This window comes from Hypomesus transpacificus, chromosome 8 (genome assembly GCF_021917145.1).
Source record: "Hypomesus transpacificus isolate Combined female chromosome 8, fHypTra1, whole genome shotgun sequence".
NCBI lineage: Eukaryota > Metazoa > Chordata > Actinopteri > Osmeriformes > Osmeridae > Hypomesus > Hypomesus transpacificus.
In genome coordinates this window covers 10,286,927-10,345,786 of record NC_061067.1, presented here as the reverse complement: position 1 = coordinate 10,345,786, position 58,860 = coordinate 10,286,927, and the positions used below count along the sequence as shown (strand labels likewise).

At 40.8% G+C, this 58,860-nt stretch overlaps 1 protein-coding gene across 2 annotated transcripts; it reads left to right on the top strand.

Annotated features, from left to right (window-relative positions):
• Window positions 1-4,857: 4,857 nt before the first annotated feature.
• plod2 (procollagen-lysine, 2-oxoglutarate 5-dioxygenase 2) lies at window positions 4,858-49,616 on the top strand. Of its 2 annotated transcripts, XM_047023347.1 has the most exons (20): window positions 4,858-5,283; window positions 19,552-19,643; window positions 20,484-20,620; window positions 29,153-29,316; window positions 31,449-31,561; window positions 31,785-31,848; window positions 32,168-32,265; window positions 36,477-36,578; window positions 38,489-38,614; window positions 40,642-40,763; window positions 41,646-41,750; window positions 42,807-42,932; window positions 43,444-43,585; window positions 44,437-44,499; window positions 46,642-46,755; window positions 46,932-46,997; window positions 47,273-47,377; window positions 47,767-47,913; window positions 48,318-48,443; window positions 48,635-49,616. In XM_047023347.1, the coding sequence occupies exons 1-20, from the start codon at window positions 5,187-5,189 to the stop codon at window positions 48,788-48,790; spliced, it is 2,265 nt and encodes a 754-aa protein (XP_046879303.1). In that variant the 5' UTR covers window positions 4,858-5,186; the 3' UTR covers window positions 48,791-49,616. The 2 variants fall into 2 exon arrangements, with proteins under 2 accessions (XP_046879303.1, XP_046879304.1); XM_047023348.1 differs by lacking the exon at window positions 44,437-44,499.
• Window positions 49,617-58,860: the final 9,244 nt, after the last annotated feature.

The window sequence follows — 58,860 nt, the reverse complement described above, 5'->3', positions numbered from 1 at the left end:
GGTCATTGGAGGTCATTGACCTGGCTTTGCATTGCACTGGTGTTCTTGAGACTCCAGACCAAGATACACTGACAGCAGCCGTTGCTAAATTCTCACACACTGTTCTAGACGTAGTGATTTCTGGGAGAGGTTGAGCTTTTCCATTAATCTTTTATTAACTAACTTTATTAACTTAACTTCTATCTCAGCCTCATGAAGTTAATGAGCCTCATGTCTCAATCTCTGCAACATAAACCACTTATTTTCTACCGGCATCTGAGTGGTTATTGGCAAGATGGTTACGACTTACTTGTAATCATCCCATATTTCAGTGTCTGTTGCACACAAACTGTTTCAGTGATTGACACATTTTTTATGTTCGAGTTATGAATGTGTTTATTTGTTTACTCAAATAAAGCGGTCTAACTTAGTTACAATGGAGTTGACCTTAGATCAGTTAGGGTTAATGTTTCATTGGCCAAGGCTTTTGACCTCTAATGCTCTTTGACCCTGGATGTGCTCTCTTGATTTTTGTGTGCTCAAGTCCTTTCAGATGGTTTAATGTTTCCGATTGCACATTTTCATCAGAATGTTCCAAAGAGTATGGTTGGGAAATTGGGAGACATAACTGCAGTTTGGGTAGAGCAATTGGAGCAATACTACCACACCAACATTTCTAGCACAACCTTCGACACAGAGATAAACAAAGCAGACCTAGCACAGACACAATGCACATTTTGTCTTTAAAGCTTATGAATGTGGGGTTTGTGTAAAACAACCACATCAATAGACTTTCCCTGTAATCAAGCATTCTCAAAACCTGAACAACTCATAAACAGCCTAAGATCTTATTGTTTGCCACCTCAGACAGCAGGGTCACCATAGAGATGCGTGTGACTGAAGGGTCAAGGGGTGACGAGTGCATGCTAAAGACAAGCTAACGTTTTTATGTGCTTTGCCTCACAAACTTTCTGAAGCAGCCGTGTAAGTGCAGAAACCCAACAACGCCTGTTATGCGATGTGTTTACACTACAGATGTAATGCATGCTGGGGCTTCCAAACTGCACATTACATGGGAAGTAAAGGAGCATTGCTGCATTTAACCTATTGTAGGATTTCAGGAGCCAGTGGGTTTGGAAAAACATACCTCACTATTGAATCTGATTAAGGTAACGTTTTAGCTGTTTCTTCAAGACTACATTAACTGATAAAGGGTTACACTATTTACATCTGATGTTGAATTACTGCAAGATCCAGCTTTTAACTGCAAGCTGTGCCAAAATTAGAACAAGCAATGTGATTTGTTAGAGGGGGGATTGCAATGGTCCCAACCAGGACATCTGGAATTTCCTGTGTCTGTGTTAGGTCCACATCTTTAATCAAAAGGCCTAACCAACATCTGTACAAACGCAGCCTAAGAAAACACTGTGGGTCCACAATGAAGGTGGTAAGGGCAGTTTCAAGCTCTAAAGGGGGCTGCACATTTGACAATCGCACTTTGTGTTGCTTCAATGTATATCCAACATCGTCAACTTTCAGATTTTAAAGCTGCTGCATGAAAAAAGGCAATTTTGTCTGTTGTTTATTCTTCCCATTCTGGCACATCTTTTGACTGCAAAACCCAATGAACATTATTATCCTGCTTACAATGCACATTCCCTGGGGGATGATGGGCAGTACAAAAGGGGGACGTAGGTATAAATACATTTTCTTTGCTCGAGTCTCTGGTTTTAGCATAATCTACCTAATGATAACTTTTGGCATTACGCAAATGAAAGGACATTCTAAAAGCTCATCCTGTGTAATTTAGGGCTGAGGGATACTCCCATGTCCCTTAGACTGTCCAGTAAACTCTCAACCCCAAATCACTGGGTCCAGCATGGCGATCAATCTTAATATCTTTAATTTGCTCAGAAGTTGGATTTTTACCAGGCTGTGACAAATGGAACCTCCCATCAAAGTGACCTACATATATTTCAATACAATATTACTACACAACTCTTGATTGCTCTTGATAAAATAATAAAAAAGACACCTGGTCAAAGTTGCAAATGTTGATCTTTTAATATTCAAGGACAAACTGCAGGGTGACATGAAAAGGGTACTTCTTCTTTAAGTGCGCTATGATCAACTCTGCTCGATGAGACGAGGCCTATATTTCTCCGGCCCTGGTCTTCCCAACCAAAGCTCCCCAGGCTACACCCTGAACTAATGGCTGGCCTGTGGCCTCATAAGAGGGGACCCACGTTGACAAAGCGTGGTCAGATGATGGCAAGATGAACAGACAGGAAGCTGGAAGGCTGCAGGAAAAGAGTGATTTGCTTTCCATTGACCTGCACTAGTAATTAAACTCATAGTAGGCTGATCAAAGTAACCAAATCAAATCCTTTTTATGGAGCCATAAGGTAATTATGGTTAAGTCTCAGTTAGGGTTTGGGAATTCCAGTTTCTAGGTTAGATTACTCACCATTGTAATTGAGATTGCAACTGCTTATATCTTTGAGAGCCACCAAGCCAGATATAGAGAGTAGCCAGAGTACAGGGGAGACATTGGTGTGCCAATACGGCTCAATATTTTATTTTGTCATTTGACTTGTAACCATGGGAGTTCATAGTCTGGTTGTAGAAAGTAAATTTGTGGGTCATGGTTTTTCCTTTGACCAAAATCTTACCAAGTGATAAATGCTTAAATGGAATACATATGGTCTTTCTAATCTATTTGATTTTGTTCTGTTCCCAAAGTATTCTCATCAAATCACAAAAGTTTTTATTTTTTAGTATTCTATTACTGTAATTGATGTTTTATTATCTATTATTTTGTAGCTTGGAGGGACTCAGGATTCAGATCAACTTTGGTCTATTGTATTCAACTCAGCTCAGAACTTTCCCCAGTGAGGCCATCATTACTGTGTCTGATCTTTGAGCAATCTTGAGCCTTATGTCTGATAATTATGTTTTATTTCAGGGCATGTGCTTAGTCTAAAGTTTAATACAGGACTAATTAACTCTTTGTCGTGAAGGATTTATGTAGATTCATCACGGCAACCAAGCCCTCAGCTTCATTAAACTTCAAACGGTAGCTTTAAAAGTCTTCGTAAAACCACTGTTGCCACAACAGTACTGGAACTATAGTCTGCTTTTTACATTACAGCTAACTGGACACATTTTGGATCTCAGTCTCCATAAGGCTTGCTTGCATAAAAGTGGCATAAAAAGGACAATGTTTCACCCACACACAATGAACTTGGCTAATGTGTGAACTTGATACAGAAATACTGAAAGTCAAAAACAGGGCACGTAATGTGCTTACCCTATATGCAGTAGAGTTATTTAACTCACTGTTTAATGTTGCATTAAAGTGTTGCTTAAGTGTTTCACTTATGTTTGAGGTTGTTTTTGTTGCACTGTACTATATAATAGAGCACTATGGCTGGTAAATATGGACCATTCCTTGACTGACCATCAACATTGTTGGGGACTTTGCCCTTCTTCTGTACTGTAACCTTCTGGGGTACAAATGTTGTTAAACACTTTCACATAATCCCATTGCAGGCCATTTGCAGCACATTTTAAAATTATGTTTGATTTCAGTTCCAAAAACGTACTGGCATATGAGTTCTATCAGAGTCTTTATTTTCTTATTTTTGTCGTTACATACCTTGTCAAAACGTTTATAGTTCTCCAGGGTACGATACACTCCAATAATGAGTTCTGAACACACTAAATAGATGACTCTGTGAAAGTGTGTGTGTGTGTGTGAGAGTCTGCCTATCTGAAACACAACGTTTACTTTAGCTAATCCAGCCATGACAAGTTATTTATATCTTTGACTTTTGATCGAGAAAGCACAACGCTTGCTCGTAATAGACTTACAAGACGTTCAGCTGTTTACAATAAAGTGCATAAAATGTTGGTCACAGTCCAAGTCAAACGTATGGATTTCATGGCATTACACTGTTATCTGGTTTTAACAGATACCTCTGCAACTAAATCATTTCACTTGTAAAATGTGCAGTCACTCTTCCTTGGTCATTTTCAGACAAAGAGGCAGATGATGTCATCAGAGGGAGCCCCTGAAAGTCATCACAGCTGCCAGTCACGTTTATGGTACACAGACACAGCCAGCCCCACGCCTAGGCCACTAAGTTTAAGACACATAATATCAAAATGAGAGGCACAAATGAGAGAAAGCACAAATGGGAAAGTTTGACTTCGAGCGCCATGGAGATAAATAGGGAACGATGATGCTGCCTTTTCTCCCAAAACCTTTTCTCCCAAAACTAACTCTGCTGGTCTTTTCCCCAAAATGCACTGTCCGTATTTTCACCAAGCTCATCACCCCCTGACACTCCAGAACCCCCATGTGTTTGGGAAGTCAGGATGCTGAGTTGAAGGTTATGACTGATATTTACATATTTTCCTGCACTCAAGACAGCTGAAGACTCCCTTAAGGGCAGATAAAAAACAGGTAAAGAAAAAATGAAAAAGGTAATTAAAAAACGAAATTATGTCTCAATAGGATGTACCAAATCACCATTATGTGATTTATTGTGCAGTAAACATATACACATACAACTTGTATTGTAAGATGACGAGAACTCAATAAATGTGATAGCTCAAAAATGGTGCCATGTATAAAGAAACAGATCACTGAACTTGATCCTAACATTAATGAAAAGCCGAGGGAAGTGGTAGACAATCTTTTCTTTCAACGGAAAACGTACACATATTGAGTCCAGAAAATAATTTCGAAAAGTGACCACACAAGCACACTTCGCATATGGGGAGGGGACCAGGGTGGGGTACCTTGCGGACGGAAGGGGGGTTTGTCAAACACAGCTGTACTTGTTCAATCACACTTTCGAGCCAGGCGTCGACACCAAGTGTGCACAGCGATTGCATCGCCATCTCACTCCCTGTGCTGGAAGCAGCAAACGAGTTGCAATTAAGGAACCACGCCTTTCGCTCTCGGTTCCTTCTGAATTACAGTATTTATACCATGCCCCAGGGCAAATAAGCGGCTGAAAAACTTCTCACAGGGACTGTGACGTTATTTGTCTCTCTTCATTATTTGATTATCGCGAGAGCCGCCGACCTCCAGGGTAGGGGTCTTGACCACTAGAGCGGACAGAAGCAAATGGTCCAGTGGTCCTCAGCTGAGAGAAGGAACACGGCACTGTCCTCTCCTAAACCATAAGGCTACAGAAATGGAGAATAGCGAGCTCATGGTCTTATTTTTATGCTGGATACAGTTAGGTACTTATGTCGAGTCCTCTGAAACAAAACAGGAGCCTATTTCATCAGGTAAGCAGTTTATTGTAAAGCTTTTGGCCCGGATATTCGCGTGAAGCACATGCATTGGTTTGTGTACGTAAGGAATCACCTGTGATATTGAACGAAAATTAATTAATTTCACATAGGCTACTTAGCACCAATAACTAAACTTTCAACAAGTTATGTCTTTGGTTATTCGGCTGCTACATGATGTTTCAGGGGGAGCGCAGGTTCATCCTCCCTGCGCCACACACCGTGTGGGAAAATGTCTTCTGAGTTGTCGAAGACGGACATATAGTGATGGCAAATGTACAAAACTGCGCTAAACTAAGGATTCAGAGTAGGGGGAATACGAATGTTAAGAATACAATCTGCAGTTCATTTGACGATGCACATTCGTTTATAACTATAGTTTGTAAATATAGTTACAACGATGAATACCCAGAAACAAGAACCAAATCGAATATTTCAGGTTTACTTCTGACTGACTACAGCAAACTTTTATGGTAGCCCACACTGTTTCACTTGCTTACATGAAATGTACTAGTAACAAACTTAATTTGTAAAAGATAATAATCCGAGGACTGCAGCCGATGCACTTCATGTATTTTAATTAGGGCATGTCCAATACACATCATTGTCATATTAATAGGTAAAAATACTGTACAGGAAATATAAAAACGATCAGATTATTACCTCCTTTGACCTAGGCTATTGCTACAGGGGCGGCTCCAGAATATTTTCAGTAGAGGAGGGTGGGGGGGGGGATTCGGGTCATCAGTGAATGGGGGGGCATCCAATTAAGTAAAGAATCCTTAATTTCACGTCTCCTTTTCATTCTTTAATGTTCCCTATAAACCATATAAAGCACACAGAATAATGTTGTTAATTTCTGTGCTTTTTTTCAACAGAATCACTACCTAAAGTTTTGTGCTTAGCTAACGTTAAATTACGTATAATTTAGCGTCACTTCACCTCTTCTAGAATACCAAAGCACAGTGATAAGAAAATCAACAAAGGCTTATTCAAGTCACAAGAAGGTACACAAAAACTTCCAAGAGACAGTTCTTAACTACAATTAACTCAAGATAGCACAGAGTTAGAATTGCCATGTCTATTTTGGTTATTCGCTAACTAGCGTCATGAAATTACAGTTTGTGACTAGTTAACTTAGCCTGACATGGCTTAGCAGTTACATTTAGACTAGCGACTTAAATTTAAACTAGCGACATAAATTCCTAAACATCTTGCATTAGGTTAACAGAATTACAATAAGAGCAATATGTTTATTTTATTTAGCTAACTACATCAATATCATAGCTTTGTTATTTTAACCATTAGCACCGCAAAGTGCAAATGTAAAAAAATCTTTAGTCCAGTGCTTCTGTTGCTTTCAATGGTTGTTTAATGTCTTTAATGTGTCTTGTCCACAGGGCTCTCAAGTGTCACGCATTGAGAGTGACAGTCACTCATTTCGGTCTTCAGTCACGCCCTCCCGCCACACATTGTATTTCTCACGCTGAAAATAAATATTTATAATATATTTAATATGCCGCAGCACCCAACCAAAATTCCTTGGGCAGCCCCACTCTCACTATGGAACCGGCAGTCAAGCGCGTCTCCTTAGTCAAACCTGCCACTTATCAGCCAATCAAAAAAAAGAAAGGGTCTATACAATAGCCAATCGGAAAATAGCACCATTGTATCTGGGTAAGATTTAATGCAACAACCAATGGAAAAAAGCATATCCTGTAATTTTTCATGATTCTGCTACTTCTTCCGAAAGTTTTGTTCACCTACAAAGCAAACCGCTGGATCTCGAGCATCACTTTGAGCACAGTCATGATCTCCTGTTTTAATGTTACAACAAATTCACAACTTGTTTGACACAAACAATGACAACTTGACTGCTGTTAAAAAATGTTTCCCAGGTAATTAGCATAAGTTTTTCACAAGTCTCTTAACCAACAGTTTTACAGCCTGTTCACTGACAACACCTGCTCAGAGCAAGTAGTTCATAGATTTAGCCGGTGTGTATCGGTGAAACTCACTGGTCAGGTAACTAAGAGGCCACCCGCATCAACAGTTATCTAGCTTTTCGTTGGCGTAGTTGGTAGTGGCGGCGCTTGGGATGTCAGAGATGGCAGGATCGAACCCAGTGCGGGATGTACATAGGCCCGATTCCTTTGACTTTTAAAATAAAGTCATATTTTATTATTATATCCTGGCCATGGATGCATTAATCATTGCTGCCTTTCAAAGATGTCAGGTAAAAAGCAATTAATTAATTAATTTTGACCCCCTGACGGGGGTGGGAGAGAATGTCACTCTTGCCTGTCTTCAAACTTGAGAGCCCTGTGTCCATATATTAAACCAATAATTATAAATACAAAATTCGAAATAATATTAATTATAATTAAGGCTGTCAAGCGATTAAAATATTTAATCGCAATTCATTGCATTATTTCACATGATTAATTGTGATTAATTAAGAAGTTCAGATGGAACACAACTTAAATTGTGAGGGAGTTTTATTCACTCACAAACTATACTGCTAGCTCTAATAAACATCTACAAAATTTGATGTCTGGAAAATAAAATAAATTTAAGAAATGTTGTCTCATAGCCTACTATGATATCCTGCTCCATAATATTCAAATCTCACTCAAACATATTTCAGATACTTAAACAACCACAGATTGATCTTAATATTGAACAAGACAGTTTCTATTTTGTTGAACTCAGTCAGCTGCTCGCTTCTTTTGCGAGTGTTGTCTGCCATTTGTTACAGGAGCGAACGCTGCTGCTGCTACAGTGCTAACGCTGCTGCTACTAGCTGTGTGCTTTGCTTGCATGGGATAGTTTAGGCTGGAAGTACTCTTGTGATCTAATCAGAGCAACGTAATATGTTGTTTCTTGAAAACGAATTCAACCCAAGCGCTCTTTGGTGACGTGGTTGATTACGCTACTGTTGATCATCTGTCCATCATCGTATAAAGCCCGCCCTGACAATTTGATTGGTCCGAACAGCTCCTGTTCGGACATAGTTTTTCCCGAACCGAGGTTCCCCTGACCCAACTTCTCAACCAATTTTTTGGGGGTGGGCGGGGCTAAATTGGGCTGGCAGCCAGGCTAGAGATTGACAGCCCTAATAATAATACATTCTTTATATGGCCACATATTAAAATAAGAAAATTAAGACACTTTTTAGTCCTCCTCATATATTAAAGCAATAATGATAGCAAAGGCGGGAAGGTGCTCAGTGTTGCCAGATTGAAAATTATCGTATTTGAAGGATAATTATCGTGCATCTGGCAACACTAAGAAGGCGGTCGACCAATGACAGTTTCTCTACAGTCAGAGCTCCTGCAAGAAGGTGGAACATAAGGGAGATACCCTTTTCCAAAACTTTTAATGGCGTAATTATTAAAACAAAGATTTTGGAATCCCTTCCAGATGCATATTTTGAGTCTTGAAAAGAAGGAATGTCCGGGTAAAAGACGTCTGGTCACCCTATGTAACATTCAAACTGGTTGTCTTGTGAATGAGCGCGGGTCCTAAGTAAAATGGCGCAGAATGTTGTCGCCACGAAAGGCCACTGAGGGTGTCTGAGCTATCTGGTAAATGTGCACTTTAAATACTATTGTATAATTACAATTCATCTATCCTATATACACACACCATCAAAACCTACCTCAGTTTACGCTGTCCACAGAGTGTAAACCTTTAGGAAAAGCGGGAATGGCTTCTGTCATGTTCTGTCCAGGCAGATCGCTAAAGGATCTTAAATGATTTCTTATTGAGATTGACATAATTTAGAGCCACTGAAAATAGGGGGGGGGGCACCTGACAACCAATCAGATTCCAGGAGGGGCACGTGCCACTCTGTGCCCCTTTGTTGGCTCCGCCCCTGTATTGTTCTAACATAACTTTTTTTCTCATACAAGCTCAAAAAAGCGATTAACATTATCTTCATTACTTCAAAAAGTCACGTGAAAGTGGAAGGGTTTTACCTCTCCTTCACTCGCAGTGCACCGGCGTGAGAATACAAACAATGTCATGTGATTGGGGGCAGAGGGCAACACTGACGTTATGGTGGCAAAATAAATTAACACACCGAACTGGAAAATATCGCTATTTGATTTTATTTAACTTTACTAATGATGGGATTATCGTATTGATGCAGTCACAAAAAAAATACAAAAGTTTATTTTGTCTCTTTCTCCAGAGGGGCAGATCAGCCAATCAGGGCAAATGGGCTGTTGCCTGGCCAACAATAGCCCGTACCTGCGCACGTCCCTGGATAGGCCAGTGTTTCATCTTAGAACAAAGGGTCTGTGTCAAACCTGTAGTCCTATGTGCATCCATATGCATTGTTTGAGTATCTTGACCGTGATGTTGTCAAAACTTGTGGCTGGGACTGGGAAACATGGGCGTGGGCGGTGCAGGGCGACCATACACACAAAAAATCTGAATGGTGACATTCGTGTGATCAGTCTCTTTTGCTCATTTGCAGGTCACGTAAATGATAGCCTAAAATGTCACCGTGCAGGACTATTCACCTTGATGGAGTCATCCAGTTCTTCGATCCTTTATTTCTCTGCAAGACTTAGACATTAAATAACCCATGCTTTTTACAGACTAATATGCCTGTTCTGTGATCTCAAAGAAACACTACAGCTTGAGCTTAAAATAAAAAACACTATTAAAACTTTTAAACAGTCAGAGCTATTTATTTAAGGTAATAAAGTATTCATATGTCAAGAAATAGGTTACCGCAGTAACCACCCACAACAAATGAAGAATTTGTGAAAGTGAATTGATCTTGTTAGATTAATCCCAGTAAAAGGACGGTCTGTCTAATTCAAACTTTATAAAGTCTTATTAGAAGTACAGCATTGGTCACACTCTTCTGATTCATATCATTGTGACAGATTGATTTTCTCATGAATTAAAACTTTACAGACACTGTCAGCTAAATTGGTCATCATTACTCATCATTTGACGTTTCATCCCAAATGTTGTGCATATCATTGGATTAATGGAAATCCAGCTGTTCTCAATGTTTTTTGGCATAATATTTAGTAGGTTATTTCACTGCAAGTTAAATGTCCCACTAAACTAGTGAACCATTGAAATTGAATTAGTGTCTACCCTCCAACCTTTCATCTCTCCTTGAAGATTAAACTATTGGATTGAGTGTAGAAAGTGAAGTGAGTAAGTACAGCCTTTTTGTGTACTTACAGTAACTTCAGTCATCCTCTTTTGCGGGTCTTTTGAAATACAATTATCACATGATCGTGTTTTTTTCTATCCTAAATACATCTATTTGCTCTGCAGATCATGGTGAGCTGTATACAGTAACATTTATGAATTATACAAATGAATGCAAATGAATGAGTGGTATAAAACTACAATGGAGCTGTAAAATGAAAAGAAGAACAAAATAATGATGTACTGCATTACATCAACAGGATGTCAAATGGATTGTTAGAAAGCAGTTCTAGCATTCCAGGCAACGGTTGGAACTGTTGAACATGTAGATGCTGTTGGGAAGTTGGGATGGAAACTATCCTCCTACAATCTGGGTATCCTCACCAGTCACACCGACAGGCTGTGTTATTGTTAGGTCAAGCACAGTTTCTCAGGGTCACATAATAGTTGCTTGCAGGAAAATTTCACACTCTGAAAAGGAAACTCCACCTAAAATCCCTCATGCACTCTATACTCTATAATGACTGGACTCTGTAATCCTGTCTTCAGTGCAAACAAACCTAGCTGGCAGGAACAACCTACAATTGGCCTTTTGGAACATTGTCACATGTCACCGCAACTTCGATTCAATGTCTTCTTTTCAGTAAACATGTGTGTTGGCCTTCTGCTTTTGTTTGGTGTGCTTGTGGCATTTGCTGTCAGCCATCACAAAGACAGCAATCGGCACAGTAACAACAAAGCCGTTCCCATACTAATGCCAAAAGTTGCAAACAACACGTTTCAATGATTCTGTCATAGCTTGGTGCTTTAAATACTTCTTGTCCATACCTTCATCCTCAGTTTCAGTCCTTTCATAAAAAAGGAAACGGTTGAACAGTTGTTCAGTTTTTTTGGCAGTAGAGATGATCATGGTTTATTTGACTTGTTCTGCATGTGTGTTTCTTTCTTTTTATACTTATGATGAGCTTGTTGAGCTGGAAAAAAAACAAAACTATATTTGCTGGGAGGTGGGTGGATGTATACTAAAGTCACTGATAAAGACTGGCATATTTTATTATGGCTTAAAGACAACATTAATGAAAACCATTACATTTTTACATTTTTTGTCATTTAGCAGACGCTCTTATCCAGAGCGACTTACAGTAAGTACAGGGACATTCCCCCCGAGGAAAGTAGGGTGAAGTGCCTTGCCCAAGGACACAATGTCATTTGGCACGGTGGGGAATCGATCCGGCAACCTTCTGATTACTAGCCCGACTCCCTCACCGCTCAGCCATCTGACTCTGACTCCTATTACTCAGATTTTGGGTGGTTTTGCTGTGATTTGTTGTGACATCCCAATCGACAGCCAATAAAATTCACGAGCCAATCACTCTCATGGTAATGTAAATGTGTTGCTAGGCAGGTTTGGGTTTTGGAAGCCCCAATCGAGAAATTCCTTAATCAAATCACTGCAAAAAATTACATAAAATGTATTATCTTAACATAGTAGATTTACTCGGATCATAGCAAGTTTAAACGTTGTCCTGGTTGCTGGAGGGTCAATTATCTGATTTCTGTTGAGAAATTAACACAATGTGTGCGTCTTAGGTATTTCAGAGCACTGTTAACGACCATCACTATGGCAACACAAGTCTTTGACTGACACAGGAAATTAGCATAATTGAACTCTTCATTACCCTCAAGACCTCATGATATATACCAGTTGGATGTTAGCTGTTCTTTTCCACCTCGTAATTGATTTTCCGTTTGGGGAATAATAAATTAGAGCAAACTGTTTTTTCCGTTGTTGGTTGTTTTACGTGGGAGGAGTTATAGCCCGGGCAGATGCTGATGATGTCATTCAGCATTCTAGGGTTTGAGGTCTCTATGGGCACAGTTTAGGGATGTGTAATCGAGATCACAGCCTCTTAGTCAGATTCACAACAGGATGCTGGATTATGTGCGCTGGTGTGTTTTACAGATCCTAGACCACGCCAAGGCCCAAAAGAAAAAGTTCTATTTTTGTTGGTGACAGCTGAAATAATGTCTGACTAATGATCACCCGGCAACCCTGCTTCCCCTTTCTGTTCACTACCTGGCTCACAAATTAAGTTACCAGGGCTTAGTAAAAACATATAAGCAGTCACTTCAGCAGAGACTAGAGGGTTTGTTAGTGGAAAAGGAATGTCTGCATGTCTCCCGGTTCTTGGCTTCAAGGTACCATAACTGTTGCTTGTGTGTTGAAAGCTGCCTGTGGCTGCATTAACATTTCTAATGTAATTGGAAAGCTGTGAGACTTTCTGAATGTAATGCTAGGGTGGGCAGCGGTCTGGTGTGAGTGTATGTGTGTGTCTGTGCTTGCCATGCCTGTGTGAGGGGTAGATCTAGAAGTTGACTGGGACTGTGTGCATGTAAGTGTGTGTGTCTGTGTACTGTCTGTGAGATAGAGTAGGAGAAAGAGCAAGTCTGGGTATGTGTGGCTGTGGTGTACACTAAGGAGTAGTGCAGACATGTAGGCGGACAGATCTCAAATTTGGCTAGATTTGCTAGTCTACAAAAAGGAAACATTGTTACAATTAATGGGGTTTCATGTGGTATTCCTCTTTTTTTTGGAGAAATTAAAAACAAATCACACAAATCAGCTTAGAGTGGACCTTTTTCTTCCACTGTAAGGCTGTATCACCTCATGGCATGCCCCACAGACTGATGTCTATCGGACTTAGCCTGTGTTATCTCAGCCAAGCAGATGGAAGACCAGAGAACTGTCAGATAGACTTTGAAGCAGCTGCCGCTCACTGTTTCCCTTGGCCAATTTGGTTGGGTTTGGAGGTTCTATAGATTATTGTGTTTACATGGAAGATGCTAGAAAACCATGAGTACAAGAGTTTGCCAAGAATACTTAATCAAATAGTAAATAATACTGTTATCTTTACTCCTTGTCTGGTGAGGGTTGCATTCCCTGAGAAAGAGACAAAGTCTCTACGTTTTTCCCCCGGTATGCTTATATTAGGGAGAGACCTAGCCAGTGAGTTACAGCACTTGCTCATTGAAGTGTGAAAGTTTACCTAGACAGCCGTGGCCCACGGTGTTCTGGGAGAAGAAAAAAAGCCGTCCAAGCTTTTCTTTGTGGCGGGGGGTGAGCAGGCCAGGGATTCGGGGGCAGTGGAGTTATAGCAGTATCTGTCTGAGCTACATTCCTGTCCTTCTGTGGACTGCTTGTTCTGTAGAAGAGCGTGAACTGTATCCTTCGATTTTTGCTCAGACTATACAGTCATCCTCCAAAATTGCAGCTGTCTAAAAAAAACGCCTCCTTCTTCCTTTCGTGTGTTGCCATTTGTCTCCTAGCTACGGCTTGTCACTGGCATAATTACGACCTTCATACATATGAAAAGGAAAACACTGTTAAATTAGCTATAACAAAAATTTGAAACAAAAAATGTATGCGTACCGAGTATGAGTTTGTGGCATTGCCCATAGTGGTTCATATTACCGTTTTGGGAATGTTCTTGCCCTTCTAACTAGTATACTTGTCTAAAACCTTCGCATTCCACCTGTCTGAAAAGGTCCAAGGAATGAACTGAAATACATACAACACATAACATACTCAGTGTTTATGAAATACGGAGATAAGCAGAGGGATAGCGCAATCTTCCATCTGTGTAGTAGGTAGACAGATGCACAAATTCCTTCATTCATGTCTGGTCATCGGGGAAGCTGTCACCATAGTCGGTATTGTGTTTTTTTTTATCCTGCGACTGCGAGTTACATGTCTGTAACTCACCCTGCTGTGTCACCTTAGTCCTTGTTACCCACTTCCTCCATACTGCCCTTCCCCCATCCTCCCAGATCCCCACCTCCCTACTCCTTGACACACATGCACAGTTGTCCTCAGAGGTGGCAGATGACATAACCTGAGGTTCCTGTTGTGGTAATTCAACAGGAACTACCTGTTACAATTTGGGGATCAGATGGCTGAGTGGTTAGAGAGTCGGACTATTAATCAGAAGGTTGTTGGTTCGATTCCTGGCCGTGCAAAATGACATTGTGTCCTTGGACAAGGCACTTCAACCTACTTGCCTCGGGGGGGAAAGTCCCTGTACTTACTGTAAGTCGCTTTGGATAAGAGCGTCTGCTAAATGACTAAATGTAAATGTAATTCAGAGACAATGCTGTGCTGAATGTTTACAAGTCTGGCAAAATATGGCACCAAGATGGGGTAAAACAATTTAGCAGATGTAAATCACACTTGTGTGGGGCAGGCAACGAAATGGTGTGTCTGCTCTCTTGAAGCAAAGTGTTTTTTGTGTGGGGGTTATGCTTATCTGGCAACTTTGAATGTCAGGGATGCACTCTGCGGCTTCCTTGTTTGTAGTTTATGGTGAGGGAAAAAGGCAGGATTATGGGGAGGTCAGACTAAGGTTGAAAGTGAAAAAGATGTATTCGATGTATTGAACTCGAACACAGAGGAGTGTCTGACTGCATCTCTGTAACCCATTTCCACCCCATACTGCCCTTAACTGCCCACTGCTCCCCCCCCTCTCAGCCCCACCCCAATCCTTCTCAACACACACATTTACAAACACACACACAACACTCAGTCCCTCCAGGCCATTGTGTTAAGAGTGCAGGAATGTCCTAATCTGACCAAGGATTCCTCCGGTACAGGGACACAATGTAATTTTACTGCCAAGCACCCTTGATCATTCTTCCTTTTGTACAGTAGAGAGCTGGCAATGTACAAACATAACACATTCTCATGACCAAGGCACGAATAGACTACCACATTTTTGGGGGTATGATTTATGACTTCTCGTGTGGAAGGGGTCGTAGGTCATTAAAACCATGCTGGCTGGAGAGTAAATAACAGCCAGCATGGTTGTGATGCAGACTCCATGCCTGCTCCTGTAGTATTACAGGTGTGGGAGGCTTACAGTGTGTAACTGTAAGACCTCTCCCATGATACCATGAAAGCAGATGTTCTGTACAGAGCTGATTGCAAACGAGTTGCCCAGATGTGAGGAGAATACCCTCTTTTCTTCTCTCCCTCCCTGCTTCCACAACAGCCAAGACTTGAGCAAACACACCACACCTGAACATTTGACTCTTTGGATAGGCAGTAGCACTCTTTTCCTTCCCTGTCTCTTTATGATCTCATTGTGACTCAGGATTTTCTGTAGGGTTGTTGAAGTCCAGCCAGACTGCTGACTGTCACTCAGCAACGAGGGGGTTACGATCAGACAGGGATACATTTACACCCCATTATACACTGCGTGCGCCGAAGCAAAGCTGGAATAGCCATTTGAACAATGACACGCCCGCTAGGCTAGACTAGTATGAGAGAATGGCTACAGTAAGGCAGACAGACAGGATATGCTGTCTATCCTGGAATCATGGCAAATGATGATAGCTGGAAACGTGCGTGAGTGTGTGAGCGTGTGCATGTGCATGTGTGTAATACTGTAAGTGTTGGGTCTTCAAAAGCTTTAAGCTTGATACAATGCGCAAAAAAAGGATATGTGGTATGCTTGTTGAGATTTTGTAGAGCCCAAACATGGGAAAATACTAAATCAAGTTGAAAATGGAAGACTAGAGGCTCTTTATTCAATTTTGTTTTTGAGTTTTTATTTCTGCAAGCCTAATGAGAGAATACTTGTTTGGGAAGTGGGAAGGGTATGTTGTTTCCTCAGAGCTAATGGCCACAAAAAAGTCTGAAAAAATAAGTGTTAGGGGTCAACTTTTGTAAATAACCTTTTTTAGAGGTTCAAAAAGTGTATTTTTTTATTGCATGACACAAGATCTGTTAAAGATTAAATGATTGTATCTGTGAAAGTTTTGCACACTTACAGAATCATCTTGACCCATTTACCTTTTTTTTCCTTAAGTAAAACGTTATTAATATTGTCATTGGTATTTTATGATGATGAATGACTGCTCCCTCCACCCAGGTTGTGTTTTCCCAAGATTTCTCAGGGGTTGTTTCTACAAAACCCCAAAGATGATGAACGATCGCCGCCTGCTACAACCTTTCTTCCCCCAGTTCTCAGATTTGTTTTCTTTTGAGACCATAGCGTTGATTTCTCTTTGGTCTCTGCCTTTCCTCTGCCTCAGCCCTCATCACCAGCGGAAATGGAGACGAGGTCTGAGAACTTCAGTTCTTTTACCCTCAAGATGAAACCCCAACTGTATATCTTTAGAATATCCAACTAGATATACTTTTATATGCTAATTGTAGCGGGGTGTGGGTGTGAGATAATTAATTTAAAATGAAGTATCAAATTAATGGGACCCACCTTAATATTACCTCCTGGCAAATCAAGCAAACACAAACATACATACATATGTATAAAAACAATGTAAGGAATTTTCTTCTAAGTGAACAGCAGATCGTAACAATTATGAACACGTAATTTAAAGATTTTATTTAAATAAAGTCAATGTGAAATAAAATGAACAATTTGGATTATGAATTTGATATGAGAAATGGTTTGGTTTCAAAGAAAGGAATGAAAGAGTCTTAATTTACAGAGAGACAGAAAATACGCTTGGGTGAAGATATTATGTGCAGTCAATGATGAACTTCCTTTACAAATCATGAACATAGCTCACTCCAATGCTACAGGGAAGAGAGAGCATGACACTTTAGTTACGTTTGATCAGGGTTGATACGTGTGAGTTCTCTGCCTCTGTTGAGAGTCCAACGGCTCATATGAAGATTATTTGACCAAAGGATGACTTTTAACAGTCCTGCGTTGCAGAGATCATGAGACTGAGGGCCTCATGTACTAACGCTTTTGCACCCACTTCAGGCGTATTTGTTTTGCAATTTGCGCGTTAAAGCATGGCGAAGTATGTACAAACATGCCGCACTGAGGGAAAAGCGCAGACTGCCTTTCGCGGTAACTGAAAATGGCAAATTGGCTTTTCCGAATCATGAATATGCATTCACAGGAGGGTCAAGGGGAAAGTGGGAGTTCCCATAAAGAAATGGGAGGAGATGCGTAAAGTGCGCCTAATTATGTATTCTGCGGTATGTACAGAAACCCGCCGTGAAAGCGTGCTTCCATTTTGCGGTGAAAATTATCCGCCTTTTAAAAGCAGGCGTAAACCAGGATGCGCATATGCCTCCTGGTGAAATGGCAGCCGTAACCCGAGCAATACGAAGACGTAGGCCAATGGATTTTTGGAATCTCCGACTCAGCGTTCACATTCCATTCCAGCAGTTTATAAACTCCTCGCTACATTACAAATATTGGCATCAGGATCATTTCAAACAGTCATCGCTGTTTTGACTTTGGTGGCTGATCCATGATAGAAAGAGAGAAGGAGGCCCATTCAATTGCGCGTTTAAATGCTCGCAATGTACGGTATAGTGGGCGGAGAAAGGCAATGTTTACCCGATGACCTGCAGGTTTCGTAAATACGACGTAAACTGAACTATCGCAGCGTGCGCAATCTGCGGGTTGGCCATGGCGCTAATAACGCTACGTATGCAAATGTACGTACACGAGGCGCTGAGTCTGCCTGATTTCAGTCAGAGTTTCCAATGAGAATTGTGTTTCGGAATATCTTGGTAAATTGTTATGATGATGCTTGCAGTCGCCTATCCTTCCCGTTGTTTGAGAAACTCAGGTTAGAAGTGTGTCTTGGTGAGATCCTTCATAATGTTAATCCTGATGTGGTTTACTGCGCCATCGTCGTGGTATAGGTGGACTCAAAGATGGATTGTCATCTATAGTTTTTATAGTTCAGAGTGCAGGAGGTGTCTTATGTCTAAGGTCAGAAGGTGATTGGTCAAAGAGGAAAGGGCAATCTCATCTCACTCTTTTCCAGTCACAGGTACTGTAGGTGTGAACTGGTAAAAAATATAGTTGAATGATTGTTTTATAACTTTAGATTCATGGGATTAATTGGTCTAGTTAGCTTGCTAGTGCCACTTAAATGATGGACTACCAGTTTGCTCGGTGACGCATAAGCGGCGCTAAAGTTATCTCTTCACAGAAAACTAGTGTTACTGATAATATTGTATTTTACTGGGCAGTATAAGGTGACTTATGACACCTAGGCCTTCTACTAAACATAAAAATATACTTACTGAAAGCTCTCGAGGTGTCTTGCATCCCAAGTGCAGCCACAGCGAGTCTAAGGAACCGCTTGACCCACCCAGCAATGTCACGTTGCCTTAAAAATCACTGGACCGCTATACCGCCAACTGGTGGTATGGAGGCTTTACAGCTACTGAGGCACATATCGTCGCACATGCACACGCACACGGGTTGTGGATTTGTACCACGGCAGAAGTGTAGCAAAAGTCACGTGTAAAAACACAGTCAATTGAGAGGCCAGCCTTTGTGACTACATATTTGGACAATGTTTTACACATACACAAATCTGAGTGCGCAAATGTGGATCCTTGTACGCATTTGTGGATGGCCGTACGCATTTGTGGATAGTACACATTTGTGGATCGTACACATTTATGGATCGTGGTACGCATTTGTGGATCGTGCTGTGCATTCCTGAATCTTGCTGTGCATTTGTGGATCGTGCTGTGCATTTGTGAATAGTTTTGCTACAATAATAGCCCCATACTGCTACTTAATGTGTACCTGTATACAGGTCTGGACTTGGACTGAAAAACGTCCCGGGACACGCAGACCGGCCCATGACTGTATTATTATTATATATTTTTTTTTTTGTTTTTGTATTACGACGCTGCCGTTTGGGAAATCTCCTGACTCTCCCGACGGCGCCTATATATAGAGATGTTCCTTACATGGAGACACTGCGTGTAAAGAGACATCTTTACGTTGGTCTGAGGTTTGGTTGAGATTTTGGTTGGAGAAATTGGATACCTACTACTTCGTAAGCATACACCAACAAACATATTTTAGTGGAGCTGTTCTTTAAACGGATGCCAGAATGTGGGTAGTAAAATTCCTCCATATTTGACATTTTAAACAGCTCTATGGCGAGGTTGAAAACCCTTCTTGCAATTTAGTACACTGTCCACATGTTAACCACTGAAAAACTTAAACCTATGATAATTTGATATGTCTCTTGAAATACTTTATAGTATTGATTTTGTTGTGTTTTTCTTTTCAGACAAACTGCTGGTCCTAACAGTTGCCACACAAAAGACAGATGGCTTTCGTCGTTTTATGCAGTCAGCAAACTACTTCAACTACACTGTTAAGGTAAATAAATAAATCTTTCCATTCCTTTATATGGAAACTTATTGTGTTTGCGGGCAGTCAGCTTGTTAGCTATGTTTTTAGTCATTTATTTTTATTTAGCAGACGCTCTTATCCAGTGCGACTCACAGTAAGTACAGGGACATTCTCCCCGAGGCAAGTAGGGTGAACTGCCTGGCCCAAGAACACAAAGTAATTTGGCACGGCCAGGAATTGAATCAACAACCTACTGAATAATAGCCCGACTCCCTAACCACTCAGCCATCTGACCCCATGTTTATCTGGACAACACTGACGTTGCATTATTGGTACCTAGAAAAAGCTACCAACCTTATACCTGCTATGTTCTGAATCTGTGAGATAACTACACCCCACCCATTTGAATAAGAGAAAAAAAAGAAAGTGGCATTATGGCATAAAAGTCCCTTCAAATACATGCAAGTAGTGCTTTGGAAAACATAATTTTTAAATAAAAATCCTATTTTTTTCTTATTTAACTAAATCGAATCATTTATATGTGTATTTACATTATTTATGTTTTTATATGTTTTTTGATCATTTATTTCAGGATTTCTTTAATAGCAATATGTATTCATAGCCTTATTTATGTATGTATTTATGTATGTATGTATTTAATATTGACTGAAATGGCATTCCATACCATTGTGGCTAGACGACAATGACAAAGCAATACAATGTGTTCAGCTCTGGATAACATTTGTAAGGTTAGGTACAATTGACTGTTTTTCTGTAAAGGGATAATCACACAGCACCAACTGCAAAAGTGGTAGGATCCTACAGATTGTTTCTGATTGGCTGTCCATCATGTGACTCCTATCACAGGTGCTTGGGATGGGAGAGCCATGGAAGGGCGGGGACGTGGGTCGTTCCATTGGTGGGGGACAGAAAGTGAGACTACTGAAGGAAGCCATGGAGGTATTGGCTGACCAGGAGAATCTGGTGGTGTTGTCTGTGGACAGGTAAGATGAAAATGTGTGAACAGCTGTCTCATTGATTACATTTAATAGTTGCATGTTAATTATGAAGTTACCTAAAGGTAGGGCCGTCGTTTAGGGGTGAAAGGTGATGACAATTCTAGGGGCCCACAGCCCAGGAGGGGCCCACAAAAACCCCAGTAGCCTATTATGTAGGCTTCCCTTTCTATGACTAAGTTATTATGCATAGGCCTAACTAATAGTCATACTAATGCATCAGAGTTAAAACAAAGCCACAAAATCAAGCAAAATTGAAAAAAAATATATATATTTTCAGAGAAATAACAGCCTTCTTTTAAAAAATGGTTTGGTCCATGTTTCGCTCCTCTTTTGAAAATTTGTGTGTAACGGTATTGCTCACAAACTGCAGCAGCAGCCAATTGCTTATCAATAGAGATCTGACAATGCCAAAACAGAAACATAAATCGGGACGCCAAAAAAGAGAGGAGAGGAAAAAAGAGAGGCCAGGAGCCCAGAATATCAGTGTTTTTTTTTCAGAAGAAAGGTGAGAGCATTAAGATAGCTGCACAGGCGCCCTGTGGTTCACGAGAAATAGCATAGCTTGCCTTGTCCAATGTCACGATGTTGGAGTGACTAATGTTAAGAGCTAGCGCTTAGCCAGCTACTAACATTACTGCGTTAACCAAATGACACGAACGTTTAACGTTACTTGTGGTCAGCAGTGTAAAATAATTACCTGACAAGGCTGACATTACAAAATGATCCACTAAATATCATCCACAGAAAAGATCGGTAAGGTTATAATTCGGCAAAAGTTATAATAGGCTACGCTGTCCAAAAATTCCAGTAGCAGTAGGACACAATTTTCCATTCTTACATGAGTGTTTACTAAAACTAAACTGCTATGGTAGCCTGTTGACATGAGTCTTGTTAATGTTACTAATCTCATTTTACAGCTTGCCGTCCTCATACAATAATAAAGTGAAGCTGTTTCTTTAGAGCTATGTCAGGCACAGTCAAGAACATAGAGAAACAGAAAAATAAAGAAAAAAATATAATACATATAGTCTAAGAAAAAAAGTGGTGTAAAATTGATCTTTAGCGATGAAAAATCGGGGGGCGGGGGCCCACACCGATATTCTTTCAGGGGGCCCAGAATTCCTAGCAGCGGCACTCCCTAAAGGTATGATAATCACTTACAATCAAATAGAAAGAAAATGCTTGAGGGGAGGATATCACAAAAAGGCAACTTAGATAATGTAGTCCATGAGTTGGTTCTCTTTTCATCAAATGCTGTGTTATGTTTTATAAATATGTTGTGGAAGAAAAAGGTCCATATTGTAATGAGGAAAAAACTATATAATAATATTAAGATAAACCTATAGTAAGATTACATTAAGAGTGCATATTATAATGTAAGTTGTTAATTAAAGTAATATAAAGTGAGACTTGTTCTATCGATTAGAACTATTTTGACTTTGATTAATCCTTACATTTCTCCTAAATGTCTGCCTTTAATGAATAGTGCACTTCCATAATGTACCCCTACAAAGTAGTAAATGTATTCACTTCAATGACTATTATTCTCTAGGGATGTATGCACTTAGCTAAAAGGTTAAGAACTCTATAACTAATTTATACATATTGCACCCAGATGTCCGCCAAATGAACTTCATTCATCCAAAACACTGCCCGTTCAGTTACCAGGAAATTGGTAATCTACAGTGTGCCTCACTAGACGTCTGTGCTGAAAGGTGAATTGCCGGTCACCTAATTAAATGGGCACACAATCATTCTCTTTAAGTTGTCAAAGAACAATAACAAACTGTGACATATTGGTGAAGTATGTCATTTACAGAAGTATCACATTCTCAGAGAAAAGGTCCTAACTCAAAATAATTTTGGACCACAGGTGTCTTTTGGTTCACCCAACTTTTTGAAACCATTCCAACAATAAAATGTTTTACCACAAACATTTTGTAGCAAGGTCCCTAAAACTGAAGAACCTACACAATGGCAGTTGGTCATTTTTGATACTTGCTAAAACTAGATCATGTGTTTTTGTAAATGTTCACAGATCTGCAGACGATTTAAAAAGTTTGCAGCTATCCAAATATTTTTGGGCCATTTTGTAAATTAAACAGGAGATTTGGTATCTGATTTTAGGGCTGTGAAATTGAAGTAAGTGCTTTTATAATGGGTGTGTATGTTTGTGTGTGTGGCAAAACACTTCTACACCCTGTGTACATGTGAGAAAGAGAAATGAAGATAATTTCCATAATTACACAACCTAATAAGTGTTTTAGAGATAAGCACCATGCTGCAGAATGAAAGGTGTTACTGTTTATATCATGAAGTTACCCTCCCTTCCCTTTCATGAAAAGTCCTTATTATAGAACTCTCTGAAGTGAAAATACTGCTTATTTAAAATGCAGGTATAGCTGAATTATGAGTTCTCAAGGCCTATGGAAAGGGTTGGTGAGTTTATAGAGTTAAGCATAATAACAACCTTAGTAATATACTGCATTCGTTTTAAGACATGCAGGGAACCCCATGTTGCCAACACTTGAATGGATACAGTATTTACTGTTTAAAGTACATTCTTCTTGCCATGTCTTGTGAATAGCGAATTATCATATGGATTGGTCAGACATCAAAGCAACATTATTTACCGTATTTTCCGGACTACAAGTCACACTTTTTTCATAGTTAGGCTGGTCCTGCAACTTATAGTCATGTGTGACTTATTTATCTAAATATATATAATTTAACATGTTTTTAAATGTTAATTCACACTGACTGACATGAAACAACAAGTTCAACAGATTCAGTGATGTGGAATGAGATTGGTGATCTAGTTTACCGGTAACTTGCTAGTTGGACTTTCTAGCTTCTTATGTTAATTTAGTCTATACAACTTCCCAGTTTTTTAATCTACAGAAATTGTAGATTATGTTATTTAAGACAAATAAAGCAACTTTAAAAATATATAGTTTAAAAGAAAAGGTGTTACTGTTTTCCCTTTTGTTAATCTGCGCATTGTTTTGTTTTGGTATTTTGCACACGGCACAAGCACAATTGGCTGCAGAATTACAAACTCTGCCATAGCCTACTTTGTTGGTGTTATTAGTCAAAATGGCAAAGAAATCTGTGGTATGGCAACATTTCATTAAAGTTTGTTTACATTTGCAAAGTACCGGGTGACTCGAAAAACGTTGAACTCTGCCAACAACGGTATTTTTTCATAGTTCAACGTTGAATATGATGTAGCCTACCACCTGAAAAACGTAAGTTGGCCTAGCCCTACTTCGCTCATGCTGGGTTGAAAAATGAATATGCCTATTATAAGAATCACATCCAAATCGAATGACATTATCTTCTACATTTACATTTATGCATTTAGCAGACGCTTTTATCCAAAGTGACTTCCAAGAGAGAACTTTACAAAAGAGCATAGGTCACTGATCATAACAACAAGGTAGTCCCAAACATTGCAAGCAGCCAAAACATAAAGCATACATTGTTAAAAAACTAAACAAGTGCCAAAAGGGAAGACCCATAAGAGCATGCAGTTATACAAGTTACAAATTAAAACAACATGAACCACAAAAAAGTGCAGGACTGTACCTGTAGAAGAACAATCAATAGTAAAATATTTCACAGCGAGTACAAGACTTAACTTCGTTATAACTAACCTATAAGAGCAACAAGTCACTCAATAAGAGTCATTGTGATCCTGGAGGAAACTAACAACAGGTCCAGCCAAGCATTCCTAATTGCCATTGTACTCCCGGAACAAGTGCGTCTTGAGCCTTTTCTTGAAGGTGGGGAGACAGTCAGTGTCCATGATGGAGGTGGGGAGCTTGTTCCACCTGGCAGTCTTGAGCGGTGGGACCACCAGGCGGTTGTCTGAGGAAGACCGTAGGTGACGGGTGGGGGTGTAAGGTTGCAGGAGAGACTTGATGTAGTCGGGTGCAGTCCCGTTCACTGCTTGGAAGGTCAGTACCAGGGTCTTGAATCTGATACGGGCGTTGATGGGTAGCCAGTGGAGAGAGATGAGGAGTGGGGTAACATGGGAGCGTCTGGGTAGATTGTAGACCAGGCGGGCCGCTGCGTTCTGAATCCTCTGAAGAGGGCGGGTTGCACATGCTGGGAGACCAGCGAGCAGCGAGTTGCAGTAGTCCAACTTGGAGAGGACCATTGCTTGGACTAGCAGCTGGGTGGAGTGCTCAGACAGGTATCTCCTGATCTTCCGGATGTTGTAGAGGGTTAATCTACAAGACCGGGAGACTGCGGCAATGTGGGCCGTGAGGGAGAGCTCGTCATCCATGGTAACCCCAAGGTTCCTGGCAGAGAATGAAAGCGTCACCGTCGCAGATCCCAGGGTGATTGACAGATCATGGGAGATGGAGGGTTTCTCCAGCCAAGACAACAAAATCTTGCTCTGTTGCACCGCTCCCCACTCAGCTTCTACGTAAATTCGCATGCTGCAAGTTTTCAGGCAGTGATAAGCGCGCTCTGATGATTTGCACGTTAAACAAACAATATTTGTTATTTTAGTACATTGTAAGAGATACTAAATACCATCGGCATTTGGTTACAACAGGACTGGTGATACGAGTCTCATTATTAGTAGGCTATTAGCGGCTGAATCTGCAATGTCCAGCAGCCATTGAGTCAGATTGTGAAAATGTTTTAACGTTTTTTTTGGGTGAAAAAAAAAGAGTTTCCAAATTCGATTAGTCGATTTTCAGACGTTTAGTCGAGTCTTGGTCGACCAAAGAAAATCTTAGTCGGGGACAGCCCTAGATGCAACTTATACTCCGGAGCGACTTATAGTCCGAAAAATACGGTAACCCTTACCAACATCGGCCCAGATGGCCATCAAAGCAAGATACATTGTCCAATTAGTTATTTTAAAACAAATGTTTTAAAATAACTAGGACTTAATAAATAATATCCCCCTCCTGCACCACCAGAATGCCAGCCTATTGTTGGTATAGCTACTGTAGCTAAGGAAGGGGTGAACAATTTCCAGGTGGCACATCAGAATCAGAATTGACCGTTCCCGAAACTCCCTAGAACGGCCCTCGTCCAATCGTACCTTAGCAACCGCTACTAAGAGAAGAAGGTCCGTCAAGCTTTGGTATTTGGTATTTTTTCAATTTGCAAAGCCGAAGACTCAAGAGGGAAGGTGCCGGCGGTGGATAAAACAGTGTGGGAGACCCCACTCCCAACTTAATTTTAGAGAACATCACCAAACACAAAGCATATGTCTGCTCCAAGGTAGCTAGCGTTAAGATGCTAGCGAACGATATCTAAGACGTTAGTTGAGAGAACATCCCAAAACAGTTATGGTTCATGTAAACTAGTATTATTGCCACTACTAGTGCATAACTAGTCACTCCAACAAATTTGTTAATGTTAAAATCAAAATGTTAATGTTAACGTCTGTAAAATTGCAAGCTGAGCTAGCCAACAAACGCCAGCAAGTTGCCAAGAGCTTAAAATACTGTATCAACAAATGTCCCAACAAGCCATTATAAACTTATTTTATTTGAATCTTTGTTGAATTTTGTGAGTGGGCGACCTATTCCTGAGTATCCCGACCCTGTGCTTGCTGTTCAAGTGCCTGGCCAGACAAGGCTACTTGAGACCTGTATGCTTTGGCTTCAATTTTTGTTGTTTCCCCTTCGTTGCTAATTTTAACATTTTGAATATATCCTTCCACTGCATATTGCTGTCCATTCTGCCTCGATCTGGAAGGTAGGTATTACTACCTTACAGAGGTATTACTCCGGAAATCCTCACTCACACTGACAGCAATAGTGCTTATCCCCGTACTCGCCATGGCTTTTTGGTTGACAGTTCCGGGAATTATGTCGGACGTAGCAACAGTAACTAAGGGGGCGGGGCCCTGGGGAACGGCAATTGTGCTTAATCGCCAAGTAAGTGGTCACAAACAAGGAATTTACTTTGGAGAGCAGGTGCCTACAGTGAACATTTAAACATAATGAACAAAATAAAAATGTAGAAAATGTACAACAAAATAAAATACTAGGACTATACAATATAATATACGATAAATGCAATAATATAGAATAAAAATAAAACTGAATGTGTTAAAGTGACAGAGTGTATGAGGTAAAGTGATAGAGTGTCAGTGTCAGTTTGGGGCCTTGTTAATAAGGCTACGAGCGGAAGGAAAGAAACTGTTCTTGTGGCGTGAGGTTTTGGTCATGATGGACCGCAGCCTTCTGCCGTTGGGGAGTGGTTGAAACGGTGTGTCCAGGGTGGTAAGAATTGGCCATAATCTTCCTCGCTCGCCTCAGTGTCCTCGAGGTGTGCAGGACCTCATGGGTAGGCAGATTGCAGCTGATCACTTTCTCACCTGTGCCAATGATAAAGGTGATCGACTGAAATCTGCCACATCCGTGTTCAACCATGAACATGCATGCCATGATGGATGAGGTCTAAGGCTGCTGAGACAGAGGGACTCTGTGTGTGTGTGTTCATACATTTGCTGGCCAGATGTGGATCTGTTACTGTATGTACAGTAGAGCAGCCTATCTTACCTTACAGTCGTCCTCTGGGGATATTTCATGGCCTCAGCTAAAATGTAATAATAGCATAAGAAAGACTGTTATCTGTTTTAAGTGTTAAAAAAATATGCTCTATGATATATATTTGGTTAGGCGTAATTGTCTGTTTGTCCGCCTGTCTGCTTGTCCGTCTGTCTGCCCAGGTTGAATTCCAGAATTCTTCTCATTCATTCCCTCAAACATTTGGCATGTGCTTTGGCATGAAGAAGAATGTCCACTGTTTACATTTAAATCTACCTTGCCTTTGAGGACAGTTCCAGTAAGGGCCTAGTTCGTAAGTGTGGCTGTCAAATGTTAGATAGATTAGGACTACATGAGCTAGAAAGGGAGGAAGGATATACCTGTTGAAAAACATATACTGTATTTTTCAGAAATAAAACCGCGGTTTTTAAGCTTATTTAAAAAAAAAATTGTGGTGGTGCGGTCTATATTTCGAAGCGGCTAATAGAACTGCCACGTGACAGTGGCTAGTGGTACATGCATAGAGTTAATAGGTGCGTTCGACATGGACTGCGGCTGCATGAAACGACCGGCGAGAGTACTACTGTCACGTACCAGCGGACTTGGAAGTCGCTTTGGATAAAAGCGTCTGCTAAATGCATAAATGTAAATGTCAGGCCAAATCAGTGACGTTCGGTGAGGTTCGTGGCTGGGGAGGCACTGACTCTTTCAAAGTCAGATTTACAAATATATGAATTCAACAAAGCAGCATAATTTCACCATTCAACTGGCTGCTTGCACATTGACTAATGGTTATGTTTCATATACCATAGCAGCATTCTTTACACACACATATTTGGCCAAAGTAAAGTGTAACATTTATAGAGGCTCAGAGAGAGCGCATTTGCTCCGCATCCTCTTTGTTCTTAATTTGCCATCACAATTCCACAATTCATTTTCATTCAATAGAAATGTAAGTATATACAGTCCATAACAAAAAGACAAATGTTGTTTTATTCTTTAAAATAACTTGATTGTTTCTCATCTGGTTTTATATAATTTTGTTATCTTCTTTCCCGTCGTTTGAAGCAAATCTTTTAGCTCCGGGCATCAATCTTCCATAATTTATCACTTCCAGTTTTGATTGAAAGTCCAGTTTTGAGAAATGTTAAGCTTATATATATGCAAGATATGCAAGATTATAAAAATGCAAGATTATATATATATATGATGATACAAATAGTTAGATTTAAAAAGACCAAAAAGGTCGAAGAGGACAGCCTTTAAGAGAGAAAGCAATTACCCATTGATTTCTCGCATCAGAATTTTAATTTGGGTCACAAAAGTCTTGAAATTTGAGTGAGTATGTCGCCCGGTACAGACCGCATAGTCGAGCGGCAACCATGTCTTCACGCACGTCATGTCACAAAGTTCATAATTTTACAGTTTTACAGTCAATTGTACATTTAAAAGGCGAGCAGGGCAGCTTTCAAGAGATATGGGAATTCTGCTTTTAGCCAGCTGGTCCGATTATTTTTCTGATTTGTTTAAACTGGCAATCTGAGTGAGAATGCGTCCCCGTTACTCTGTTTTGACGTTAGCCTCAGTCAGACTCGCTCACTGGCAGTGTGCACAATGTTGTATTTCACTCCATTCTACACCAGAAACGTCAGGGAGGACCGCCTAATGTAGATACGAGCCTGATGAAGATAGCCTGCATCGGCGTCCTTGCTTCGGAACGGCATTGTGGCGTCAGGTAGGACAGTATTTGGCCCTATTACACTATTTGGCCTGACAGAGGCACTGGCACGTACCACTCGTTACAGTACAGTACAGTTTCGGTTCTAACCGCCTCTGGTTTATATTCATATTTACAAACTCAAAGCTCCCAATTTGGCGGGGTACGGTTGATAGAAAATGCGGCTTATTTTTTGAAAAATATGGTAGTAAAAATTGATGTATTTCTCTCTCTTTCTCATTCTGTATCTATCTGTGTGGCTCTCTTTGTGTTTAGCTATGACCTTATCTTCGCCGGGGGACCTGATGAGATCCTCAGAAAGTTCCAGCAGGCCAATCACAAAGTTCTGTTTGCTGCCGAGGGGCTGGTCTGGCCCGATAAGCGTCTGGTGGACAAGTACCCCTCGGTCCGCAGTGGGAAACGTTTCCTCAATTCAGGAGGTAGGTTACTGACGTAGTAGTTATCTAGATTGGGGGAAATGGTGTCTATTTGATTCGTTTTGACCAGCTGTCACACAAAACATTTTTCTGTGATTTTATGAAGGTTCACAAGGTAGTTTGTGACTGCTCAAGCCACAGCATTATGACATTTAGGCCTCAAAATAAGTATTTTCAGTGTCTTCGTAACCATTCTCCATAGAGAACTTGCATTGCCGAAATTCAGTAAATAACTTAACCTCTTAATCACTTTTGTACCTGAAATATTACTCTGAGTTCCAGTGCGTCTGTTTGGACTTAGGATCTAGCCCTTCACGACACTTCGAACCATTTTTGAGACTTAAAATTATTTTTCACTTCAAGACTTAGTATATTTCACAATACAAGGGAACTTACAAAAGTATTTAAATCATTTCAAACGTTGAGAAATTGATAAAAAATTTTGTACATATTCTTCCACTTCAGAACGGTCACCTTGGCATTTCCTTAAGAACAGTAGCTGAATGGTGTATTTACATGCAGCAGTCCACTCAAGTTGGTTGCATTGTTTAACTGGTGTAAGAACAGTACAGTCGTTATTCCACCAGCTATTCTGGAATGGGTGAATTACTGCCTTCCCTGTAGTGCTCTGAGTTGCTCTGTGGTGCTCTCCCAAGGCGTACCTAAAGTCAGCTCTGCTCTTGTCAAGTGACCGACTGAGCAACGGTCAATCTGTTTATTTGAATTGTGTATTTGTCTTGGTTCCCCGGTGTTCCACAGTTTGCAAAAATACCAGGGCTTTGTTTATGTCACTGTGAGACTCCCACCAAAATTACCTAGTGGACCATTGCTGTATGTATAATTTGGAAATGGGCTAAAGAGTGATTGAGAGGACAGTTGACCCCTTCTTTTAGGGATTGGAGTGTGTGTCTGAGTGTGTGTGTGTGTCTATTACTCAGTGGGCTGACAGGGTAAGGGGTCAAGAAGAAAGCCATGTAAAAATCTTGTGAATGAGAACCATACGGACAAATCTGCTTCCATCTTTGAAAAGTCAAGCCATTCTCAAATCACAATGTTCAAGCTACTCTCAGTGTTTCAACTCATAGTATGCATGAATGACTGCTGAAGCAGGTTCCTTCTGCCTATTGTTCTCCATTTGCTGTCTACTTTAAAAAGCTTACTGATTTCCCTCATCTTTTTGTATGTGAACTTGTTTACAGTAGTTTGCGTTGGAATAGTAAACTAAACAATATACTGCTCGATTTAAATCTTTTTTTTTATGACCGTATGATGACAAATTCTGAATCCAGATTAAAAGTCATAATGAACTTAGATACTGTCCCATTCACTCCCCTTTATGATGATGACACACTAGTTTTTAACATAATCATTTTATTAGTGGGAAGGTGAAAGGCAAAAGTAGGAATGTGAAAGTATTGTTCTTGTTGACCTTTTTTCTGTAATGCCATTTGGTCTATGTCATATCTGTTCAGCTTGTGTTTACAGTGTCTAAGGCTTGCTTAATGATGGGACCCAAAACTGTATTGTCCAGCAACATATCCAAAGCCTGCAATTTTCAACTGTGGTCAATACGCTTGAGGAAGAGAAGAAAAATGTTTGGAAAAAGATGGGTTTGCCATGGCTACATGTAAAGCGAGAGGAGCACAGTACTAGCGCCATATGTTTGACCTCTTCAGACAGGAAATCCGAAAGAGAGATTGAGGAGCGTGAAAGTTGACAAGACAGCGATTCCATCACCAGATGCTGTACTGTAAATGTCATACAGTACATATGTCTTTGACAGCTGAAAACCCTTAAGCCATAGTGACAGTAAGCCCCCATCTTTAGAGGCTACTAGCTCTCCTTTGTTCCTCTCTCCATGCTACCTGTGGTTTGTGGCTGTGAGAGCTCTATAGCCTGTGCTTGTTTATAGAGCATCCTGCCAGATTTCTCACTTTGTGGACAGTCTTTGGACCATTGCCATACTGACATTTTAAGTTGGTGGGTACTTAAGTTTTTTTTCCTTGCAAACGTAATTGATACTTAGGGTCTATCACGGTTGTAGCCATGTACCCCAGGAAAATGGCCCTATGCTACACCCTATACTTTCTTTTATGGAGTTGAATGTGTTAACCCCGTCTGGTTTGACTCTGCAGGCATTATGGGCTATGCCCCGTATGTGAACAAAGTTGTCAAGCAGTGGGACCTTCACGACAACGATGACGACCAGCTGTTCTACACCAAAATATACCTGGACCTCTCACAAAGGGTTAGTGTGGATGAAATTGCATAGAACCATAATTACATTTGGTTTAAAACGTGCCTGATGTCACCATCCGATGTGACAGCCTAGCTAAACTCATAACCCCAACCACAAGTCCTCATAAAATGGTTGAAAACACATCACACCCTCGAAAACAAACAAACAGCTAAAAATATCCTGAAAGGCTACAAGATGATTCCATCTCTCTGCTTTCTTCTGTGTGTTTCAGAATAGCTTGAATATTACTTTGGACCACAAGTGTCAGATTTTCCAGAACCTAAATGGAGCAATCGGTGAGCCTTTAAAAAAAATCTTAACACATTAACTGATTTTTAATTCAAATTCTGTATATACATCTCCCATGACTTGATACTTGAAGTCAATGGAGTCATTGACAAATGCTTCCTTTAAAGAAGTGTCAAACTACAAATACATGAGCATTCGCCTAAGTCTACATGTCTAGGAGAAGAATTTGTAGAACGATGGGTACAAAGTTGATTATAGGTTTCTAGGTTTACTCTCCTAAGTCTCATGAACTCTGTGAACTTAGCACTGCATGGTTATAATGCAGTGCGTTGCCCTGACATGAACTCTCTTCTTTTTTTCTGTTAGATGAGGTTCTTCTCAAGTTTGGAAATGAGAGAGTGCGTGTGAGGAACTCAGTGTACGACACTCTACCAGTCGTTGTCCATGGCAACGGGAACACTAAAGTGAGTAGGAAACTGTCCTCTTTACGCATACCTTTTAGCATTGCTGAACAGTAGACCTTCTAACTCAGTAGACTCTCTAACTCTCTAACTCTGCTGTAGTCTGACTTTATAATATAGTTTAATAACCAGTCTTGGTTATTAGGAAGTGCAGTCACATACTGAAGAAGAACTACATGCTTCTGCAGGTAGCAAGTGTCTTCATTACAAAGTAGTTGAAGTGTATGAAGAGGCATGCTATTCTTTGGAATATGACTGTTCCAGAAATCCTTAGAAGTGAGTTGATTGTAGATTTCGGGAAGGAGTTAAGGAGGGCTCTGAAGTAATTTTACTATAATCTATTATGGGCTGTCCCTGGGGGCCGGGAAAGAATGCAGTGGAGAGGCTGTATCACTTTCACTCCCACACTCCCTGCCTCCCTCCACACCCCCCCTGAACCATCCAGCAAGGCCGAGTAGGATGCTTTTGAAAGAGTAATACTTCTCCCAAAAATTGAGTTTTTCCCTCTTCTTTTTTGGTCCTCCAACCTCACTGGTGCCCGTCTCTGTTTTACTCTTTCCATGTCCAACACACTTATGTTCTCACACACTTGCATGCAGATGCGCATGTGCACGCACGCACACACAGGAGAGCGTACTTTCACACCTACACCGACACTAGTAACCAACCAAACCCACAACAGCACCCTGTTAAATCCCCCCAGAAACCCCCTGACATCTGCCGTATTATCTACTCCTAATGACCAGGCCCAAACGGAATACGCAAATTTTTTTCAAATTTTCTGCGGTTATTCAGACTGAAAATCTGCGGAAATCTGCGGAGTTCCGCTAGCCTTCCTGTTCTTATGTCGGAGCGACCGAGGATATTCCACAACAGTTTGACGGCAAATATGTTGACAGACTTTGCAAAAAAGTATTGATCCATCCTCATAATGATCGGCTGAAAACTCCCTGGCCCTGTCACTTGCTGTAATTTGGGTCGATAAGTGTTTCCTTTTCAATTCTTAGCATTTTTGGCTAACGTTTTAATAACGGAGACGTAATATGAGTTGAAAAGTGTATTTACATTTTGCCTAGACCAATTCGTTCTACTTGAAAATCCGCGGGTTTTCGCCGGAATTCTGCGCCCTCGTATTCCGTTTGGGCCTGCTAATGACCAATCAGGGTCCAGCATCTATGATTATCAAGAGGCAGACTGGAGCTTGTTCAAAGCCTGGAGATGAGCAGCCTGGTGTGGGGATCTAGTCCAGCCAGCTCCCCCGTGATTTGGAGTGGGGATGGGGATCTGCCCTTTTACAGTGCCTTGCAAAAGTATTGAACCCCCTCGGCAAGAAGGCCATTAATCAGACAGGCAACAGAGAGACAAAAGATAACTCTGAAGGATCTGCAAAACTCCACAGCATAGATTTAAGGCCGATTTAGGGTTCTCCGTTTCCCCCAAAACAGACACATGGGAACGCCCTCGTCTACGTGGAACGCTCTCTCCGAGCTCTCCGAGAGCCCTCGGAGAGCACGGGAGAGCTTGACTTGCAACTCCTGAATTTTCTAACTATCCGTCGTAATTTCGGATAGTTACGGATACCTCCTTGGCCGTGATTTGTCAGTATAAAGAACCGCTTAAATCGGGGGGGGGGGGGGGGGGGGGGGGGGGGGGGGGGGGGTTGCCGTGATAAACAGGACGAACAGAATCCTTTGACCGTCATTGCTATAAGTTTTTACAATTCATATTTCAGCTTAACAGTACATGTAAATCAGCATCTGAATTAAAATGTGATGAGCAATGGGCAGTTTAGTTGCTGAAAATGTGCGTATTTTATTGATGAAACGGCTAATTTGTCAATTTGCTCCGACTTATCGATAACCTAGGTAAATAAACACTCGACGACGACTTCCACACAAAGACGGTTTATCTAAGGTTGTCTATGACAAAAAAAACGTTGCGCCACCTACTCTTCTGGCAGTGAATTGTTTTTAGCACCCACAGCCTACGGAGAACCATAAACGAAGTCTATCCTTCCGTATCGGTCCGCCCGCCCATCCGTAAACTGAGTCGGAGTAGCATATTGCGGCCGTAAGGTGTTAGTCCATAAAACCACATTCATTTAGCCGAACACTCCACAGAGCTGGGCTAAGGTTGTGGCCAGAAAAAGGCATTACTTATAGAAAAAAACGATGCAAACTTGTTTCATGTTTGCCAAAAGGCTTGTGGGTGATTCCCCAAACATATGGAAGAAGTTACTCTTGTCAGATGAGAAATACAGGTTTTTTGCCATCAAGAAAAATCCTATGTATGGAGCAAACCCAACACCTCACATCACCCATAGAACACCATCCACACAGTATAGCATGGTGGTGGCAGTATAATGCTGTGGATATGTTTTTCATCAGCAGGGACTGGGAAACTGGTAATATTTGAAGGAATGATGGATGGCACTAGATATAGGGAAATTCTTGAGGGAAACCTGTTTCAGTGTTCCAGAGATTGGGACAGAGGTTCATCTTCCAGCAGGGCAATGACCCTAAGCAGACTGCTAAAGCAACACTTGAGTGGTTTAAGGGGAAACATTTATATGTAATCGAATGGCCTAGTCAAAACCCAGACCAACCTCAATATTATTGAGAATCTGTGGTATCACCTAAATATTGCTGTACCCCAGTGGAACCCATCCAATTTGAAGGAGCTAGAGCAGTTTTGCCTTGAAAAATTGACAGAAATCCAAGTGTCAAGATGTGCAAAGCTTATAGATACATACCCGAGACTTTGGACAGCTGTAATTGCTGAAAGTCTCTACAACCTATTGACATTGTGGGGTTGAATGGTTATGCACACTCACGTCTTTTTTTTTTTTCCATCTTCAAAGTGGTAGGCATGTTGTGTAAATCAAATGATACAAACCCCCCAAAAATTCATTTAAATTCCCTGTTGTAAGGCAACAATATAGGAAAAAACGCCAAAATGACTCAATACTTTTGCTTGACACTGTATCCATTTTCACACATCGCATTGTAATGTACTATTGTCCATAAAGGAAGAAGAAACAGTATATTTTGATCGGAAGGAAGACATTTTGGCTTTGGTTCTTTCTTTTCGATAGGAAGGATTGCAAGTGTAGGGAATGCTAATTCTCTGTAGTCTTGTCACACCCCATCACCACTCCTTCACACACCTTTGGAGGATTACCATCCTAGACAAGGGTCCCCTAATCTGAAATTACAATAACAGTCTCACAGCCTAGATTTTCAATACATTTAAGGGGGTTTGTTGTATATGGAAGCCATGTGTAATGTGGCTTTATGTCATCAGACTGTGCTGGACTGGACTGAGGACCCCCCAGCCCCCGCTCTCCCCTAGTTTTGGATTCCAGTAATCATGTAACCACAAACAGTGAGAGGTGCAGTGTGTGCCGAAATTGAAAAAAGAGCGTTCAAGAGTGTCTGTTGTGTATTAGCTGCCAGAAGGCTTGGTGTTCTTCCAAGACAAGTCTTAAATGTAGCGCTGTAGTTGAATAGTTCCATCATGTCACTTTGCCTCCCTCCCATGTGTGAGTGCTCATGATTCTTTTTTGCGTGTCACATATGTTTTCAGGAGTTGAGCATTTTATGAGCATTGACAAAAACAATATTTAAAAAAATCTATTTAATCACCTAAACATAGATAGATCAGATGATATTGCGTGGAAATTTAACATAGGTCATTAAATCCTGGCAGATTACACCTAATCCAAGATCAGAAGAAACTCAAACTTCTTGACTAGATCCCAGACTGGTGAACTCTTAACCGGGTTTAAAAATCTTGCTTGCTGAATAATGGCCAGTAATGGACACGCTTATCTTCACAGTATGTGGAAATAGATGGCCAGACTAGAGAGAGAGCAAAGAACTACAGTCCAGTTATTCAGTGTAGATTTAAAAGATGGGGATGTTTATGGTTTTCTGCTCTTTAGTTTGAACTGTAAGTGTTCTCTAAGACCTGACTAGGTCCTGACTCCCCAAATCCTTATGGTAAATCAAAACTAAATGACGTAGGACAAGCGCTATAACTGATCTCTCCCTGTGCCCTGCAGTAATCTAATGCTAAACTTTAGTACAGTGAACTCAAATCACAACTAAAAGTAATTACCGGGTGTAACATGATTGAATAAGAATCCAAATGATCAATCAACTTTTTTGTGTTCTTTCTTTGACATATCCTTGCTTATTTTTTCTCTTTTGCAGATGTATTTGAACTACTTAGCCAACTATATCCCCAATGCCTGGAACTATGAAAAGGGCTGTGATATCTGTGACCACAACATGGTGGACATGTCTCAACTCAAAGTGAGTCCCCTCCCCGACACGTTTCCTCCCCCTTTGAAATGTGTTATTTGCTTGGAAAAGTCTGCCACTCACTCATCATACATTTCCAAACAAACACTGGGGTAGCCCATCCATCTCTCCATGGCACAGCAGTGCCAGACTGAGCTAGACGAGCTCCGCCTGTGCTGTTTCAACAAATGAGATAAGCCAGAACCCCATGTGCTTGTGCACTCCCTATCCAACTATAACAGGCCAAGGGCTCTCTTGGTCCCTACAGACCCTTATTAAAAGAACATAAGTGCCCGGGGAGCGTTTCTATGGAAGAGGAAACAGTGCTATGCTGTGGTGCAGGATATGGCTTTTAGGGTTTTTGGTAAGGTTCACTTAAAGGGGTGTCTCTGTCAACCAGCCTGCTTTTTAGTGGGCTTCTCAGTGTGGGCTGTATCCACCATGGGTTACGATACAGTGGTTGCCCCTGAATTTGTCATTGAGTTCAGCCAAGTCTGGGGATGGTTGCTCAGAGGCCTAGCAGCAGGCAGCATTTGTGCCTCTGGTGTTGCCTGTCAGAAGTTGAGTGTGTTCTGTTGTTCTCCCTCTCCTCTTTATTGCTTTGATACTTTATGCTTTGCAAACATCTGAACATGTATGAAGTTCCATGGTAGAGCAGAACAATATACTTCTACATTAGTTCTGATCTAATTAAAGACCAAAATACCTGCTTTGACTCATCTCTTGCTCTCTCTCTCTTTCCCCTTAGATAGGACAGGGAAATTGGTAAACACTGTACTGTAGAAAGAGGAACATCTGACTTTACAGTCAAGGAGATGATCCAGCTAATCGTTTTCATCTTTCAGAAAGCACACCAAAAAGTCAGGAGGTTCCTTTTTGCTTCTCTTTGGCGTCTGCGTCTTATGAATGGAAGTGATTCAGTAGTCTATCTGGAACACATTCAATACAAACTTCACAAAATAAATGGCATCTGTGTGAAATGTCCATGAGTTGTCCTCAATGACCTTCTTCTATGGACGGAGTGAATACCAGAAGAGCCTGCATCTCAGCTGCTTGATAATAGCGGGGGTATTAAAAACCGGGGATGGAATATTTCGCACTGCTATGTCATTGAGAAGTAGCTTTTCTGAACATGGGAAAGGGTTGCAGTTTGTGTGTTTGTGTGTGTGCAATTGAAGGCTTCCAACAGAGTGGGTAGAACCAGAACACTGTGCTTGCTGTATCCAGGGCCTGAAAGGGTGAAAAAAGGGTAGAAAAAGGATAAGGCAGGGTCACAGTGTCACATGTCTTGCCTGTAGCTCTCTGTGGTTTTGGGCCTGAGTACAGCCACATTATGCCATCCCTTTACGATTCAAACTCCATTCTAAACCTCTCTTTCTTCCTCTTTCCTTTCTGTCATAAATGTCTGTCTTTGGGATCATGCACGTTGGCGACATCCTTTCTCTCTTTCGTTCCTTCTCTCCTTTCTTCTCTTTCCACCCTCCTTCTCTCCTTTGCGGGAGAAGTTGAGAGGCCCCGCTGGCTTGATCCCCCCTTCATTCTCAGGAACATGGAGTCATTGCGGAACTCGCAAATGAGATGGTTGGACCCTTTTTCATCTCTGCTCTAGACCGTGGCTTCAGACTGGTCAACGGGAGGAGGAGACAGACCAAACTGAGCCGTATGGGCTAGGGATGATTGTCATGGGAAAAATGCTTTTTCTGTCTCCACTCTCTCCAGTCTTAGAAAAAGGTCCATCTTTCAGTTCTTGTTTCCAGTGGTTCCCTTTTCTCTTATTCAGTGTTAGGCTTTCAGACATGTGTATATACTAGGCATGGTGATGATGTATGATGTTAATACTTACTTGGTTAAGATAAACAGTGTTATTAAGGGAATGCTTTGAGATTATTTTGTTTAAACCTTCCTGTGTCTTGTTTAAACAGGAATATCCCAGTGTGCTGATTGGTGTGTTCATCGAGCAGCCCAGCCCATTCCTTTCTGAATTCTTCCAGCGGCTACTGACCCTTGACTACCCCAAACACAAGCTCAGCGTTTTTGTGCACAACAACGTGAGTCGACACAGCTGCACAATGACATTGCTAATGCTCTCCTCTCTGGATGTGATATTTTTTTCACCCCACTCTGTCTTCCTCTGGTCTCTCTCTCTCATCTTCTAGTTATTTAACCATTGTGCTTCTTCGGGAAATTGTGTGTTTGTGCCAAGGTATTGATAAAAAGCTAGTTTTTAAAAAGCTTAAGTTACTTGACCCTTACAAAAAAGAAGTATACTTCAAGTTTATTTTGTAAGTATACTTAGTATAAAAAGTACACTATTATCATGTTACTTAAAGTATACTAGCAGTGTACTTATTTATATACTATTTTTGTATTAAGTAAACTGAATTGGCCCACTTTTTAGGTCATTTAGTACATTTTAAAGTACACTTATAGTGTATTTCAAGGTTTACTTTTGAATACTGTTAAGTAGCCTGTGTAGTGCACTTTCAGTTCATGAAGTATACTTCCTAAAGAGCCTCTAAGTATACTTTGCGATACTTTCAAGTGCACTTTCAATTAATGTAAGTACCTCAAGAAGTAAACTTAATAAATGTAATTGCTCTATGATTTACTAAAAACTTTAAATGTTTAGGAGCCCCTCATCGCCTCAGATCTTGCGTCACATGGCGAGAACGGGGGCCCTCACAAAGTTACACCTCAGATTCTGAAAGAAGCTACTTAATTTATGAGCATTAACGTCATACCAATCCAGCTCCTATCATGAAACGCAACGTTGATTTAACTCATGGTTACAATGGTAAACCAGCACAACAATGACAATTACCACGTAACAAAACACTACATTCTAAGCAGACACATTTAAAAAACGAAATTCATGAAGTTACATTTGTATTTCGAACAAACGGCAAACTTATGAGCAAATTTTAACACTATTTACCACCTTGCATCATGGGAATTGACCAGCCAGTGAGCCACGCTATCTTCATTTTTTCACGTCGTTTTTTCGTTCTTCAGTCAGTTTGACTGGATAACCTTTAAATTCTCAAGTAGCTATTTTGTTTTTTTCCATGAATACTCGTATTGATAATTATTAGTATAAGAGTTTAGGGCTTTAGAATTTTTGGGCAGTAATTAAGGTTACAGCTTCAGTACCAAAAAAAGATTCAATGTGAAATGCATAATACATTTTCATAGACATTAATAATTAGAATGAGATGGATCTAAAAATTTTAACCTGTAATGTACTTTAAAATTAATTCGACTGTTTTTGCTGTATAATGATAGAAAACGTACATCCTACTCCAGAAGAAATGTATACGATTTTCTGTTTCTAAGCATACTTCTTAAAAGTATATCAAAAGTGAACTATTTTCAAAGCATACTTAAAAGTACATCAAAAGTTAACTATATTCTAAGCATACTTCTTAAAAGTATATCAAAAGTGAACTAAAAGTGTACTATCCATATTTTAGTATACTTATAGTATACTTTTAATATACTTCTTTTTTTAAGGGGACCCCAGGCCCCCTTGTTTGCGGCTCCCTGGCCGCAAACATTTCTCTCACACCGCGCTGCCTAAACTTTATGCCGAGTGTACAGTAAGGAAAAAGTTGAGGAACAGACTTATTTTGCTACTACTATGGATCTGTGGTCTATCGTCTTAATTATTGTTATCGAATGGAAATATAATATCTATCGTGATAATTTTTTACCCATTTCGCCCAGCCATGATTCTGACCCATCAGTCATTGTGACCCACCGTCGTATTGCGACAACTTTACCGCATACAAAAACAAAATGAAGCATTTTCTTTTAACCGCTGGGCTGTCTCAGACCCCCCACATTGTTAAGGTTAAAATACATTTATTTGTATTCGTTTTTGTATTGGGTAAAATTGGGTAAACACAACGATGGTTTGTTATGAACCTTTGGGTCATGTGACCCGAAGGCAGCACAAGGGTTAATTATATCTATCCCTCTCTATCTTTGTGTTTCAGTCTCTCGCTATAATGATTCCACTTGCCACCATGAGCCTTTCTCCTCTCCTTGTGTATGAACCTCTCTTCCCTTGTTTTAGGAAGTTTACCATGAGCGTCACATCCAGAGGTTTTGGGAGGAACACAGGAATGTGTTCAACAGCTTCAAGGTGGTCGGCCCCGAGGAAAACTTGAGCCAGGGAGAGGCCAGGAACATGGGCATGTATGTGTGCCTGTGTGTATGCGTGCATGTGTGTGTGTATGTGTGTGAGGGGGGGGGGGGGAATTTATCTGTCTGTCTTTCAATTTGTCAGTTTGTGTCCTACTGCTCTTTTTTTTTTGTCTGTCTGTTTTATTAAACTAACCCAACAAGGTTTTTAAAATTATTAAAAAAAACATTAAAAAGCGATAAACCATTGCTCATGAATGGAAGTGATAAACCATTGATTATCCGCAACAGCAAGGCAATTATTTGATGGCGATTATATATTTAGGATGTATTCCAGTGCTGTTTTAATTGTACTACAATTGAACTACATTACTCTGAACTCTCATAGTTTGTGCCAGAACAAGGAAAATAACACTCATTATAGGTTTGCTTTAAAGACAAGATTGTTGGGTTGCTGCGTTTGGTTGCTGTGTCTTAGATATGAGGTTTTCTTTTGACCAGGAAGTAGTGTTGTAACCTGTCTTTGGTCTGTCAGGTTGAACAGAACAGTGCCTCTGGTATACATAGTGGCCGGGGTAAATTGCACAAAAGTCCACATACCTGCAGGTGCAGACCCACTTGAATGCTCATGACACACACACACACACACCCACACACAGCAGGAAGGTCAACTGTGCAAGTCCACATGCCTGCAGGTGCAGACCCAAACACACTGCCCAAGACACACACACACACATCCACTCCTCAGGGAGGAGGCCGCCGACGAGAGAGAGAGGGAGAGAGAGATTATGTTAAAGATTGCTGTAGAAATTAGGCTGCATAATCATGCACTCTAAGGTTTATTTAGCACTCTGGAAACATTTAGTGACTGGAAACACAGATTTAGTAATAATATTTTTCTCTCTGTGTCTGTCTTTTTTTGATCCTGTGGCTCAGGGATCTGTGTCGTAAGGATGCCGGCTGTGACTTCTACCTCAGCATCGACACAGATGTGATGCTCACCAACCGACAGACCTTGAAGATCCTTATAGAGCAGAACAGGTACGATCATTGTAATACCTCCACGGCCCATTGAGTGCACTTTCTAGAACCTTCCACACTGGTTGTTTTGTCCATAGACAGACCATAGACTCGTATTCCTCAAGTAGCCATACCACAGAAACTTTATAGTCAAGCTGAACTCAACCATTTAAAAATAAGCATGGCTTGGCTTCCTGTTTTTTTTCCCCGGGCACTTGGAAACAGCACTGGGCTCTATTGGTTGAGCTTCAAACGCCACTTTGCATTATCCAGAAAACAAACATGCATGCTTTTTTCTTTTCCCCACCTCACAATCTTTAAAATGCGCTTATACCAGATGTCTTTGTGGTGCAAGCCATGTGACCAACACCCGAGGACAGAAAAGAGAACCCCTTCTGGGTATATTTAAAGAATTCATGGGAATTGTCTCCTGGCCAAGAGGTTGCATGGAGAAATCTTAAACTCTGAACTTTTTCAGAGTTTTATTCTGCACCAGTCCTTCTGTATTGTGAATGAAGACATTTCTGGTGATGTGTTTTCAAGTATTTGTTTTCCTCATAATTGCAAACATTTTGATATATGTGGTTTAGGAAATGATCAATTAGAATAGATAGACAGACAGACTGCCTCAGTCAAATGCAGATTTACACGTATTTGACATACAGTTTGAATGCAGTTACCATTAAGGTTACTTTAACTACCATGCAACTATGTAGAAGTGTACCAATGCTTCTAGCAAAACACACTACATAGGATTTGTTATGTAAGTAATAATGGTGTAGGTTATTACAAAAGTGTGACAATACACAATATTAGGGAGAGGTGTAAAGGTTGAGGAGAAGTTGAAGCTTGTATTACCAAAACAAGATCAATGTTAACATCAATTTACTGTGAGATTATGGTCTTACATCATCGACTTGGTTACATCCCAGTTCAGCTGTGGGGTTCTGAGTTTTGAGATGTGGAATGTTTATTTTCACTGCAAAGAAAGCCACTATATTGGCTGAAATGTCACTTTGTTTTATCCATGTTGACAGTGTCGTACTCGGCATGCTCTTTTCTCTCTTTTCCTTACAGAAAAATAATTGCTCCCCTTGTCACTCGTCATGGTAAACTGTGGTCCAACTTCTGGGGAGCCTTAAGTCTGGATGGTTATTATGCCCGCTCCGAAGACTACATTGACATTGTCCAGGGGAAGCGTGTGTAAGTTCCAAGCCCTTAACCAGTAAGGTCTGGATTGTATGTAACATATAATGTACTATAATTCCTCTTCAAACATTTTGTATGTGTCTCGGCCTGATTTCCATCACAAGGACTATTAGAAAATATATTAGTATTGCTGATTTACCAAACAATGTTACATGGAACCACAGTGTTGGAATAAGAAATCCGCAAAAGCCTCTGTCTGGGGGCTTATTGGGCTGTGAATACTTTGAGTGTAAAAACAAGCCAGGAATACACAAATTGGTGATGATCTCATCGGATTTCACCTGAGACCAAAGTGTTCGGAATGGGTAACATGTGTGCCCTGCATTGCATCCTCTTCCAAGGATTCCCACCAAAACCTTGTGTCAATCTAGTCCTGTAGTGGTCACAGAAGACATTTTGCATATACAGTAAAATGAATAATCGATGAGCAATCCAACAATATGAATTATGGCCAGCATCATAAGGAAGGACTGTTTTCTCTTTCCCTTTTTCTCATCTCTCCCAGTGGTGTATGGAACATTCCTTACATGGCCCATGTATACCTCGTAAAGGGCGAGGTTTTGAGGAATGAAATGAAGGAGAGGAACTATTTTGTTTTGGAGAAACTGGACCCTGATATGGCCCTGTGTAGAAATGCCAGAGAACTGGTAAGTACATAAACCAGAACACAATGTACAAAAACTTGTTTATGTGTGTTAACCAGACTCATCCTTATGTAGTTGAGTATTCCACTGTATAGTAAAGCTTGTATTGTAATCCAGTCATCATGAGAACAATTACAGACATTTTAGGAGCTTTCTACCTGTCTCTCTTCTTGTGTAGACTAAAGAAAGATAACTCAGACTGTTGGTATGTCAGTGCCATTTTGTATTTGATTGTTTAAAAAAGCTTACAGCCCCACAGAGTCCAAAACAGGATGGACTGGCAAGTATAATAGCAGTCTGTCGTATATCTGCTGTCTGTCCTCAAGGCATGAAATCTCCCCTTCTGTTTACGACAGCCTCTAAAGTGTGTTGCGGTCTTCCTGCTCCACCTGTCCCCATCATCCCCACCCTTCCTTTTCTATACTTCCTCTATTTTTACTCACATGATTTGTTTGCTGTCCATCAACTAAAGAAATGTTAGACTGGCTGCCATTTTGTTGTTCTGTTGTTGTTACACCATTAAAACCTGTGACTTCTGTATATTCAGCTTGCGCTCAATGGCCATTCGTGTGTCACTCTCCCATGTTACCGCATACTAACAACGGCTCTGTGAATGTTTGAATTAACATGCATTTCCTCTCATCTCAGTATGCCCTTCTTCCAGAATAACTACCCAAAACATCAGCTTTAGAGGGAATCTTACTCTTTACTCTTGTGCAGGCACATTTTCCACTCCTCCCGAGTTGCTCGGACTGTATGTGATATTACACACATCTGTTACGTTCTCTCTCTTTTTTTCTGGGTAAAAAGTCAGTAATGCAACACTATTTACATGGTGCTTTTCTTTATTTTAGACAAATCAGAGAGAAAAAGACTCCCCTTCTCCGGAATCATTCCATATGCTCAGACCCCCAAAGGTTTTTTTGGTTTTATTACTCTAACCTGTATAAGTATTTATTTCCAGTGGGTTGGCTATGTAGAAATTAACGTCATTTACTTTAGTTTGGTTTATGACAATGTTGAAATAAGAAGAACTATTCAATATTTATTTTTATCGTGTCATAGTCGTGTCTTTTTTTGTTGACACAGTGTCTTAGAATGGACAAACATCCCCTTTTCAGAAGCTGTAGTTTGAACAATTCTCCAAAAAGCCATCCTGAAATTAGCAGATATTAGTCGATAAACATTGACATGAATGTCATTGTAAAAGGATGCATGTAATAAATGTTTATAGAATCAGTAGGAACAAACAGTGGTCCTTTTGGAGGCAACCAGAGAGCCTGCTAAACCCATTGGAAATCGATGTTGATCCTCTGTCTGATGAAGTTTGAGGTATAGATTTTTTTTTATCTAGAGGAAAAACCGGTTTTGATTCCACGTTCATCATCAATCTGAAATGCCCTTTTGGGAATGCTCCTGTGAAGGAAACATACAAGAAGGGAGGATAAAGGATATGTCCACCTGCAAGTTCCCCGTTCTGATGCTTTCACCCCCTAGAGCCCCCCCCCCCAGCACAACAGCACAAGCTTCTTCCTCAAAAAACACCTTGACTGATCTCAGACTAGGCTCAGATAAAACATCCACCACTATCTGGTCCCAGATTCCCAAAACAACACAACTGAAGTCATTATTGTACATCAAAATGTGGAGATATTACACTAATTGGACACAATAAAAACAGTAGGGCCAAAACTTCAACAAAAATCCTATATCTGGAAAAGCCTAGTCTGAAAGTGAGTCCGACCTCCCCCACACCACCCCTAAATGCCAGTTGCCCCGTCCCTTGCTTCATCATAGAGGGAGTGTAATTCCTGGAGTTGCTCTATATTCCAAACCTACCTCCCCTGTTCTCCTGTGCCTCTGTCTTACCTACTCCCCCCTCCCCAGCACTCACCACCCCACCCTATCCTCAACATTCCCCAGTCTCTCCCCTCGCCATAAATAATCTCAGATTATTTATTTATTATTAACCTATTTAAAATTATCCACTGGTGCCTTTTTTTAATGTACCAGTTTCAGATAGCAACATTTGAATGGTTGAATGTTCAAATGTAAATCCCTTGATGTCAGATATGAAATGTAGTATCTGTGCCAGGGGTGTCAAACATACGGCCCGCGGGCCGGAACCGGCCCCCAAGGAGGTTCGATCAGGCCCGCAGGATAATTTGAAAGTGGAAAAAATGCATAAAAGACATGGAATTAATATTTTTAATTCGCTGCAATTCTTTGCACTCTTTCCATCAGAGTAGAAGACAAGCCGCATCACTGAGACAGACTGAAAACAGCAGACGGTATCAATTAATACCTTGGTCTCTACTAGGGATGGGCGAACGATGCCTTGTGAAGCTTTGATGGTTTCTTCCGGATTGTGCCGGCCCAAAGAGCCGAACTATCGGCGCTTTGAAAATGAACAGCGTCATCTAGCAGCCGTTTAAACTGGCTGAATGAGGCGTAGTGGTTGTCTCCGACGGTAGACTACCCTACGTTATTCAATATTTAATTAAGGCTACATGTGTTCATTTTGATCTGATATTAGTGCTCACACATTAAAATGTTGTGATACATCCGTAGGCCTTTAGAATTATGTCATTTTCTCACAGTAAAAGTTAAAGAATATCGTACGAGATTCACTGGACTGGGGCGCGAACTTGGGATCCCAGATTCGCATTAACAATATGTAATCGTACAACGCTTTAACCAACTACACCACCGAAGAGATCATTACTTGTTAAAGCGGTTGGACGGACTTTATACGATATGGTCTTTATATCAATTAAACTAGATAACACAGAAGAAAGACATGATATTTTGGTTATTTATAGCAGAGTATGGTATAATTTTAATGGTCCGGCCCACTTGACATCTCCCTAGGCCGTATGTGGCCCACGATGCGAAATGAGTTTGACACCCCTGATCTGTGCTATGTTATATGCATGTCTTCAAAAGGGTTGTAAAAGAATCAGTTTGTCAAACAGTGAAAAATATGGTTGATAATGTAAACTGTAATGTGTTATAGTGTGTTGTTTGGGACCTCATTTAACTTTCCTTGTCCGCTCCAGGGAATCTTCATGTACATCACAAATCGTCAGGAGTTTGGGAGACTAATTTCCACCGCTAACTATAACACGTCACATTACAACAGTGATTTGTGGCAAATATTTGAAAACCCTGTGGTAAGTCATCAGTTTACTTTTCCATTCCTAGTGCAAAAAAATTCAAATGAATAAAAATTGTGTTAGGGCCTGTGAAAGGCAATACAGAAGATAAGCTGGTTAGGTATGCAGGTCTCTCTGGGAATGGTCCCTCTGGTTAATCTCTGGATTCCAATGTTCTCTCTTTTTCTTCCCAGGACTGGAAAGAAAAGTACATCGATCCTAACTATACACGCATTTTCACAGAGAACTTCCTCGAACAGGTGTGTGTGTGTGTGTTAATGTAGCTGAGATGGTATTACATAGTCTGTATGGACATCTGGTTTGAGAGTCTCGATGTCTGGAGATGACATAAGATCATTCCAAGACTGTTCTAGAAACACTGTATCCCTAGTGTGAATTTATGTAATTGGAGATTTATAACGTTGTTCGTATATTAAAGGAATAATCAGTCTTTCACTGAGATTGATTGATTGAATGTGTGTATGCATGTGCGTGTGTGAGCATGTGTGTATTTGTTCCATTGGGTGTGTTCCAGCCTTGTCCAGATGTATTCTGGTTCCCTGTGTTGACGGAACGGGCGTGTGATGAGATTGTGGAGGAGATGGAGCACTATGGGTCTTGGTCTGGAGGGAAGCACGAGGTAGACTTCCTGATGTCACACACACAAACACACCAACACAAAAATGTGTACAACACGACTCCAATCTCATATTTCTTACAAATTAAAGGCCTTTCTAAAATGTTACATCATTGTCTATAATTCATGTGACTGGAAGTAGGCACCTGGTAGAGCAAAAGAGCAACTCATTCTTATAAAAGTGTGTAACCTAAGGACCATTGTTTCATACACAGACGCTGTGTGACTGTGTTGGCTTTGCCAAAAGGATCATTAATTGAAACATTAAAATACTGTGGTTTTGGCAGAGACACAACCACCCCCTTGAAGAAACAGAACTCTAAGAAAAACACGTTCTGTAGGATATTATGACATTTCTACCATTGCTCATTCCCGTTTTCTCATCCCCTCAGGATAAGCGCATCACCGGTGGCTATGAGACTGTGCCCACAGACGACATCCACATGAAGCAGATAGGCTACGATAAGGAGTGGCTACACTTCATACGCGAGTTCATATCGCCCGTAACTTTGAAAGTCTTCTCTGGCTACTACACCAAGGTTAGCATCCTAAAAAGATGACAAAGTAAGAGATAGTAGCATTGGTAGTAAGACAACTGGCTCAAACGCTCATGTTGAAGCAGATGTTCAAATCCAGATAGACGCAGTATCTATGCTGGTATTTGCTTTTGTTTTTGAGCCTGGGTTTTTTCTCCTGCTAAAAAGAAGGTACAGAGTGTGGGATTTACTCTACAAAACTAACCAACAGCTTGAACAAGAAAACAAATCTACCTTTTTAGCTCAAAAACTCATAATCTTGTCTCATAATCCTTACACCAAACAGCATGAAACTTGCAGTTACTTGTATCCGGCATTCCATGAGTGTTTTTGTAACGGTTGACTGAAGGTACATTGAGACGTTATTCTATCCTGTCAGTTGACATGTGGTCTTGGTTTTAACATAGGGCTATGCTATCATGAACTTTGTGGTGAAATACACGCCTGAGAGACAGGCCTACCTGAGACCGCATCACGACTCCTCCACCTTCACTATCAACATTGCACTCAATAACAAAGGCACAGACTTCCAGGTAAATTGTCATTTGTATTCAACATGTAACTGAAGTAACAGTAATTTGTTCATGATATGCAGAATTGTCTAACACAGTTTGGCATATAAAAAAACATTCTGGAATAATGTAATACAATATCCTTCTATCTTTCTCTTACTGTTTATCCTTTTTCCATCTCTTCACCTCCTCCATCCATTTATCACTGTCAGGGTGGAGGTTGTCGTTTCCACAGGTATAACTGCTCTATAGATTCTCCCAGAAAGGGGTGGAGCTTCATGCACCCAGGCAGACTGACACATCTCCACGAAGGCCTGCCAACAACCAACGGCACTCGCTACATTGCAATCTCCTTCATCGACCCTTAAAACCTGTAATAGATTAGGCGTTTATCAGGTTTTTTGTCTGTTTTTTAATTTGTTGTATTATTTTATTTGATTGCAGTCAGTTATGTTGTAATGCTGTGCTATGTCCCCCCCCCCCTTTTTGTGTTTTATTTTACTTTATTTATCCACAAAGGAATGTCACAGATCATCTCTGTCAAACAGAGTGTGGTGCCTTTAGGGAAAGCTTTTTCTCTAGCTTTTTCTCTACCATTCACTGAAAGAGCTTATCAGGGAAAACCTGAAAACATGTTCTTTTTCCCCGCAGAAACTCCACCATTACTGTACTCAACTATGGCTCTCGGACACTCACAAACCCCACATGTTACTTTATTAACATGACATTAGCCTACTTTAAACTAATGGTATCAATGATGTTTGTTGATGGTATTGGGGATTTTATATCTAAATATATATATATATATTTTCCATCAGAGAAAAAACATTGAATTGCAATGAATTACTTTATACAACTAGAGTCACTATGTGTCCAAAAAGAGATGTCTATTTTTGTAACGTAATAACAATAAACACATTTTGTATCAGCAGAAAGGAAAATGACAACAGAATCTGGAATGAGTTCTGCTTAAAAGAAGTTTGACAATGTCAATGCTTTACTTGAAATTCATAACAAGGTGCTACTTTTAGTACACATTTCGGGAGCTGAAAACATTTCTGAGATGTTTACTTTCTCTGAAAGTTGTGATTTGTGATTGAACGTTGAACCTCTCTGCCTGTTCAAATGCTTAACTTATTGTGAAATGTATGGACATTAAAAAGAATACTGAAAAAATTATATTAGTATACATGTTTGAAGTTGTCAGTTAGAACCACCAACTCATTTTCTTGACATTGCTTTAAAGGACTACAATCTTTGAAATTGATAGTTTCAGTCACTTGTTAAAAATGCCTCAAAACTGTTCTGTTCTAAAAACCATATGACCCATGTCCCATGTTGGGCCTTGTTCCTGCACGTACATTCTGAATCAATCACCAAATGGTGCTTAGCTTCAGGGAACATGTGTGTGGATGTGTGGTGCCATGTGGATGTACAGCCGTGTGACTGGAGATGATGTATTAGTGTGCATACAAGCAGAGTAGCTACAGCTTCAAGCTCAACGAGTAGGTACAAGCCAATGAGCATGCGAGAATGAGAGAGCAGAAAGTTTGCATGAAACTAGGAGAGGGATATAATGGGTCACAGTTTGGGAGGTGGGCGTCCATGTTTATCTTAACTCCCCAAGCTGCCATTTTATGGTGTGGGAGGATGAGATCATCCTTCTCATAAATCAAACTGCCCTGTAATTGACCTCTCAAAAGAATGAAGCACTACAAGCCCTATATAATTTCAAATTAGCACTCCACTCCTAAATCTAAGGAACACCTTAACAGATTTACAATCAGTTTTTCATATTCCCATTGAAACTTTCAAAACTAAAACCGGTCAAAAGTGGATAATAATCATGATTTATGATCAGATGTTTCACCAATCTTACTCTATTAACTATTTTCTCTAGTTGCCTTTGCCTCCTTAGCCTCAGGATGTTTCAGCTGAGCTCCTCTCTGGAGGCCTGCATTTTCCCTCAAGAAGAATTACATGGAGTTCCTGACTGGACTCACCTCGTTCAGGCCCTACTTCCTGTATAAAGTCTGGATGATTTGAGGAGGCCTTGTGAAGTCCTCAGTGGAGGGAAGGAGGAGGGAAAGAGGGGGTAATATTTAGGTCATAACCTGGGCTCAAGCCCTCCCATCTCTGGTGAAAGAGGCCTTTGTGGGGTGTCTGTTCCCCCCCAAGAGTCAGCTGCTGAAAGGTGACATTGATCAGGGCCAGGCGGCGCAGGAAACCTGCATGCTTAATAAGCTTTCCTGGTTCTCACACAGGACGAGTTATCAAAGACCGGAGTTAAAGAAAAATATTTCCAAGTCTGCTGCTGGCTGAGGGAAGTTCAAGTGGATGGGACGTTTAAAATCTCTTTTATACCCCCCCATGTGAATTAAACGAAGATGGTTGTGTTCAAATACCACAAGCAACCCTTAAGACTCTCTCAGCATGAGCCCATACAAAGCTCCATACTCATAGGATTTTAAAGCTAGAAGAACCGGCATTCTCGGTCAAATGACCAAGAAGCATTGCTGTCGATGAAGAGAGGTGAAATGCAATCCCATGGTTAAGTAAACCTAAGAGTACCTCTAAATGCAGGGTGCCCCGTGACAGATAGTGATTACACCGAGTGTGGCATACACTCCGGTCCGTAACCGCGCAATGGATTCAGGCTGTGCAAGTGTTTACAACGACGCATAAGCCCTTAGGCCTGATGCCGCGGGCTGCGTGTGGGCACGCGTGGGGTCTAGAGGTGGAGTGTAGGAAGAGACTCTACATACCACAGGGCACCCACTATTGGGCGGTGTCTACCCTGTTTATGGTGCCAATGATGCCAGGCTGTCTGCTAGCCCTGAGGGGGAGGATGAAAGGAAGCGCACAGTGTGTATCTGCTGTTCAGCCTTCAGACTTGGAATTCACCACAGGCTTGGAACACATGGGGAAACAGTCTCCAGTGCTTATCCTGAAGCTTGAAATAGATTTGGAAAGGCCTAGTTTGTAAAACCAGCATCCACTCATCGTGTGTCATTCACAAAATGTTCTTGTCTGTTTCTGTAACCTTGTTAATTCATCTTTTCAACTACTTAAGAAGGTAATCTATCTTGGAACACGGAATTGTTTCCGGAAGAGCAAAGGTTGGCCTGCTCTCTCTCTTTCCTCGTCCACTGGTGAAACACAGTGCCGCTGTTGATATATGGGGTAATGACTATTACAAGATGATAGAATGCTGTGAAATATTTCTGCGGAAATGGGGGTTATAGTGAGCTGAAAAGCCTAATGTTAATAATGCTCAGATGTTTAGAAAGTCCTTAGGAAGAGATTTTTGTCTAGGCAGAGATATTCGTCTGTCTGCGGAAAAGTACTGGAGTGGGTGACTGAAGAAGACACGTACTAAAGGGAAACTTTCAATCGTCTGTGTGGTTTAGGTTGGTGTGTGTGTGTTTATGGGTGTGTGCGTGTTAGTGTCTGATGCATACCTTGGAGGGTGTGTATGTGTGTGTGTGTGTGTAAAGTACACAGTTCCCAGAGTGATTTATATGTGTATTCTCCCGGGAGCTCTATGAGCCTTTTGTCTTTGCTCCCGAGTGCCCACATTCTCTAAATGAGTAGGATGCTATGATCCAAGTTGTTCCTGGTGACTGGGCACAAGCTTGTGTAAGTTAAAGCTATCGCTGAATGCTGCTGGGTACAAGTTTTACTCTTGTTAAGAGTTTTAATAGCTTGGGACACCTGGGTTTCAGTAGCCAAACTAACACCTCATAAAAGATTTTCATTTTACGGTGTGCCCTAGAGAAGACTGCTGAATGTGTTGAGTACAGACACATTTCTTTGTGACAATGAAATGGTGTTTCACCGTTCACCCTTGTTTATTTAGCTTTGCCATTTAGGGACTTGAAATGTAAATATTATATGGGGGAATCAAAGGTTGCGAAAACAATATTTAGGACACTATATAAAGTAAACCACAGAATACTGAAGACATGGCCCTTATCTTTTAGACAAAATAAAGAGTATAATAACCAGCTCTCAGCCATGAAGACTATTGCTCAGGTATGGGTTTGTCTCCACATCACCAAACACCAATTAAAATTGATTATATTCTTTGAGGGCATGTTCCTTTTTTCACCAGACAGCCAGTGAAGCATTCTGTTTAACCATCTCACTGTAAACTATGTGCAATCACCATTTAGCCAAATTACACAGCAACATTGTGAAAACAATCAGCGGCCCCTACACGCCAGACAGACATTTATTGATTCATGGAAAAGACAAAAGTGGAAGTGGAGAGAATTGGAGAGAAAGAGGGGGTTAGGGGGGTGACTGGGGAGGGGGGGGGCATTATCTTTGAACCCACAATGGCCTAATTTACAGCCCCAGTGAAAGAAGAAGTAGGAAATATGGAAATATGTCTGAGGGCTATTTCTGGTGCTGTTTAAACTTTACTGAGGTTATGCTGTCTGGTGCCTCATTCAGTCCAACCTTGTCAGACCAAGGGAGAGGAAGAAAAGAAGAAAAAGCATTGCGGTTTTTACAATGTTACTGATGGGTTCAGCAGGGGGTGATGAGGTAAGGGTACAACATGAGACACAGAGAGTTGTGTGTGTAGTTTGTGTGTGTGGTGGGTGGGGGCACTGATAAGTGTATGGCCTTGTTGGTCCAGATATACCATGTTTGTATGTCAAACAGTCCTCCCAATTGATGCATAGAGACACTGGGCCCACTTCCATTAGAGGGGAAATTCTCACTGGCTCAATCACACATAACTGGCTCAATCACACATAACCTCTATGTGGTTTCATGCAATATGCATGCAATAAGCATTACAATTCTAAAGACTGTATTTCAAATTGTTCTGTTAAGCTGTGGAATTTCTGCAACCATGGAACAGTGTGTCTGACTGTGACATGGTTTGACATATCTATTGATATTGCCTGCATCAATGCTAGTTCAGTAAGACAATGTTACTGCATTTGGTTCTAAGACCATTTGCCAAAAATGACAACGTGACAGGAAGGGGAAAAAAACTGGACAGCACTCCTTGGCCCATATTCAAATTACCCATGATCCCATCTGTTCTCATTTGAATCTATGCCAAATGTTGGCGAATGAGCTTGCTAATCGAGTCCTCCACACAGAGAGGCTAAAGATGGTCAGATGGGTCTATCTCTAACAACGCTGCAGATGCAGACGAGAGAGATATACTGTCTATGAGCAAACAGATGGACCTGATATGTCTGTTTTTGATATCGCTTCCAGATAATTCCAAAGTTAACTGTCATCAACAGGGGGGAAACCACACGTCCTCATGTTTATGTACTCTGCCTGTCCAATGTGACTTTGATCTGTAGACGTTTGTGTTGATTGGTACTGATCTGTATCATTCTCTGGTAGTCTCTGTGTGTGTGTGGTCACAAGTTGGGCTGACCACCCATACTGTTTTGGTTTTGGCTGTGAATCATGAGAAAATGGTGCTGGAGGTCGGAATGTTACTGTCCAGAAAAACAAATCACTGTCAAAATCACAAACATGGTGCTACTGTGTATAGATGACATAAATGTTGACAAAAATTGAAATGTATTGTAAGCACTACTGTAAGCACTAGTTTTTGGGAACCAATTACAGTTTTTTCTCAATAGCTAAAACACTAAAACCCATTGGCTGAACAAAGTTCTCAGTTGCCTGAACTCATTTAGCTACTTGTGCAGTCTGTGCAGTCAATACCTTAAACTATTTCCTATCGTAAAACACAATTTGCAGATATCATTTACACTTTTCAGCAAAACTCTAAACACATTCTCATTCTCAAAACACATTCTGCACTCTAATGCGCATGTCATCCATACTGGTAAACACAAGTGGCAACAATCAAATAAAAATAGAGAAAACATGTCATTGATTAAACACAACCACTCAAAATTGATTTGACTTTTCAAATGGTGTGACAAAACCAATACAAGCCAGTTGAGAGAGCAAACTGGTTGTTGTAGGTGGGAAAATATTGCTTGTGATGTCGATGAAGTGCTCTGGCCTGACCCAGCCCAAAGACAAGAAGAAGCATATTGATTATCCTTTGATTTTTGTCCCTTTTACAATTGCTTAGACACAATAATGTCAAATGACACACAGTTAGTGAAACCTGACACTCAAGGAGCAAAACAGCAGCCCAGATCTGCACCACTAGAAGCACATTCTCAGCCTCACACTATTTGCAAAATACTACACTCGAGGGGCTCATGTACGTACATTCGCAATTTGCGCACGCTGTGATACTTCAGTTTACTTCGTATTTACGAAACATGCAGGTCATCGGGTAATCAGCGCCTTTCTCCGCCCATTAAAGTCATCATTTGCAACAGGACATTACTGCAAGAAATATGCAATATAGCTTCCATTTACAGTATTATCCTAGCTCTGGCCCTTCTTTGAGTACCACCACACATTCTAACTCCTCTCCCTTGCCCCACTCTTCTCCCTTGTCCTGGTACTTGTCTCCCTTGCCCTTGTTCCACTCCTCTCCCTTGTCCTGGTACTTGTCTCCCTCTCCCTCGTGCAGCATTACTGTATTCTTACTTTCTTTACATAAGAAAACAGTGTTTACATAAATTCAGCCAGTTGTTTCTCAGTAGCAATGGAATACATAAAATACAGGGGACATTTGTGTTTCGATTCACAATATAAACAGCTGTTCACTTTGGCTTTCGCCAATAAGTTAGGTTTTGAACATGATTCTGTTTTGCTGACAGTGTGAAAGCATTGATAAATTGGGCAGTAAAAATCGATAGTTTTGGTCTTGTTTGACTTTGAGTGTAAAAGAAGTTTAAGCATTTAAAATGTGTGTTTACACTATACATTTTGTGTCAAAGCAACAAGGAATGAAGGATGTGCTTACTGTGTTAAGGAAACTTGTTAAAAGTATTGACAAAATTGTCATAGCGATTGTAAAATACTGTAAACTGACACACAGAGACCAAAACCTAAATTCTCCAATGGCCTAAAAAAATTAATATGCTTAAGCACAATTTTGAAAACAAGGCTCACTTTGTCAAAACACAACCCACAATTCACACAACTAGACACACAAGTAGCAGAACACTCTTTTGCAAAATGAAACACTTCGTTCAAAACTATACAATCAAGTATAAAATGTATTCAAAAACAGAACTGACAGTGCACATTTTTTTTTTATATTAGCGTGGATTTAATCCTATTTTCCAAGATGAGCAATTTATTTGAGTTTTGTTTAAAACTTTATTGAAAATTGAAAGGTTGTGGAAGTAGGTCAGACATTGTTAAGATACTCTGGTATCTGTTTGAGGTTTTATATTCCTAAAAATACTATAAAAGTCTCAAATTTCATAATGGTATGGGTTGTTTTCACCTGGGGCCGGTTTTTCAAAAGTTTTAATCTGGATCAAACTGATCCAGATTTGGAAATCTCTTTTTCTGCTATCCAGGATCACGTAATCCATTTGATTTTGATTTTGGTTTTTCAAAGCAATGTGGGATTGGATTACTCTGATCTGGATTCTAACTTTTCAGGATTAACAAATCTGGATTACCTGTGGTCTAAATGGGACTATCACAATTTAGCTATGTAAAGAACAACAGGTAGAATAGTGTGGGGTCACTCCAATATGCTTTATTTGAACAGAAAATAGGACTAAACGGAACAGCATACAAACAATATAAACATCCCCCCTCCATTGTCCATGTCTTGGAAACAGGCAGTCCACTCATACATGGTTGTGAAAAAATCTACTGTTTGTGATGTTCTGAAAAGTGTTTTAACTGCATTGGCCAGCCTGATTAATCAGTTTGTTAAATCATCATAACATTTTAGATTTACTTACTGTGACAGTATGGGTTATAGTAATTAATATGGGTTTCTGCAGCAGACGTTGTATGGTAATAGTCAGTAGTCAAGAGATATGTATGATGAACATAATGGATTAAGATACCTAAACTTGGGTTTAATCCTAATTAAAGGTTTTGCAGTCCTAGACTCCCAGTTCTAGACTGCAAATCGCTTTCAAGCAAGATCCTTTATTTTATGTCACCCCCAAAATCACACAGAGATTTACCCTCATGGGCCTTCTTTGTTTTTTTTCCGAAGGATGACCAGATCATCCAGGCCAAGCAGAATTTTTTTTGGGGGGGGAATATGCCCAATATTATTGGAGCAATCGACTGCACCCATGTGCACATACAAGCACCTCATGAGAATGAGTGGGAGTTTGTAAACCGAAAGGGGAGACACAGCATCAATGTTCAACTTGTGGGCAACTGAGCTCCTCATCACAAACTGTGTTGTGAAATGGCCTGGGTCTGTCCATGATGCGCGCATCCTGAGGGAGAGCGCTCTATATAGAAAGCTCAAAACCAACCGACCAAATGGTATCATATTAGGAGACAGTGCCTACCCTCTTCTACCATGGTTGATGACCCCTTTTCTGGCTAAACACACGCCTGAGCAGGCATGCTTCAACACTGCTCATTGCAAAACAAGATGCACCATTGAGCGCTTAATTGGAGTTCTGAAGAGGCGCTTTGCATGCCTTAACTACTTGAGAGTGGAACCACAGAAAGCATGCAACATAATACTTGCTTGCATTGTACTACACAACATCGCGACCAGGTGCAAAGTCCCTCTCTGTGATGACGTCCCTGATGCACCTGAGCCCATTTGCTGTACTGAAAGGATGCTAGCCTACATAGCCTACCTAGTTTATGTACTTCCTGTTGAACAATTCAAGTGAAATTGATAAATAAATATAAATACTGTAAAATGCATGATATAAATGTTGTATTCTTTAACTAACCAAGTTTAGTTGCCTGATATCCTCCATGAATCCACCCTCCTGCTGGGATCAGTTTAATCCTGATTTTTGGGATCAAAATAATCCCGATCCTACCAAAAAGTTGTGAAAAACCCAAACTCAAGGTTTGATCCGGATCAACAACAAGATTAGATTACGTGATCCAATCCAATTTCTGAATCCTTTTTTTCTTTTTTCCTTTTTTGATCCAATCCGATAGCCGTAATCCGATCAGATTACTTTCGAAAAACTGGCCCCTGGTCCCTAACGCGATGCTGCAAAGTAGTGTCTTCCGAATGCAGGGCTGCCAACCTTTCCGAAAACCTTGACGTGAGATTTGGTAGCCCCCCCCGGGCGAGCTTTTGCGAGCTTCACTCCCCCTAAAGGCGAGTTTACACGGCTGCATAGCCGCGGGAACATATTTTATCAGGGGGGTGCTGGCGGGGGCTTAATGTTGCGGGGCGGCAGGGAGGAACTGGGAGTAAAAATTGGCCCTGGACTTTGATCCAGACCGGCCCACCAGAACTGGCCTCCATATCCGCCACCACAGCTGCCCTGCTAATGCAAGCATAATGTGTTCAATGTGATGCGATTTAGGGAGTTCAATCCTTAAAGCGAGTGTGCATAGCGCGCGAAACATTTTTGGCCTTTGTTTGAGCGCAAAATAGTTGAGCTTCATGTAAAATAAAAAGCCATTTTTCAATTGGTAAAACCTTGGTCTAGTGAAGGTGATTTCTTTGTCTCTTAATTTATCAGCCCCACCCTACGTTTCTTACCCTGGTTTTCCATAGTTATTCTTCTCCCGGTGCTCCCGATTGCCAGTCCGCTACTGCGGAGCCGTAGCCTGACGTTGTCATACTCATAATTCTAGTCAGAATATGAGTCTGAACACTCTCCGTTGGGCTTTGACTACAGGGCGTGTTTCAAACGAGCCTGGAAAACAAATGCCTCTTCACTCAATTGGATAGATCTACAACCAATCAGAGCAACAGAGTATGTGACGTATGTTAAGCACCGCATAGTTGTTGTCAACAGAACTAAACTACAAGCAGACTTTAAGTATGCTTGAAGAATGAATACAAAGATTTTTGCCGGTGTTGTAAAATTAATTTAAGGGTAGGGGGAGTATTTGTTCACACGGTCAACCTTTTTGAGCAAACAATAAAGGGCAATGCATATACGAACAAGTTCTCCGTTTAGGATTACAACTCCACAAAAGAAAAGGAGAAACCACAATGGCCACTGGGTTTTCATTGTGTCCCATCTTCTTCGCGACCATCGGGGCTAGCTGATAAATCAAACTTTTACCGAATCCCGTAGGAAGGACGGCAAAAACATATTTTCCATCGACAAATGCCTTGATTGCGTCTCTCTGTTCCTCTTTCAAAATTAATGCGCTGTCGATGTCTTCTAAAACAGACTCGATGGCAGAATCATAACATCCCAGATCTCCAGCGGTAGCCATGTTTGTTCAAAACGAATTTAACTAAGCGCTCTTTTGTGACGTGGGTGATTACGTTACTGTTGATCATCTGTCCATCACCGTATAAAGCCCGCCCTGGCAATTTCATTGGTTCGCCCAGATTCTGGTTTTCTGTAGTTGGTCCCCAATACGAGACCCTCCAGACCCAACTTCC

Bases quoted from the DNA above. Each gene is read 5' to 3' on its own strand.
- plod2 (XM_047023347.1), top strand. From the start codon at position 5,187: ATGGAGAATAGCGAGCTCATGGTCTTATTTTTATGCTGGATACAGTTA. The intron at 5,284-19,551 runs GTAAGCAGTTTA...TTTTCTTTTCAG, and splicing joins ACAGGAGCCTATTTCATCAG to ACAAACTGCTGGTCCTAACA. The intron at 44,500-46,641 runs GTTTTTTTGGTT...TGTCCGCTCCAG, and splicing joins ATATGCTCAGACCCCCAAAG to GGAATCTTCATGTACATCAC.